We start from the raw sequence: 72,089 nt of genomic DNA, 5'->3' as shown, positions 1-72,089 counted from the left end.
TGCTCTCTCTTGGAGGCTGAAGTCTTTGCTTGTTTCGCATCAAAATGGATATTGCATACTCTTTTCTGAAAATGTTTTCGGAATCGCACAAGGGCGAAAAACAAGTTTGATGAGTTTGAGTTGATTTTAAGCGGAGACAAGCATCTAAGCAGGGAGCTCTACTGCAGTACTCAGATGCTCGAAAAGGAAGAGGCCTAAGCCCAATCACTCTCTTTTCATCCAAAAGTTTGTTTATGAAAATGTGTGGCAAATTAGGTCAAAGTTCATTAACGGAAGACGATTAATCAGACAAAGAGCTCTACAGCAGTGTCCAAAAAATCGGGAAAGAGAAGGTCGATACCCAATCAATCTTTTGCTTCTATAAGAGAAATGACCTAATTCTGGTAATTACTGTATGTTAATATGGAAGACGAATGTTTGAACATTGAGTTGTACAACAGTATCCTAACATTCGAAACAGAGAAAGTCAAAACTTAATCAGTTTCTTTCATTTTTATTGTGAAAAGCTTTTTAAAACAGGGGGGCGACTTGACGTTCGATCAAGTGTCAGAAGTTGACTTATGAAAAATAATTTGGATGTGGCGGGGGTATTGCTCGACTTTATATCCAATTTGGATTTGATTAGGAAAAAGACACTCGATGTTGGATCGAGGTTTTTATTCTTTGTGTTTGAATCGAAACAGAATGGAATGATTTAAGGGTTTTAAAAATGACGGAGAAGTGGTTAGTGGAAATGGTTAGATTTTTTTTGAAAATCACACGACTTTGGATCGAGTATTTGTTTTTGTTCTTTTTCTGAAAAGGGTTGATTTTAATCTTTGAATTAACAATCAACTGATACAATAAAGTAAATGAAAGCGTAAATTTATTACACATTTACAGGAATGGGGGTACAGTTTATCGAATGGGGATACAACACAATAATGAAATAATACGAGCTTTGAAAGACAGTTGTAAAATAAAAGAATCTCGTTGTAAGAAGGCCCAAGAGAAAGCCAATGGGCTCGAAGTAAAAATCAGAAATTGAACTACAGAATTTAGTGATATGTTAAGCAATCGTAAAGCGATTCATCTAGGAATCACCCTATTTTAGGCCGGTCAACAAGACTTTATGCGTGTAAGCAATTTCTGAAGTTAAATTGAATTTTTAACTCCGAAATTGTAACGCATCTGTGAAAAATCAATCGGGAGAAAATAAATCAAAATTTTCTATTTAATCATTAAAAAAAATTAACTAATTAATGTAACAATAATAATAATAAAAAAATAAAAAATAAAAAATAAAAAATAATAAGAATAATAAATAATTATAAATAAAATCAAAAAATAAATATAAATAATATTAATAAATAATAATAATAATAATAATAATAATAACAATAATAATAATAATAATAATAAATAACAAATAAATTAAATAAATAAATAATGATAATTAAAAAATTAATTACAATAATAATTATAATGATAATAATAAAATACACAATAGAGCAAATCATGTTGACTCTTTCTAACCTAAGCCAAAAAGTACACTTTCCAATAGTTCATTTTCATTGATGGCTAGAGATAAAAAAACAACAACAAAAAAACTGATATTAGATAAACAAAATGGACACACCATCTATATCATTTCTAAATGAAATATTTATCAAACAATAACCATTATCACGTGTCATGGAAAAATATATTATTTCAAAAACGACACACCATGAATATAACAATCTCACGTTTTTATTTCTTCGGTAAAAATCTAAACATGAATATTTTTATAATACATAAACGATAGTCTATTTAAACCAAAAGGAGAAACCATCATACTTAAAATACAACAGTGATAAATATACTATTCTACATGACTGTAGTTGTGAGTAACAAATGCTATTAAACTCTCATATTGTTATTGCTTCATAAAAAAAATAAACTGAAATTTAAACATAAAATAAGGACATAATATTGAAACAAACTTTGATAAAAAAACAAAGGTGAAATAAATTGAGATGATGCAAGCCCAGTAATCAAAAACCACAAAAAGTAATGCTACTAAACACTTGACAATGAAACTTATTCAACAACCAACATGCTCTCATAAAAGAAACACCTTCAGTACAATAAAACTATATGTCAACATTTCAAAAGATGAACGTAACAACATTTGAAGAACACGCAGCATACCATGATATTTCGAAAACACGAAAACGCAGTAACGAAATAAACATGAAAAATGCATCATTAAAGGGAAAAGAAAATCGGGTAAGAGATGAACTTAACAGCAAAGCACAAAACAAATGAAGAAGACACACCAATGGTTAATATGGTGGTCACATATGGAGTCCAACAATGGTGTTGTTGTTTCTTCGTGCGGTGGATCTGGTGGTGCTGATGGTTGTAGTTGGATTGAGGTGGTTTATGGAAGATGTTTAAGGTGGTTAATGGTGTGAAGTTTACATAGAGGTTATGTCCGTGAGTTGGTGATAAAGATGGTGGGAAGAAGATCTCACCGAAAAATGGAGATTAAGGTGGTGAGAGGCTGTTCTGTTTTGAGTGAAGAGAAAAAAATGAATGGTTGAAAGTTGCAGGTTGTAGTGGAGTTTGGATGAAGGAGGTTATGTGTACCGGTTTTGCAACATAAAAAGTGGGTGGAGGATATAGGTGAAGATGATATCAAGTGTTACATCAGGAACTTGTTATGATGATTTTTTTATGGCCAAGTCCCTTCTCAAAAAGCTGATGGTATCTTCTTTTAAGCAAATGATCCTCGTGTAGTTATCTCCTCGAAGTACACAATGGTGCGTTTGGATCTTTTGCTTTCCAAAGAAAAAACGTTTTTCTTCCTTCTAACCAGGATAGAGGCATCAAATCAATGAGTGGCATGACTCTCTTAGTTTTCTTCAAATTTATACTGCGTCGTGTGGATGCAACGTAGTGGAGCTGGAGATTTTTTTCAATTTCAAAAGCCACAAACACATGCATGTGCATGCGTATATATTTACTTAAACCAATTTCGAAAATCAAACCAACAATAATCTATATAAAATTTAATGACTTAAAACAAATTAAAATAGCTAAATCATAAAATCTAAATATTTTTTATGATTAGTTTGATAAAAAATAAAAATAAAAATGATAAAAAATGAACAAAAATTCGGGTGCAAAAATGCCCGAAAAAATAAATTGAATGTACTGCAATAATCGACACGAAATAAACTTCTCGAAAACATGTAGATTTTAAAATAAAAATTGACCGGTTAAAAGGCTCAGGCAGACAAAAATGCGACCGAAAAAAGTGGTCAAAAAGTTAAAACGAGCACACTACGTTAAACTACGCGGAACGTAGATTAACAAAACTGACATCTGCGAACTCGATTTTGAAATTTTTCACACGTTAATTCGACGTACAGTTGAGAAATGATTCGACCGGTATGTCTGTAGATCTGAAAAATTTATCTGGCGATATTTTAAGCACTACACTGAATGAAATACATGTCATGATAATTGATAAGTATAAAAATGCAGATGTCTTGCAAATGAATTAAATTGCTGACTGAAGAATCGTTAACAGACAACCAGATGCAAATGAATCACTCTTGTACAATTTGATGTTGATTCTCAAACACAAATAAAACCCTACAAAGATTCAGACGACGACAATACTCTTGATTATCACTTTCTGAACCTCTAGAACACGATGCAATAAAAATAAGCGATGCAACGAGATTATGAAATCAAGTCTTTTGACTTCTTAATCAATAGACGACCGAATGAGTATTATCAAAGTCAGATAAAATGTCAGAATTCCTGACTTTTTACCTGAACCCTGATGAATGCTTTAAACTGATGAAATACACGACAAAATAGATCAATTTATATTATGTTGATGCGAGTGAAAACTTAGGGTAAAATTTAGGGTATGACACCGACATACACAAATCAATCAATAGCTTCTAAGAAATCTAAGATTCTTTAATTTCTCCTAAAATAAGTACCTTTTATTATTTTTAAATAGTTAGTTATATTAGACTTGATTATAGGGTTTTTGCCTTGACCCAATTACTTATATAAAACAATTGGTCTATTTTTCTTGTAATATGTATATTACATTCTACATTCATTCCCAATCATGCATTCAGTTCAATGGACTCTATCCAATTATCATCATGTAATAGAGAATAATTTTTATGGAGGAAGACAGAAAAAGTGTGTGATTACGATGGAAGAGAAAGAGAAGGGTCATAAGATTCAACTCAAAATGATAAAAATGCCCTTAAATAAAATTTCCAGACCCGATTGTATTTAGGGATAAAAATGTTCAGTGTAGTATGTACTACTTCGTATTTATTTCCCACCATAAAGCGGTCAAATCTATTTGCTTAGATTCCACTTGCTCTTCATGTCACCGAAGAATCTATTATCCAAGATATCATCTCTGTTGTTTCAGTATTCGACACGTGGACTGCTTTAACAATTTTATTATGAATAAATAAATACCATTGTGTTAATAATCAACATCAAATCTAGGTAAAGTTAGTATTTAATGTCGTATTCATATGTCCAAATAACTTTTTTCTTACATATATTAATCTATTCGGTTTACCCACACACAGATTATAATCAACGCCAATCACACCGAATTAAATTTTCATTCTCATAAAGAAAAAAAAACACATTTTAGAAATATACGTCAGCATCCCAAAAGTTGAAAAGAGCCACATCTCAATATTTGGAGTCTTTTTCATTTTATTTGAATTTCAATAAACAACCAATTATCCAATTACCTATCACATTCAAATACAGACTTTTACAAGAATTCTAGTAACATTTCAAATTCAAACCCACCATTTCATAAAATAAAAAAAATCAAACCCATCAAATAAAAAAATAATTCAAAGTCAACACATCATTTGCGACGGCTAAATATTTAAAAATATAAAAAATAGTAGTAACCTTAAACAAACAACAAGGGCATTAAGGTCAATTCCCAAGCTCCGGAACCCCAGAGAAGGAAGGATACTCTGTGCACCGCTTAGACAGAAAAACCCTGCAATCGTCTTTCGGACAAATCGTGGGCACATACACGATCTCATCGCAGCCGTCCATTCTATCTCTTTTGAAATCAATCATCGAAGTGAACATAGCAATGAACAGAACAAGGTGATTCAAAGCGTATCTCTGGCCCACACATTGGTGGGGCCCAGCTCCAAACGCCAGAAAGTTTCTTTTAAATATTTGATCTTCTTGTCTCTCATCCGAGAACCGGTCTGGATCGAACCGGTCCGGTTCAGTAAAACCCTGAAACGATGACTCTAACGCCGACGGAAAAACGATTGCTCCTTTCGGAATCGAGTATGATTCCGTTAACGGAAACTGCTCCGCTGCTATATGTGGCACAAGAGTCGCTGGAGGACGGAATCTAACAACCTCACGCGCCACCGCTTGCGTGTATTTCATCTCCCTGAGCTGCTCCGCGGTTATAAGTGTATCCGACTCCGGCGACCAGATTCCGGCGACTTCCTCCCTGACTTTATCAAGAACCTCCGGATGTGAATCAAGTAGCGTCACCGCCCATAGTAACGACGACGTGGAGGCGTCCTGTGCCGCGAAGAGAAAGTCAAAGAGATAACCACCGATCTCAGCGTTAGTGGAGAATGGCGGCGCTGTCACTCCGTTGTGTTTCGACTCTTCAATCTCCCTTATCGTATCCTGCATCCAGAAATCGATGAGACACGAAGGCTCTTCGCCTTTCTCCATCTTGGCCTTACTCATCGCCGTGCAAGTGGCTAGGGCTTCGGCGAGACGGTCAACGGCAAGTCTCGCGTTACGAAACGCGGTTCCAGGAAAGTCAAAGGGAAGCTTCATGAGACCAACGTTGAATAGAAAGTAATCCCGCTCGAATCTCTCACGGGCTTTCAGGCCCAAATACGGGCCCACGAAAACCGTCTGAGAGGTTTCTAAATTCATATCACGGGCCAGCACACGGATAGGTATAGAGTTTTCTCGGGCTTTCTCAACCCATGACTTGAGATGTTTGAGGATAATAATCTGCTGCAGCGAGGTGTAGGTGGAGAGCGCCTTAGGAGTGAAATTAGGAGCAATCCGACGGCGGAGATTCTTGTGTTCTTGGCCCATCATGTAAATAAGATTATGCTCACCAAAGAGCTTCTTCCCGAATGGGTGGCCCACGAGATGGAAGGCGTTGGGCTTAACATTGGAGAAAACCTTATGGGAGAGTTCTGTGTCTCTAATGAAGACTATGAAGTTACCAATAAGGTAATTTACTGAGAAGCCCAAAGGGGTTGATTTAGCTAGGGTGGATTGAAGGTCCCAAAATTTTGTTGGGTGACGTACCAATGGGATGGCGTTGCCTATGAAAGGAAGAACAAGAGATGGGCCTGGGATGAAACGTTTTTTGTTGAGGTATGAGATCTGTTCAAGGAGGAGGAGGAAAAGGATAAAGCATATTAGGTATGGGATTAGTTGGGTTAGAGACAAAGATGTTGATAATGATAATATGGATTTCATGAGAGTATTACTCATCCTATGGTCTTAGTTTTTTGTTGAGGAGAAAGAAAGGATATGGTTTTGCAATTTTGCAATGCAAGAAGAGGTTGAGGTTGAATTTAAGAACGAAAGGAAGGGAAATGTTGTTTGTGTTGTGAATGTGTGATGTAATGTGAGGAAGGAATAAAATAGGTGGGAAAATTGAAATAGGAAAATGAGCAAGGTCAAAATTGTTTTGAGTGTGTTGAAGTTGATTATAGATAGGTCAAATATGAGTTTTTTTTTCTCAGGGGGTAGAGTATGTAGGTAGGTAAGTAAGATAGAGTCAGAACTCAGAAAAAGATATGAGAATCGGCGAGGATTGGGGAGAAGAGGAGGTGGTGGATGGATTGGTGGGTCAATGGATAATGGTGGGGGTGGAATTCCAGCTAGGTAAAGGCAGGCCTTGACATGGCAGGCATCGTTTATGACAACAACATAAGACGTTTTCCTTTTTCCATTTTATTGTTACTTCTCACTTTTCCTTCTTGCTCAATTTAACTTGTAGCACTTGATAGTAATATTTCAAATTTTTGGATGGACCACTCTTTTTTTTTAAAGGCAAGAATGGACCATATGGATACTTTATAATGGATACATATTGAAAAATTATTTAAGTAAGATTTGATTGATGGGAGCTGTGTTTTTTATTAAGTAGGTTCATGGTTTTGATCGGTTTGATCGGTGCTAATCTTATGATTCTAGTAGAATAGATTGATCTTAGTTAAGAGAGGTTTGATTGTGAATTTAATAAAGTTTAGGTAAGAAGTATTGAAACTCAAATTCAGACATATTTAGAGAGAATTTTGGGTTTATAGTAAGCTTTTTCAATTCCAATATCAGTTTCTGCACAAAGAATAGAATATGTCATTTTAATAAAATTGAATATGTTTTAGAATTTGTCGTATTTCAGCGCTCAACTTCTACCCATGAAGGTTGGAAGGTCCATATTTCTTGATGGAATGAGCAACTTGTATCATTTCCTAACTTGTCACATCCAACCATGTGTGGGAAACAATTTGTGAAACGTTTTCATGATGGAAATACATTAAATACATTTGTTTTTCTCTATTTTTTCAACTGATTTCAAACATTTTACTTCCAGTTTTATCGGCCCATGTCCTTGGAGGCTAGTTAAAGTTACTAAAGACTTCCCGATTGCCTTAACGTCCGACTAAGCCTCGGGGACAATTGTTATGGGTCGGGCAAAGACACAATTCATTTCTAATTCACTCCATTTGTCTCAAGGATCAATTCAAACGGTAAAACAAGATATGTTATCTCATCTTCATTTTCACTACATTCATCTTGAATCTTGAACTGATTTGGCGTTTGAGTGTTAACCATGCAGATCCACTCTCACGCCATCTTAACGGAGATCAACATCACTTGTTCAAGATCCTCAAATCACCAACTGCATCTAGATCTATGATTCTTGAACAAAATAATACATATCTTGGATAAATCAAATATTAGTTATTCTACCTCATCTCTTACGTAAAGATTTCCACAAAATCTCTATAGAAACTATATCTAGAGCCTTGTCTGAATCAATGAAAATTAAATGCAAGTTTTATTGATCAATTTGATACCGATCCAGCACACGTTGTAGTAGATAGATCACTTCAATGGTCGACCTCTCAGACATAAAACCAAATTGATTCTCAATAATTTGAGTCTCTTTTCTTAGTCTCCGTTCAACCAGTCTTTCTCATGATTTTATGGTATGACTCATAAGTTTAATTCTCATATAATTTGCACAATTTTGCATATTCCTCGTTGTTCTAATATATTGGAACTAAAGTGTTTATTCTCCATTAATGTGACTTATCTTTGATCTCATAATTGTGTTAAAGATTTTGGAGAGCCAATCAATATCTGTATTTCCAAGAATTTTTCACACTTCAAAAGGTATGTTGTTTGTCCCAACCACCTTACTATTACTCGTCATTTTCCACGTTTATTTTACTTGTTTTTTAACCTAACGATATTAATTATAGTTATGATCTTCTTCTTTAATGTCAAACATGTTAGAGTCCGGTGAAATATCATATCCTTCATTAAATAAATTATAGAAATACATCTTTCACTTATCCATTATAGCATTTTCTTGAATCAAGATTTTTTCTTTTTTCATCTTTAACACGCTTCAGTTGGTCCAAATTTTTGTCTTTCTTTCTCTTCCATTAGCATATATATATATATATATATATATATATATATATATATATATATATATATATATATATATATATATATATATATATATATATATATATATATATATATATATATATATATATATATATATATATATATATATATATATATATATATATATATATATATATATATATATATATATATTCTCCCTCCTTGATTCCTAAAGTTTGAGTTCTTGCTTCACTCACCGCCTTTTTAGTCTTTTGGCTTTCTTATACTTTTTCAAATTTTCATTTTTTTTACACCTTGACTGCTCTTTGAAATATTCATTTTTTACGCTAACGTTACTTTTAACACTTTCATTTCACCACCACGATTCTTTACCCCTAAATCCAAAACTCTTGATTCTTCCAATGTCTCTTTAGATACTTTTGTAATTACTTAGGTCATCTTCTTTCACATATCATTTGCATTTTCTTGTGGTTGTCGTAACTCTCCCTCCAAAATCATATGTTGGAAACACCCTTGTTTTTTATCCTTTAGATGCCACCACTTTATCTATGGAGCTCCCGTGTGACTTTTTCTCTTTGTTCTCCTCTTGATGACTCTTACATCTATAACCAATACTCTACATTTGCTAGTCAAGTTCTTTCCCGGTATAACTTTACAGTTCAAGCAAATCTTCATATTTGACTTTCTAATGAATGAAATGTATTTGAGAACATGTCAACTCACTCTTATATGTGATAAGATTGTTGGAATTTGAGCTCCCTTCCTATATGGAGAAATGCCTAAATACGATTAGCCAATTTGTCTCACTTATTTAAGTGGAGGGATCAATTTAGGATTGAGAGAGAGTGAGAGATAGAAAGAAAAGAGGAGAGAAACTCATTCCCGTTTTTCTGCAATCAGTCTCACTAAATCAACGATCACCAATTCGTTAACCGTCGGATCGAACTCAAATTTGGAGGGAATGTTTGCAAAACATGTATCTAACTTTTGACTTTTCAGAATTTAAAAATAACGTCTGAGGTAAGAGTTATCTGCTTCGCACTGAAGCTGCAGATTTGAGAAATTTTCCAGCTTTTTTATTCTTATTTATAAGCTAGTTTGCTTTGTGATTTACGGTTGTTAGCACTAGTTTGTGAATCAATTTAATACTCTCTTATATCCTTAATTAATTATAGTGGGGTTATTTTTTTGATCTGGACGACTCGTGGTTTTTACTTTCATATTGAGGGGTTTTCCACGTTAAAAATATCAGTGTTTTTTTGTATCTTTATTTGTTCGATTTGTCGTCTTATATTTGTTGTTGATCCTCAAGGTTCCTACAAGTATGAGGAATTTTATATCCGTTGCGTATTGGTATGTTATTGTTTCTTAATTTTCCATCAAAGTGGCATCAGAGCTCTTGGTTAAGAGCTATTTTACTTATTTGAAGGGTAGAGTCAATTACAAAGATAAAGATGATATTGTTGAATGATTCTAATTACCATTTATGGAAGGAAAAGATGAAAGATTTATTATTTATGAAGAAATTGCATTTATCGATTTTTAGTTCCGCAAAGTCGGATTTTGTGTCTGATGAAGAATGAGAGTTTGAACATCAACATATATGTGGTTTTATTCGAAAACATGTAGAAGGAAATGTTTATAGTAGTATTGGTAATGACACACATTCAAAAACTTTGTGGGAGAAGATAGAGTCATTGTATGCCTCTAAATCAAGGAGTAATAAATTTTTCTTGTTGAATAGCTTCATAAGTTTGAAGTATAAGGAGAAGACTTCTATTTCAGATCACTTGAGTTAATTTTAGGGGCTCATTGATCAGATGTCAGGAATGAGTATCAAATTTGATGATGAACTTTTAGGACTATTTCTATTGCTATCTTTACTAGAGTCTTGGGAGACATTTCGGGTTTCTATCACAAGTTCTGCTCCTAGAGGTGTTGTTTCTTTGGAAACAATTAAGGATGGTATTCTTAATGAGGAGATGAGAAGGAAGGCGCATGGTTCTTCATCTAAACCCGAGGTTCTTGTCACTGAAAATAGGGGAGAAGTCATAAAAATGAACCAAAAGGTGGGAGAGAGAATAACAGAAGCAAGTTCAAGCTGCGATACAAGAATCTGGAGTGTCATTATTGTCACAAAATAAGACACGTATAGAAGTATTGCTATCAGTGAAAAATATATAACAAAGGCAAGAATGGTAAGTCTAAACAAAGCGACCATGAAGATCATGATGATGATCGTGTTACTACTGCTACTAGTGATGGTCTTGTTATTCTCTGTGATCATGAGTCTGTTAATATTGTTACTATTGCATGCTACACCAAGGAAGAATTCACTACTACAAATAACACATGTCATGTCGGACGCAAAATGAATTTCACCTCGGTTACAATGTTGAGGTAACGAAGGGTGACAGGAAAAGTGGAAACTTTACCCCTCAGTGTTTATAAAGCCGAGGTGAAAATGCAAAAGTTCAACGGTTTGATAACTAGCAACAACATATTTTTATTTTCAAAACTAACTAGCGCGCGCAACATACCTCTCGGTTTTATTCAATAACCGAGATAATAAGATATATTTATACGTCGGTTTTTAACTTTAATCGAGAGGCTTAATCAATTTTATTACTACATAAATTTGTTTCAATTCTCATATTACTAGCATGCCTATATCATTTTGTACACATGCATAAACTATGAAATTGTTACAGAATACCCAATTAACACATAATACCAAATCAGAAACAGATAACAAAATCGGTATTTCTTTTTATAAAGAATTACAAATTTACATTGTGGCAATACCAAATGTATAAATTTACATTGTTGTCATCAACACATAATACAAAAGTTAGAGTTTTGCACATGAAAATGTCAAAACCTCTATATGTATAAATTTTGCTTATAACAAAAGAAAAACTATTGTTGTTGAAATTCACGACAAGATGATAAGAAGACACCAACCCAAATTGATCGAATATCATCTATCTCTTCTTGTGAGAATGTTGTATTGTCGCTAAACTCCTATAATTAGAACAAAGTTTAAATTATGGTAATTTAACAACAACATTAACTTAATAAATATACATGAATTACATGTATATGGATTAAGCTAATACATCACGCTTGATCCATCCATTTGTAATGTCTCTGGTGACAATATCATGCATATTTTTCATAACATTAACATAGTATCCACAAGAATAGTTGTCGGGTTGTCTTCTCGACTATAAATAATGTTCATATAGTTAATAATTGATACACACAAATAAAAGAATATCAAAAAGCACAATGAATACTTACTTTTAGGGAAATGATCATTTGCCTTTTACCAATAAAATTACGTTTGATTGCATTGTATTCCTCCATCACTCTACACATATCGGTAAAAATTAAACACACATAAAAACTATTCAAAACTAAAGGTCAAATTTGAATAAAAACTAATACCACTCACCCACACAAAACGTTTAACATAACTTCATTAAGGGGATTGTGCATATAGCAAATCATAACTACAATATTTTGCCTCGAACATATAATAATTAGTTGTCAATGATTAATGCATAAATATTCAAATAATTAATAATATATATATATATATATATATATATATATATATATATATATATATATATATATATATATATATATATATATATATATATATAATTGATTTATAAATAAAAATACAAATTAATATATACTTACACGTGGTAAAACGGGATCAAATAACATTCTTTGTTATCTTCTATCAACATGTCTTTTAAGTAAACTTTGATATTGTTAGCTTCAGTACCACCATGAAGACTAATGGAATTTGAATCTACGATAAAATACTTTATTAAATCTCTTTCAACACATATCCCATGCAAGTACCTGCAAGAGCCAAATGTTTATTGTTAAAGTACGAGAACGTATGAATATAAATATAAATGATTAACGTAAAAATTATACTTACGAGCACAACAATTGTAATATGATAACGTCTAGCCATTCACCCCCTTAAAAAATTTCTTAATAGTAGACTTAAGAAGTACGTAATACTGATATGGAACATGACTTAATTAAATATTCTCGCAGATATCTGGAAGACTTTCAAATATCATTTTTAGTCTTTGAATATTATCTATTTGTTGTGGTGTGATTTCAATATTGTCCTGGTGGATAGAACAATTTTCTTTTGTGCTTGTACCACCCATTACTCTCTCTTGAATGTCCAACTGATTTAAATATTTTTGGTTGAGTAAATCCAATGAACTCAATCTCTGCATCATAAAAACAACAGAAATACAATACAAAAATTAAAATGCAAACTATAATAACAACATATAACACAATTTTTTTAACTTATACTTATACCTCAAGCATATCGCAGGTACATTTCATGGATATCCTCTCATACTCCTCACCATTCTCCTTCTTTCGCTCCTCCTCAGTCAACCTCTCTCGCTCCTTCTGGACCCGTTCTCGCACCTGCTGCAAAAACCTCTTAGTCTCCTCTTGCAACACCCTCAACCGCTCCTTCATCTACACCCCAACGTTCCTCCTTATTCCATTATCTCTTTTCTCCACCAACTTAACAACAACTATCTCTTCAAATTCTTCCTTGATGTGTACTACTCTAGTTGATTGAGATTGTCCAAAAAAAAATCAATTAGAAAAGTAAAAACAACTATTTTAAAACAAATAATTTTACAAATATGACAATCATTTTGAACCGGAGGGAGTATCATTCTTTTACTCTTTGTCTATAATAATTATCCCTATCTTTTTCGAAAAAACTTAAGTATTATTTTGCTTTTCAACTGTTCATTAATTAATTTTATTTTTTTATTTTCACCATTAATATCAATTCATTCGAAGGACTAATTCAATTTAAAAATTAATTCTGATATCAAATAATTTCAATTTATTAATCACAATTGTAGAGGATAAAATCATGGTACTATTACCAATTTCCAATTTCTGTTCACTAATTGTTTTAATAGTAGTAATATCTGGTACATGTGAATAAGCACAATGTCATTTTCTTTAATCATTCTTTATTGCTAGAAACGTCTTATCGTTGCTGTACTTTTTTGTTAGCTTGTCTCTTGGTTGGCTGTTGGTCGTTGAGCTTTTCTGTTATGTTTGCAGCCAGCCTGCCCCACCTTATACATAAAATTAATTTCATACCAATATATACATCTTTTATATTATTATCGTTGATAATACTTTTATTAAAAAATTTAAAATACTATATTTATATACTTAATTGTTTCGTGCTACCAAGCACCCACATGAAATTTAGCTATTTTAAGATATTTATAATATAAATATTCGAGAATTGGATCCGTTTAATTATCTTTCTTTGAAAAATTCGAATCATAAAAATTGTTGTTTTTCACATGGCATTTGCTTTGGTTATGTTAGTCGGTAGGTAATTTGCGATGCTTTTGAATTGAAAATCCAAATTCTGTACGTCAGACCTTTACTGACCACCTTATTCTTTGCTGGTGGCTTTAACTATTTGAATAATTGATACTACTAATAAAGTTACTTTATACTTTTTCCATTATTTTTTAAGTGTAATTTTTTGAAGAAAAATATTCTTTTTTGAAATTAAATAAATAATATTACTAATTAGAATTATTAATCATTTATCAAAGAGTAACAAATTGTTTGAAAAGTAATTAGATTTATTAATTTTGATTAGATATTTTTTTATATTTTTTCGTATTGAAAAATCGATGGCATTCCATTTTTAATCTAATAGATATTTTTATCTTTAAATTTTTTTAAATCTTTTTGCTCTCAACTTTTATATTTTATATAAAAGTATAAAAAATTGATGATAAATTTGTTTTTTATGACGAGTAACTTATATTGTTTATCATTAAAGTTTTTATAAATGTTTCTATGATAATTTATTAAATTTCACAAATAACACATATTTGTATAAATAATAATAGAAAGACATCAAAATTATTTGAAATTAAAATGTAAAATATAATTTTCTAAATGAAATAAAATAAATAAAAAATTATAATTATATATATATATATATATATATATATATATATATATATATATATATATATATATATATATATATATATATATATAAACTTTTTTTTAGCTCAAAGAGGGCAATAGCCCGATAAAATTAAAAGAAAGAATATGTACACAAATGAGGGGGATATAGAATCGAAACCTCAAATATATCTAATTCTAAAATTAGAAATTTCAAGCTTGTTTCGATCGAAATCAAGCGATGCATCAGTGTGTATACCAACAACATGAAATGTGAGTTAACTTATTTGCACAATGATTTTTTTCCCTGGAAATGTGAGTTGCCAAAAAATTGAAATCTTTAATCTTGTTCATACAATTGTCTCATTTGTTCCTTAACTTTCAAGGCATTACATATGATTTACTGTAGGCTTTAACGAGCAACATTAAATCTATCTCCAACCACAAATTAGACCAGTTACAACTAATCACAAATTCTATTGCAAGAATGGTCTGCATAATCTCTGCAAACAACGCATTGTTCAAAGGTAAATTACAAGAAAACTACCAAGATGCTCACCATGGTGATTTCTAAACATCCCACCACAAGCAGCTCTAATGGGATCTCCAACTGAGGCCCCCATTTATGTTAACTTTAACCCAACCTAGATGAGAAGGACACCACATAATTCATTTCAAACATTTGGGAATACGTGGATGAATACTAATAGAGAAATTATTTATGATCACAAACTCAGTCATGGAAGAGCTAGTAGTAAGTTTGCACAAATTTCCTGCCATAAGAGTCATCGAAGCAATGCAAGAGCAAGAAGATTACCAATGAATCGAGACATTTCGAAATCTAGCTTGGTTCCACGCGTGCCAAATAGCCTGAATAATACTAACAACTGCAACAATAGTCACTAGCTTACACTGCAAATATGCATCTATGTTCATGATCAAGAAGCAGTCTTCCAAACAGGCAATAAAAAAATTATAAACAAGCATCTGTTGCAGCCAATTCCAAACATTACAAGCATATGCACAAGAGAAAAATAAATGGTTAAGATCCTCCTCCTCTTTGAGACAAGCCTGGACATAGATGGCAAATGAAAACCCCTAACAATCATCTTCTCATCAGTAGGAAGTTTAGCAATATTAAGTCTCCAAAAACCAAAGAATGGGATGGAGGAATATAGGAACTCCAAATAAACCTACCCCATTTAGAAACAACAATGTTACCTTTGACATGAATGAAAGCATCTGTCAGAGTAAGTTGAACATTGTCAGTATGATTCCACATGAACTAGTCCTTTTGCAAGACATTAGGATAAACATCCTCAATAATGAGAAGCAACATCAAGTACATCAAAGCCAAATTAATAGGCAGAACTATACTGCTACCAACAATATAGTCACTCAGCTTTGCATTCGAGACCTAAAAGGAACCCTCTGGAATTTGCAGCAGAGAAACTCAAGGTTCTCCGCACCAATTATTCGTCCAAAGTCTAATATTCTCCGGACAGTGTTATCCAAAAGATTACTCAAGCAAGTTTTGACATCAATCTAAATAGAAGAAAAAACATGATATCGGACCTGTTGCCCATGTTTGAAAATTCTGGCTTTCAAAATTGCACCCAAGAGTCAATTTCATTAAGAATGGACCAACACTACACAAGATTGGAAGCCTCATTGATAGTCCTTAAAGATCTCAACCCCAAACCTCCACTTTTAGAATCATTATGACAAATCTTCCAAGACACAATCACCAATTTACGCCTTTCAATGTCAGCACTCCAAATGAAATTCCTGCTCCACTTTTTGACCAAATGAATGAGACTAACAAGCTAATAATATATTCTAATATAATACATTAACATATTATGAATGACCGATTTCATGAGTTGAATTCTCTCAACTATAGACAAGAAACTAACCTTTTATGTTGCTAGTTTACATCTGACTTTATCAACAAGAAAATGAGAAACTTTAGGCCTTCCTTTGAAGATATGAACCCCCAAATAAGTTAAAGGCAGCTGATCAACCAAAAAAATATTTTTTTGGCAAGCATAAAATTTCAAGAAGGAGAGATATACCCAACAAACATAATAGACTTAAATGGATTACACACATGTCTAGAATAATTAGTATATATTTTGAAGAGCACATATATAGTATCAATAAAACTAATATTTCCCTTAGTGAATAACATGATATCATCGACATATAAAACATGCAAAGAAACCAATACGCCCTTGCAAGCTTGCATAAGATTTATCTTACCGTTGGAAACTAGCTCTGACAAACCTCTGCTGAGCACATTCTCAACTATACAAAACAATAACGGAGACAACGGGTCTCCCTGCTTGACACCTCTATGACAATTGAGGAAACCGCGAAGCTCTCCATTAATAAAAATAGAAACCTTAGCTGAATGAAGAATTCTTTTTGTCCAAAGGCAAAAAGTATCATTGAACCCAAACTTTTCCAACACCTTCAGGAGAAAATTTTAATCGAGTGTATCAAACGCCTTAGAAATATCAACCTTCAACATTAATTTCCCTCCAATAGTTTTCTTATGCATAATGTTCGCCACCTCAGGTGTAAAACAAATACAATCCTTTATGCTTCTATCTTAAACAAACCCCTTTTTCTCATTCGAAATGATATGGGGAAGAATCTGAGCTAACCTGTCAGCCAAATTTTTTGTTATAATTTTAAACTTGAAACTTGACAAGGCAATTGGTCTGTAAGGATCGATACTCTCATCCTCCTTTATCTTCGGGATTAGAACAACAATATTCAAATTATAATTTGAAGTAATCCAGTCATCCTTGAAAAATTGAAGAGTGTCCTTAATGAATCATTGAAGTGTCGCACCAGATGTTTTGAGATTTTAATTTTCTTTAGCAGCGCTGTCTCTCTTCAAGATAAAGGTAACATTGTAAATTTCTTATTTAGAAGGCATCATTGTCAAAATGTTCTGGTCTTCTTAGTTACAAGGTTAGGAATAACCTCCTCCACCAAAGAATTATCCTGTAAAACAGAAACAGAGATAAATAAATCATTGAAGTACCGCACCACATGTTCTGGGATTTTATCCTTGCAAGTAATAACATTGTTGCCAACTTTCAAAGAGTGCATTGACTTGGTAGAATTCCTTATTTTTGCCAATCTGTGAAAAAACCTTGTGTTCCTATCACCCTCCACATGCCATTTAACATGAGCTTTCTCTTTCCAGAGTAATTCCTCAATAACAAGCGCCTGATCCAAACTGACTTGCACCTTCCTCTCAAGAGTTGCCAAATCATCCGAGTTACCAACTGTGACATTCTTGTCTTGAATCTCTTTAAGATCTTTTTCATCCTGATTAACTTTGTCATTAACATTCCTAAAACAACTAACATTCCAAGATTTCAACCTATCTTTCAGAATTTGCAACTTCTTAATCAAGTAACTTAAGAACTTCCTTTTTAATAACATCACTCATTATAGGGTTTATTCTTCTTTGATGTTCTCTGGAGGGTTTTGAATCTTCTTCGAGCGAAATCCGATGCATGCATACGGACGAGCTTATACCTTTCAGGTCAGAGATATTATATCCTAAGGCTGAGGGATATCTTCGTAAAATGTCTAAAAGTTGGTTCGTTTCCTCTTGGCTCAAGGTAGCACTGACTATAACTGGACGATTCATCTCTTCATCGAGGAACTCATATCTCAGATTCTTAGGCAGTTCCTTAAGCTCTAAGGTTGGTTTCTTAGGGCATGGCATAGGATCTGGGGTAAGGGATAAACATTCATAAAGGTTATCATCGATGTAGGGTTTCTTAAAGTCATCATCTTCCATTATGAGAGTTGATGGTAACTTAATTGTTTTTATAATTTCTTCTTGTTCTAATTCCCTAACACATTCATCAATGATATCTAAGGCATAACACGCGTCTCCCATCACAGGTGCCATAAGAAATTTCGAAAGTATAAATTCTATTTTCTCGTCACCTACCTCAAAGGTCAACTTTCCTCTCTTGACATCTATTATGGCTCCTGCAGTCGATAAGAATGGTCTACCTAGAAGGATTGGTATATCATTGTCCTCTTTGATGTCCATGACAATGAAATCAGTAGGGATAAATAACTGACATATCCTAACAGGGACATCTTCTAAGATGCCTATCGGATATTTAACAGATCTATCGGTTAACTGAAGTGACATCTTAGTGGGCTGTAATTCTCCTAAGTTTAACCTCTCACAAACTGCTAAAGGCATTAAGCTCATACTAGCTCCTAAGTCTAGAAAAGCTTTTTCGATGACATGACTTCCCAAAAGACAAGGAATTGAGAAATTTCCCGGATCTTTATCTTTTTTGGCTAACTTATTCTCGGAAATGGCATTACACTCCAAAGGCTTCGGATCGTCTAGTATACATTTGTTGGTAAGGATGTCTTTGAGAAACTTTGCATAAGAAGGTATTTGGGTAATGGCTTATGTGAACGGGATTTCTACGTGAAGTTTTTCTATAACTTTAATAAATTTTTGATATTGGTTATTGATCTGGGTTTGTTTGAGTCTTTATGGATATGGTATAGGTGGTTTATATGGCGGGGGTGGTACGTAAGTTTTATCTTTAGGTTCTTCTCCTTTTTCTTGACCTTCCTGGTTTTCAGATTCCTCTGGTTCCTTTACTTCATCCGTGGGTTTGGTATATTCCTTAGAAGTTTTGGGTTCACTCAATCTTGGGTTTGGTGGCTCATCATAAGCGTTCCCACTTCGTAGGGTAATGGCATTGGCTTGTCCTCTCGGATTCTGTTGAGGTTGTCCAGGGAACTGTCCTCCAGGTGTAGTCTGAGGGGCTTGGTTAAAGCTACCTGAGAGATCTGGGTTTCAAGCATCTTGGTATGAGTAACTATTTAGCCAATCTTGGTTCCTAACTGAGTAATCAATTGTTAACATGAATGTTTTGGTTCATGAACTCCTTGTTTTGTTGGGTTTGAGCAGTGATAAAATTTTCCATAATTTTCTCAAGGCTCGGCTTTGGTGGCACAGGTTGCATAGGTTGATTTGATCTTGGGGCTTGATAACCAGTTTGTCTCGGAGGTGCATTATTTTGGATAGGGTTATTGTTCTTATAGGAGAAGTTCGGGTGATTCCTCCATCCAGGGTTATAGGTGTTCGAGTATGGGTTCCCTTGGGTGTAGTTCACTTGCTCATAGTGGGTTTCGTTTAATAGACTGCATTCTGCAGACTGGTGTCCTTTTGTTCCACATATCTCACAATTCGACGAAACCGCGGCTACAGTAGTCGGGTTTATGCACATATGCTCGACCTTAAGGGCTAATGCGTCCATTTTAGCTTGCATCATGTCTATAGAGCTTAGTTCATGCACTCCTCCTTGGGCTTCCTTCTTCTCAATTGTTGCTCGTTCGACTCCCCATGATTGATGGTTTTGAGCCATATCCTCAATGAGGGCACTAGCTTCAGGGTAAGGTTTGTTCATCAGAGCACCGCCTGTAGCAGCGTCGATGGTCATCTTAGTGTTATAGTGAAGTCCATTATAGAAGGTTTGAATGATTAACCAATTTTCTAAACCATGATGTGGGCATGCTCTTAACAACTCTTTATATCTCTCCCAAGCTTCGAATATCGACTCTCCTTGGTTTTGGGTAAATCTAGTTATATGGTTTCGAAGAACGACGGTCTTACTCGGGGGAAAGTATCTAGCAAGGAAAACTCTTCTAAGGTTATCCCAAGTCGTAATGGAATTGAGTGGAAGGGAATCTAACCATGATAGGGCTTTATCTCTGAGGGAAAAAGGGAATAATCTTAAACGTATTGCCTCAGGAGAAGCTCCATTGGTTTTAAAAGTGTCGGCTAATTGAAGAAATATTTTTAAATGTTGGTTTGGGTTCTCAGTAGCGAGACCTGCGAATTATCTCTGTTGCACTAGTTGCAACAGGGATGGTTTAAGTTCAAAATTATTAGTTGGGATGGTCGGGTTTACTATACTAGAACTAGATTCTTCGTTGGATGGTTGGGCGAAGTCCTTAAGAGGTCTTTGGTTTTGATCTTCGGTCATAGCTCTCCTAATTCTATGAAAGAATAAATGTGCGCGAGCGTAACATTCAGGTTCTGCTAGAGGGTATACTAAGCTTCCGGTACTGCGAGCTTTTCGCATTGACCGGCGGGAAATAACCTAAGTCTAAACGGTATAACAACAGGTAAATGAAATTTGACGAAATTGGTCCCCGGCAACGGCGCCAAAAACTTGATGCGTGTCTTTTCACAAGTATACGAACACGTCAGAGTAATATAAAAGATTGTCGAATCCACAGAGACCAAGTGTCAATCTATCGTTATCTATTGTTATGGTGTTTATCTTAGGTAATCAAAATAGGGGTTTTTAGAGTGTGCAACAAAAAGTAAAGTGTTGAATAAAGTTCAATTAATAAAGACAGACTCGAATGTAATTCACATAATCAATTAATAATCCAAGTACTTGCTAATAGAGCTACTTATGGGCAGTGTTTCCTACTTCGAAAAGAACTAATTTAACAGGAACTGTCGCTTTCGCGTATTCAGAACCGAGTTATACTCCCTAATCAAACCCTCTTATTGTCACTTATAAAAAGGCACGCATTGCGTTAGAGTAGTAAACCTATTTTTAAGAAATATAGTATCTTGACTAAGTTGAAAAGTATTTTAACCTGGATTTCTTAACCAAAAGAGGTTCTCACGAACTAGACTCTAAACTTATTAACGCGTCCGAAAATAGTTTTAAAATCTCTTTTCTTCTTAAGTTAAAAACTCCTAATGAACTAAACAAAGCGCTTTCGCTGTTTTTGAAATAGTTAAAAACAATTAAGTTTAAAAAGACGTTGGACGACTTTCGATCTTACCCAACGGAAATTAAGTGCGGGAAAACTTAAGTTGAAAGTTAAAATAGCCCTTAAGTGTTTCTACGAACAACTGTACGGATTATCGGTTCAATTACGATCCTTACATTCTAACCTTATAGATTTAGTTAGACATGGTAAAGTAAAGGTGCATTAATTTAAATAAAAGTAGTGCGAGTGCGGAAAGTAAATAAAAGTAGTGCGAGTGCAGAAAGTAAATAAAAGTAGTGCGAGTGCGGGAAATAAATAAAAGTAGTGCGAGTGCGAGAAATAAATAAAGTAAAGCGAGTGCGGGAAATAAATAAAGTAAAGCGAGTGCGGGAAATAAATAAAGTAAAGCAAGTGCGGGAAAATAAAATAGATAAAGGCAAAGTAATAAAAGCCTGCTCCAATCGGAGGGTTGAATAAAATGCAAAGCAGAAATGAAAATGGCGGCAGGATTAACTTCCTTCCAAAGTGCTCCAAACTCGATTACAGACTCAATCACAAAACTCGATTACACAATTGTGGTAACACCCCAATGCGAAGCGATTACCACTTTAAAATACTGAATATATGCCTAAGTGAGACAAATTTTGCTATGAGTTTGCCTCTGTTCTAAGTTTGGATGATTGAACAAGTGAATTCGAGTCACTATTTATAGGAAAGTAAAATGATGGAAATGACAATGATGCCCTTCAACTTGAAAATGGGAGGGAAAACTTTTCCTCTTGTGGCGCCCGCCACAAGGTCATGGCACCCGCCACAAGGCCAATCTGAGGCGCCTTAGTGGAAGTAGTGGGGAACGTGGCAGTTGAGGGAAGTTGAGCTAGGACACGTCATGGCAGGGTCTATGGCGCCAACCACAGTGGGAGCCACAAGTACAAAATGCTGAATTTTAGGGTTTTTAGCTATTTTTCACTTCTTTTCTCGATCGGGGCTCCGATTAAAGTAAAAACCTGAAAACAAAGAGAAACATAGTAATAACACAACAAAAATACAATAAAACTACTAAAATGCATGCGAAATCGGAGTCGAAAATACGGTGAATTTCAGTGTCATCAAACTGCAAGAGTAAAAGGGAAATGATTTGGTCTATTTTTCAGCAAAGTGGGACAAGCAAGTTTTACACAAGAGTCCACCCACTCTTGATTACACACCGCACTGTCTAATCTTTTTTTAGTATGACTCGTACCGCTTTTACAACTAGACCAGGTGTATCTAACACAATTGGTGGGAATATGTAAGAGATGATTATCATCATTCCACCTCCCAAAGTCTTCCATAGGGCCTCTAGCAGGACTATTCGAACCATAATACTCATGAGCCCTTAAAATTGTATTAAAGTCCCCAATGCAGCAATAAGGAATTTGAAACTGATGAAAAGTAATTTGAAGCTTAGACCAAAAAGATCTTCTAGCAATGTAGCAGGTTGAACCATAGATAGAATAAATCCCCATTTGTTTTTAGCAAAACACTCAAAAGTGAAAGAGACATGTTGATCATCTAAGAAAACAACCTCGGGAGAAATATTAGTATCACACAAACACCAAAGATTAGGGTTAAGGTCAATCCTATTATTAACAACAAAAAACTTGAGATTAAGTCTTTTAAGCCAACTAGAAGGAAACAAAATGCTATCCATCCAAGGTTTAGCAGTTAAAACAAATTGTGGGCACTTGCAAGCCTGAACCTTGTAATGTATTTGCTTCTAGCCGCACTCTTTTTTTAGGCTTTCCTTCTTGATTTGGATCTGACCTTTTGAAATCCTTCAAAGTCAACCAAGCCAGTACCCTGAGCATTGCTGCCATCATCTATCTCTTGCCTAACACCTTCTTATTCAACCATGTTAGCCCGAGAAGAAATCAGAAAATCCAAATTCTGCTGCACTTGGACTATTTTATTTAGATCAACAATTTTATTGATTATTTGGATATTCTTAACAAAAGATGAGTCCTCATTAGAGGCATTTGTATTTTCCACCTCGTTATGCAAAATACTCGAGTTACCAACCTGAGTATCTTTATTAGGAAAAACATTCGTTTCAATCAAATGAGAAATTGTCTAGAATTCAGCTCCTCTGAACTCAGACTTATCATTTTTGAATTCGAAATACCCTCCTCTACAACAAGGTCATCTTCCTTCTTTTCAACTAAGTTATCTTAACTTGTAACATCAATAGATTTTCCTAGTCCACCTTCATTTGGTTTCATATTTACTTGCACATAAGTTTTCTTAAAATCTTTGGAATTATTGTCTTTATCACCTTCAATGACAACATCTAAAGAAACTGAAGAGTATATACAAATAAGTTTGTAAGTATAATTAACATTGCAAAATAAATAGAAACATGAGATTTGATTTATTTTATAAAAAAATAAATAAAAATTGATTTTATAGAAAATTTTACCAAATTTTAGAATCTAAACAATTTTTTTACATAATAAATATTCTTCCTCTGTTTATTTTTTAATTGATATTTTTAAATTCTATCATTCCAAACCGTTTGTTTGAATTGTATAATTCATAAAAAAATACAAAACAATCCTTTTAACTTAAAGAGAAATGATATTCCTACACCCAAAAGCTACACCTATACCGTATTTCACGGTTCACCAATACGGTGAACAGTGAAATATTATAATAACATATTTTTAAAAAAAATAAAATGTAAAAAAATATTTATTTTTTATTTTTTTATTTTTAAATTAAATAATATTGATATAAAATTGTGTGATTAACCAATTTCATAATTTTATTAGCCAACTTTTTATATTATATTAACCAATTTTGATGACTGTACAAAATTTATTTAGACAACTGAACATTTATTAACCAATTTTATAATTTTATTAACCAACATTTTGCTTTTTATTAACCAACTTTGGTGTATTAATAAAAATTATTTTAGTATCTGGACGTGTATTAACCAACTTTATGACTTTATTAACCAATTTTTTATATTTTATTAACCAACTTTATTTCATTACTTTAAAGACATTGTTTACAGTTACTGTTCATGAGTATTGTTCATACACTGTTCATAATTTTTTTTAATTTTAAAAAAAATATTGTTCACCGTATAAATACGGTAAACAATATATACAATGTATGTATTTAATGTAAAATGTGGTGTATGAATAACATTGCTATTAACTTAAATACTTATTAATATTTGTCATGACAGATAATGCAAATTGACAGCTGCTTCTCTTGCTGTAAACTAGGAACACATCATTTGAATGTACCGTTATTGAAATTATGAATATTAGTTGCATCATGAACGTCAGCTACTACGTTAGTACTCGACGTTACTACGCATATATTACAAATAGACTATACTCTGTAATATATACACCTCAACATGCACGTAATAAATATTGGTCGAGAAGAATATGATTATTTTTTTCTTTAATAGGAAATCACGAGTAAAGAATCGTAGTTTCTAATTCATATTATTTCTGATTTTATTAATGAAAAATAAATTATTTTTAAATTTATTGAATAATTAATATATTTGGATTGAATAATGAATCAAATATATTGAATATTCAATGAATCTAAAAGATCAAATGTGTTTTATAAATAATATAGGAGGGAGTAACATTATTCTATGACCAAGAATGATATAACAAAAGCTTCTGTTCCAAATCAGCCAAACGTTCAATAAGACTGATATAATTCAAATGTTTAATTCATAGTTTTGTCCGCTTAAATCGATGAACTGATAGACTCTCACTAAGGGGCGCATACTAGATCCAAAGTTGTTATTTTCACAGATCATGCAACGCTAAAATATTTGTTTATAAAGGGAGATTCCAAGTCAAGATTGTTGAGATGGATATTGTTGATACAAGAGTTTGACTTGGAAGTCAAACATAAAATAGGTGTTGAGAATGCAGTAGTTGATCATCTATCAAGGTTGGAAAATAGTGAAGTGACTAAGAAGGAAATTAATATCATTGAAGAATTTTTGGACGAGCACTTGATGAGATTCAGTGGCAGACCTTGGTTTATCGATATGGCCAACTACAAAGCAACCAAGTGTTGGTGATTTTAGTATCATCAATGTATTTTAGTAGTAATGTGATTTATTATAGACCGATGCAATTATGCGTTAAAGCTTGGAAACGAGTTAGGGGTAGTGCGGAGTGCACGCTCGTCGAGCCAACGTATAATTGAATGCGAATAATTGAAACGGGGTTCCAACGTTCGAAATTTTCTTTTGAATTTCGAATCCTTTCCCAACCGACGTAACCGTTTCTGAACAGTTGCGTCTTTTCGGTTTCTGTTATTGATCTCCTATATAAGGAGTCATTTGGCCTCAGTTTCGAAAAGAGATAACGAAACCAAATTTTCTCTCTACATTCCTGAACATTTCTCTTTGCCAGAAACAAATTGTTCTTCAAGAATTATCCCCACAAAGATTTCGTGAACCCAGGCAAGAATAGGGTCGAAATACTTTGTTCGGAAAGTGTACGAACACGATTCTTCGAAGTTATCCAGGATTATCATACCCAATTCTCTAACAAACGAACCAAGTATTTTATGATAATCATGGCTGGAGGAAGCACCGTCAAGGAGATGACTACAAACTTCGGAAAATTGGACAAGTTTCAAGGACAAGACTTCAGGCGTTGGTAGAAGAAGATGCATTTCATGTTGACAACGTTGAAGGTGGTGCACGTCCTGTCTACACCGATTCCAGAACTTCTGGAGGAAGACACGATTGAAAATCTGAGACGTAGATCAAAATGGGAGAACGACGACTACATATGCAGAGGGCACATTCTTAACGGTATGTCTGATCCATTATTTGATATTTATCAAAACATAGAATCTGCAAAGGAATTGTGGGATTGTCTCGAATCCAAGTACATGGCAGAGGACTCATCCAGTAAAAAGTTCCTGGTAACCGATTTCAACAATTACAAAATGGTTGAATCGAGGTCTGTCATGGAACAATTCAATGAACTCCTCCGAATCATTGGACAGTTCACACAACACGGATTGAAGATGGATGAAACAATATCTGTCTCAAGCATCATAGACAAGTTGCCTCCTTCGTGGAAGGATTTCAAACACAATCTGAAGCATGGAAAAGACGAACTGTCTTTGATCCAACTTGGAAGTCACTTGCGCATAGAAGAATCTCTAAGAGCGCAGGAGGATGACAAAGGAAAAGGCAAAGAAATTGCTGGACCCTCGGTTAATATGGTCGAAGAGGGTGGTAAGAATGGTAACAACAAAAACAAAGGAAATAAGCGTGCTTTCAAGAACAATAAGGGCAGTTTCGGTGCTAACAAGAAACCGAAACTAGAATGCTGGAAGTGTGGCAAAACAGGCCACTTCAAGAAGGATTGTCGTTCCGGCAAAAAGCATGATAACGCGAATGCAAGTGGTTCAGGAAAGGGGTCTAAGGACCAATCCGAAAACGAAGGTCAGAAATCAATTCGTGATTTGAATAGTTTGATTAAACATTCGGTCTCACTAAATTCTGAAGCATTCTATGTACAGGATGATGCTATCGCGTGGTGGATTGATTCTGGCGCTACAACACATGTTTGCAAGGATCGTTTCTGGTTCAAGACTCTTGTTCCAGTGGAAGATGGTTCTGTCCTCTACATGGGAGATGATCACTTCGCTCCCGTTGAAGGCAAAGGAAACGTGGTGCTAGAATTCAGTTCTGGAAAGACTATTACTTTGTTTAATGTTTTGTATGTTCCTAAACTACGTAAGAATTTAATTTCTGGTCCTGTATTAAATAAGCTTGGATACAAGCAAGTGTGTGAATCCGATAAATATGTTTTATCGAAGTCTGGTGTGTTTGTAGGATTTGGATATTATAATAATGGTATGTTTATGATGAATTTGAATGGAGTTCCTAATGATTCTGGTTCTGTATTTATGTCCTCTTCGAATGTTATCAATTCATCGTTATGGCATGCTCGTCTAGGACACGTACATTATAAAAGAATGCATGAAATGTCTAAAGATGATTTAATTCCTGTTTTTGATAAAAATGTAGAAAATTGTAAAACTTGCATGTTAACAAAGATCACTAGGCAACCTTTTAAAAGTATAACAAGGAAATCTGTCATTCTTGAGTTGATACATAGTGATTTATGTGATTTGCATGCTACTCCATCATTAGGACATAAAAAATATTTGTCACTTTCATAGATGATGCATCTAGATTCTGCTATGTTTATTTGCTGCACGCTAAGGACGAATCCTTAGATAAATTCAAAATTTATAAAACTGAAGTTGAAGTGCAACAAAATGTGTTGATTAAAACATTACGTACAGATAAAGGTGGTGAATATTATGATCCTGTATTTTTCCAATCCGTAGGAATCATTCATGAGACTACGGCACCTTATACACCTCAACAAAATGGTGTGGCTGAAAGGAAAAATAGAGTGCTTAAGGAAATGGTGAATGCGATGTTATCTTACTCTGGTTTGAGTGAAGGGTTTTGGGGAGAAGCTATGTTAACAGCTTGCTATTTGTTAAATAGGGTTCCTAATAAAAGGAACAAGACTACCCCATATGAACTTTGGTATAAGAAACGACCCAACTTAACATTTCTACGTGTTTGGGGTTGTAGGGCCGTGGTTAGACTCCCAGACCCAAAAAGGAAACCTTTGGGTGAAAAGTGCAACACCCTTCTAAAATACCCCAAAAGTTTAATTAAAATAACAACATATATCAATCAGAGTAAATATGCAATTAAGGGTGTCACACAATTACTTCACACCATTCACCATGATAACTGTCATGCTCTTTTATTAATTCAAAACATAAAGCAATTGCACAATACGCAGCGGATAGAGATTAAATCAATCATGCAAAACATGTAGCATATTACATGTAAACTGGTTCACAACCAACAATAAAACATTTAAAACATCCCATCCCGATGTTACATCTACCAGAGCATGACCCACTAAGGAACTACACTAGACTTCAAGCACTAGCTCCTACTCAATCACTGCTCGTTACCTGAAAAATAGTTGTAAGGGTGAGTTCCTCAATCGATATAATAAGCATTATAAAATATCATGCAATGTTAAGTAATTTAACACATTTCATCACCCTAATCATAATACACATTCAGTAACGGCATATCAACTCAAACATCATACTCAACACCAACATAAAGCACACGTATAATCTCAATTCATACTCAACACCAACACAAAACACACGTATAATATTGGAATACATCCATTCATATTATACGCCATACATACATTATGCAATGAGACTCCATGCATGCGGTACCGACTATTCGTGAACATATAGTTCAACTTCACCGACCAAATCCAGGTACGGCTACCAAGCTCACTAGTCCCACTCATTTGAGACCTAGTGACTCACATCACTAATTCCTCACCATGGGAATTAGCTACCACCCCAAGGGCCATGCTATGCACGCTAATCACCTAGCATGCAAACATCAACAACAGTCCAAAATGACTAACATCACTAATTCCTCACCATGGGAATTAGCTACCACCATAAAGGCCACATTATGCTATGCCAAATCACCTAGCATGCAACATCAACAACAATCCACAATGGACATATGCTCACACTCTAAGCCATAAAACAGTCCATCCACAATTACATACATAATATATACATTCACAACATTATGCATATTTCCACACATCATCAGCATATTTATCACATAATCATATTATGTCATGCCAAATAATTCAGTCACAGTATTAGCACACTCTACTAATACCTATCCTACTCAAAACAACGGGAAATAATCCCTACTATATCACACACCGATATAGGCCAATCACCAATTATGTTCACAATATTAAAATATCAATTTTTCCAATTTCCAACAGTGTTAACCGGTTAACGCCCTGGGTTAACCGGTTAACGCAACACAGAACACGCTTTCTGGCAAAACTCAACAGTGTTAACCGGTTAACGCCCTGGGTTAACCGGTTAACGCAAACAGAACAGCAATTTTCACAAATCACAACAGTGTTAACCGGTTAACGCCCTGGGTTAACCGGTTAACGCAAGCAAAACAGCAATACTTCAAAATTCCTAACAGTGTTAACCGGTTAACACCCTGGGTTAACCGGTTAACGCAAGACAGAAAGCTGTTCCTGCGCTAACACGAAGCAGAATGCAGAATTCTCCGCATTTCCGCCGTTGGAGGACTTCCGGACCTCCGATTTCAATTCCGTAAAAAGCTACACTTTCGGGAAATCAAGACTCATCCAATTACAGAGTCAATTACAGCTTTAACACAACTTATCCAACACCATTTTTCAGCATTCAACATCCCAATTAGGGTCAAATCAATGGCTTATCACTACCCATTACATGTTAACCCATAATACCCATTAAACGACGATAAATCCCCCTTACCTGAGTTAATCCGGCAATCCTTTAGCTTCAAGCTTTTCTCTTCTCCAACCTTCGTTCTCTTGCTCTTCCTCTTTGCCCTTTTCCTCTTTTCAGCCGCTTCTCTGCTTTCACGTGAAAACTCTTTTTACCAAAATGGAACTCTTTTTCCTTATTTCCAACTTATATACTTTCCAATAATTATTATTCCAATAATAATAATAATAATCCAATAATTCCCATTATTTAATTAAATTAATAAATATAATATTAACTTAAATTAAATAATTATCTTATTTTTATCGGGGTGTTACAACTCACCCCCACTAAAAGAGTTTTCGTTCTCGAAAACATACCTCAAGCGAATAACTCCGGATAAGACTCCTTCATCTGACTCTCAAGTTCCCAAGTCACATTGCCACCTGCTGGTCCTCCCCAAGCTACCTTTACCAAAGCAATCTCTTTACCCCGCAACTGCTTCAATTCTCGATCCTCGATCCTCATAGGTGATGTTTCAACAGTCAGGTTATCTCTCACCTGTACATCATCTACTTGGACCACATGCGACGGATCAGGAATGTACCTCCTCAACTGAGACACATGAAAAACCTCATGCAAATTCGCAAGTGACGGCGGTAAAGCGATACGATAGGCTACCTCCCCTATCCTCTCCAAAATCTGATAAGGACCAATAAATCGAGGTGTCAACTTCTTCGACTTCAAAGCTCGACCAACCCCAGTTATCGGAGTAACACGAAGAAACACATGATCTCCCTCTTGAAACTCAAGTGACTTCCTCCTCTTGTCGTGATAACTCTTCTGACGACTCTGAGCAATTCTCATCTTCTCCTGAATCATCTTAATCTTTTCCGTAGTCTGTTGAACAATCTCCGGTCCAACCACAGCACTCTCACCGGACTCATACCAACATAAAGGCGTCCGACATCTCCTACCATACAAAGCTTCAAACGGTGCCATACCAATGCTCGAATGAAAACTGTTGTTGTAGGTAAACTCAATCAAAGGTAAATAACAATCCCAAACACCTCCCTTTTCCAAAACACAAGCCCTCAAAAGGTCTTCCAATGACTGAATCGTCCTCTCAGTCTGACCATCAGTCTGCAGATGATATGCAGAACTCAATCTCAGCTTAGTTCCCAAAGCCTTCTGCAAACCTTCCCAAAACTTCGATGTAAATCTAGGATCTCTGTCCGAAACAATACTCGACGGAATACCATGCAAACTTACAATTTTCTCAATATACAACTCAGCTAATCTCTCTAACGGATAATCCATTCTGATCGGAATGAAATGAGCCGATTTTGTCAATCTGTCAACAATCACCCAAATAGCTTCAAAATTCTTAATTGTCCTCGGTAAACCAGAAACAAAATCCATACTGATACTATCCCACTTCCACTCTGGAATAGCCAACGGTTGCATTAGCCCAGACGGCTTCTGATGCTCAATCTTTGACTTCTGACAAGTCAAACAAGAGTAAACAAAACTCGCAATTTCTCTTTTCATTCCCGGCCACCAAAATAACTTTTTCAAATCATGATACATCTTCGTAGCCCCAGGATGAATACTCAGGCCACTACGATGTCCTTCCTCAAGAATACTCTTCTTAAGTTCGGTAACATCCGGAATACACACCCGATTACCAAATTTCAAAACACCATTCTCATCAACTCTGAATTCACCACCTTGATCTTGATTCACTAGAGTCAACTTATCAACCAAAAGCACATCGGATTTCTGACCCTCTCTAATCTCATCCAGAATACCACTCGTTAACTTCAACATTCCCAATTTAACACTATTGTGAGTACTCTCACACACCAAGCTCAAGTCTCTAAACTGCTCAATTAAATCCAATTCCTTAACCATTAACATAGACATATGCAATGATTTCCGACTCAATGCATCAGCCACTATGTTTGCTTTACCCGGATGGTAATTCAAACCAAAGTCATAATCCTTCAGAAACTCTAACCATCTCCTCTGTCTCATATTCAGCTCTTTCTGATCAAACAAATACTTTAAACTTTTATGGTCACTGAAAACCTCAAATCTTGACCCGTACAAGTAATGCCTCCATAGCTTCAGAACAAATACCACGACTGCCAACTCTAAATCGTGTGTCGGATAGTTCCTCTCATGAACCCTCAGTTGTCTCGAAGCATAAGCTATAACCTGCTTGTTCTGCATCAACACACCACCCAAACCCAACAATGAAGCATCATAGTAAACCTCAAATGATTCCGACGAACTCGGTAATATCAGAATAGGAGCAGTAGTCAACCTTCTCTTTAACTCTTGGAAACCTTCTTCACATTTTGAGTCCCAAACAAACGCTTGCCCCTTTCTAGTCAACATCGTCAACGGTAACGCCAACTTAGAAAATCCCTCGATGAACTTCCTATAATAACCAGCCAAACCAAGAAAACTCCTTATCTCCGAAACTGACTTCGGAGCTTCCCACTTAGATACCGCTTCTATCTTAGAAGGATCAACAGCAACACCATCTCTTGAAATCACATGACCAAGAAAACTAACCTCTTCTAACCAAAATTCACACTTTGACAGTTTAGCAAATAACTTCTTTTCTCGTAGAACTCCTAAAACCACTCTCAAATGCTCAGCATGCTCTTCTTCAGATTTCGAATACACCAAAATATCGTCAATAAACACCACAACAAACTGATCTAGGTACGGATGGAAAATCCTATTCATATACTCCATAAACACTCCAGGCGCATTAGTCACACCAAAAGGCATTACAGAATACTCATAATGTCCATACCTCGTTCTGAAAGCAGTCTTCTGAATATCCTCAGTTTTCACACGTATCTGATGATAACCCGATCTCAAATCTATTTTACTGAACACACTCGCACCGACCAACTGATCCATCAAATCATCAATCCTCGGCAAAGGATACCGATTCTTGATCGTCACTTTATTCAGTTGCCTGTAGTCCACACACAACCTCATAGTACCTTCTTTCTTCTTAACCAATAACACTGGTGCACCCCACGGTGATACACTCGGACGAATAAATTTCTTATCCAACAGATCTTCCAACTGACTCTTCAATTCAGTTAACTCAACAGCAGACATACGGTACGGAGCCATTGACACCGGCCTAGTACCAGGTACCAAATCAATCGAGAACTCAAATTCACGCTCTGGAGGTAATTCATTCACTTCTTCAGGAAACACATCAGGAAAATCACACACCACGGCTAGATCGCGAATCACAAGTTTATCCTTAGCCTCCAAAGTCGCTAACAGCATAAACAACTCTGCCCCATCTGCAACTTCCTCATTCACCTGCCTCGCAGATAGAAGCAAACTTTTTCCTTCCTCAATCTCGGGAAAGATCACAGTCTTATCAAAACAGTTGATATAGACTCGGTTAAACACCAACTAGTTCATACCCAGAATAACATCAATCTGCACTAGTGGAAGACACACTAGGTCCATCCCAAAGTCTCTACCAAAAATACTCAAAGGGCAATTTAAACAAACTGAAGTAGTAGTCACTGAACCCTTCGCAGGAGTATCAATCACCATACTTCCATGCATCTCAGATATCTCTAACTTAAGTTTCACAGCACAATCCAAAGATATAAAGGAATGAGTCGCACCTGTGTCAATAATAGCTACAAGAGGAAAGCCATTAATATAACACGTACCTCGGATCAAACGATCATCTGCAGAAGTCTCAGAACCCGATAAAGCAAAGACCTTGCCTCCCGACTGGTTCTCTCTCTTCAGCTTAGGACACTGTGGGCTAATATGACCCACCTCTCCACAGTTGAAACAAGTCGCAGTCTTCAACCGGCACTCTGCAGCCAAGTGACCACCTTTGCCACACTTAAAACACTTCTTCTCATTACTGGTACACTCATGGACACGATGTCCAGCCTGACCACATCTGAAACACTTAGCAGGGGCACTGGAGTCTCCCCCACTAGGCCTCTTCATTCCACTCTGTCTCTGGAAACCTTTGCCAGATGCATACGGTTTCCCACGATCATTCTGATTCTTGCCTTTCCTATCAACCCTCTGCTGATAGCTTTCCGCTCTGGCCTTGGTATCCTGTTCAAAAATCCTGCAACAGTCAACCAAATCAGAAAACACTCTAATCCGTTGATACCCAATAGCCTGCTTGATCTCGGGACGTAACCCGTTCTCAAACTTCACACATTTTGAAAATTCTCCAGCAGCCTCATCATAGGGAGTGTAATACTTCGACAGCTCTGTGAACTTAGCAGCATACTCAGTAACAGACCGATTGCCCTGCTTCAATTCTAAGAACTCTATCTCTTTCTTTCCTCTGACATCTTCTGGAAAGTACTTCCTCAGGAATCTCTCTCTGAACACTGCCCAAGTGATCTCAGCATTCCCAGCAGTTTCCAACTCAGTGCGGGTAGCAACCCACCAATCATCTGCTTCTTCTGACAGCATATGCGTACCGAACCTGACCTTCTGGTTATCGGCACACTCAGTCACTCGGAAGATTCTCTCGATCTCCTTCAACCACTTCTGAGCACCATCTGGATCGTATGCTCCCTTGAACATTGGAGGATTGTTCTTCTGGAACTCACTCAGTTGACGAGCAGCTCCCATTCCCACAACATTCGGATTTCCCCCAAGTACTCCAGCTAGCATACCCAGAGCCTCAGCAATCGCAGCATCGTCTCTACCTCTCCCAGCCATCTCTATTCTGAAAACCCAATCAAGCTAAAACAATAAGTACTGATAGGGTTACACAACACCTATCACGTACAGGGAAACAGAATAATTACGACTCGACTCGACCGACTATGCTCTGATACCACTAATGTAACACCCTTCTAAAATACCCCAAAAGTTTAATTAAAATAACAACATATATCAATCAGAGTAAATATGCAATTAAGGGTGTCACACAATTACTTCACACCATTCACCATGATAACTGTCATGCTCTTTTATTAATTCAAAACATAAAGCAATTGCACAATACGCAGCGGATAGAGATTAAATCAATCATGCAAAACATGTAGCATATTACATGTAAACTGGTTCACAACCAACAATAAAACATTTAAAACATCCCATCCCGATGTTACATCTACCAGAGCATGACCCACTAAGGAACTACACTAGACTTCAAGCACTAGCTCCTACTCAATCACTGCTCGTTACCTGAAAAATAGTTGTAAGGGTGAGTTCCTCAATCGATATAATAAGCATTATAAAATATCATGCAATGTTAAGTAATTTAACACATTTCATCACCCTAATCATAATACACATTCAGTAACGGCATATCAACTCAAACATCATACTCAACACCAACATAAAGCACACGTATAATCTCAATTCATACTCAACACCAACACAAAACACACGTATAATATTGGAATACATCCATTCATATTATACGCCATACATACATTATGCAATGAGACTCCATGCATGCGGTACCGACTATTCGTGAACATATAGTTCAACTTCACCGACCAAATCCAGGTACGGCTACCAAGCTCACTAGTCCCACTCATTTGAGACCTAGTGACTCACATCACTAATTCCTCACCATGGGAATTAGCTACCACCCCAAGGGCCATGCTATGCACGCTAATCACCTAGCATGCAAACATCAACAACAGTCCAAAATGACTAACATCACTAATTCCTCACCATGGGAATTAGCTACCACCATAAAGGCCACATTATGCTATGCCAAATCACCTAGCATGCAACATCAACAACAATCCACAATGGACATATGCTCACACTCTAAGCCATAAAACAGTCCATCCACAATTACATACATAATATATACATTCACAACATTATGCATATTTCCACACATCATCAGCATATTTATCACATAATCATATTATGTCATGCCAAATAATTCAGTCACAGTATTAGCACACTCTACTAATACCTATCCTACTCAAAACAACGGGAAATAATCCCTACTATATCACACACCGATATAGGCCAATCACCAATTATGTTCACAATATTAAAATATCAATTTTTCCAATTTCCAACAGTGTTAACCGGTTAACGCCCTGGGTTAACCGGTTAACGCAACACAGAACACGCTTTCTGGCAAAACTCAACAGTGTTAACCGGTTAACGCCCTGGGTTAACCGGTTAACGCAAACAGAACAACAATTTTCACAAATCACAACAGTGTTAACCGGTTAACGCCCTGGGTTAACCGGTTAACGCAAGCAAAACAGCAATACTTCAAAATTCCTAACAGTGTTAACCGGTTAACACCCTGGGTTAACCGGTTAACGCAAGACAGAAAGCTGTTCCTGCGCTAACACGAAGCAGAATGCAGAATTCTCCGCATTTCCGCCGTTGGAGGACTTCCGGACCTCCGATTTCAATTCCGTAAAAAGCTACACTTTCGGGAAATCAAGACTCATCCAATTACAGAGTCAATTACAGCTTTAACACAACTTATCCAACACCATTTTTCAGCATTCAACATCCCAATTAGGGTCAAATCAATGGCTTATCACTACCCATTACATGTTAACCCATAATACCCATTAAACGACGATAAATCCCCCTTACCTGAGTTAATCCGGCAATCCTTTAGCTTCAAGCTTTTCTCTTCTCCAACCTTCGTTCTCTTGCTCTTCCTCTTTGCCCTTTTCCTCTTTTCAGCCGCTTCTCTGCTTTCACGTGAAAACTCTTTTTACCAAAATGGAACTCTTTTTCCTTATTTCCAACTTATATACTTTCCAATAATTATTATTCCAATAATAATAATAATAATCCAATAATTCCCATTATTTAATTAAATTAATAAATATAATATTAACTTAAATTAAATAATTATCTTATTTTTATCGGGGTGTTACAAAAAGGGTGTAGCTTGCATCTTTGTTGGATATGCTGAGCACTCTAAGGCCTATAGGTTTTATGTTATAGAACCTAATGACTCGATTTCTATTAACATAATTATAGAATCGAGAGATGCCATATTTGATGAGAATTGTTTCTCTTCTATACCTAGACCAAAGGACTCTATACCTAATTCAGATGAATCTCTAAGGGATGATCATTCAAATGATGCGCCAAGTGAGACACTTGAACCCCGTAGGAGCAAAAGAGCTAGAAAATCTAGATCTTATGGGTCTGATTTTCAACTATATTTAGTTGAGGGATCAAAGGATCAGATTGACACTCAATACTATTATTGCTATAGTATAGAGGAGGATCCAAGAACGTATGATGAAGCTGTGAAATCTCGAGATTCTGCTTTTTGGAAAGAAGCAATTGACGAAGAGATTGGTTCTATCATGGAAAATAATACTTGGGTATTATCTGATTTACCACCAGGTTGCAAACCATTGGGTTGCAAATGGATCTTCAAAAAGAAGATGAAAGTCGATGGTGCAATTGACAAGTTTAAAGCTAGATTAGTTATCCAAGGCTTCAGACAAAAGGAAGGGATTGATTATTTCGATACCTATGCTCCTGTTGCCCGTATCACTACTATTAGATTGTTGATTGCCTTGGCGGCTATTCATAATCTAGTGATTCATCAAATGGATGTCAAAACAGCATTTCTGAATGGTGATTTGGAGGAAGAAGTGTATATGAAGCAACCTGAAGGATTTGTAATGCCTGGTAATGAGCATAAAGTGTGTAAGCTAGTTAAGTCGTTGTATGGGCTGAAACAAACTCCGAAGCAGTGGCATCAAAAGTTTGATGAGGTTGTTTTGTCTAATGGTTTCATTCTAAACCAAGCTGACAAATATGTATATAGCAAATTTGATACTTCCGGTAAAGAAGTTTTCATTTGCTTATATGTTGATGACATGTTGATCTTTGGCACCGACCAAAATCAAGTTGATAAAACAAAGAATTTCTTGTCATCAAAGTTCTCCATGAAGGATATGGGAGAAGCGGACGTTATTCTTGGCATTAAGATTAAACGGGAGAATAAGGGGATTGTAATTACGCAATCTCATTACATTGAGAAAATACTCAAGAAGTTCAATTATGAAAGTTGTTCTCCAGTAAGTACTCCCATGGATCCGGGAGAAAAGCTTATGCCAAATACAGGTAAACCTGTGGATCAACTCGAATATTCAAAAGCTATAGGCTCTTTGATGTATGATATGATTAGCACTAGACCGGATATTGCTTATGCGGTTGGAAAGTTGAGCAGATTTACTAGTAATCCTAGCAGACATCATTGGCATGCGATAACTAGGGTATTCAAGTACTTGAAGGGTACAATGAATTATGGATTGTCATATATGGGATTTCCTTCGGTGTTAGAGGGTTATTCGGATGCTAGTTGGATAAATAATGCTGAAGATTCATCCTCTACAAGTGGATGGGTGTTCTTGCTTGGGGGAGGCGCCATCTCATGGGCTTCCAAGAAGCAAACATGTATAACTGGTTCCACAATAGAATCTGAGTTTGTAGCATTAGCTGCTGCTGGTAAAGAAGCGGAATGGCTAAGGAATTTGGTATATGAGATTCCGATATGGCCTAAACCGATATCACCAATTTCTATCCGTTGTGATAGTACTGCCACATTGGCTAAAGCTTATAGTCAAATATACAATGGAAAGTCTAGACATTTGGGTGTTAGACATAGTATGATTAGGGAATTAATCATGAATGGGGTGATATCTATTGAGTTTGTTCGGTCGCAACAAAACTTAGCTGACCACTTGACGAAGGGGTTAGCTAGAGACTTAGTGAAGAAGTCAGTAATTAGGATGGGATTAAAGTCCATTTAAATCTATTAGCTATGGTATACCCAATTCCCTTCTAATACAACATTAGAAGCAAAATTCAATGTGGAAAGATCATAGTTAGAGATTGGAGCAATTGTGTTTATCTTCCCAAGGTATGTGCTCAGACCTGCAAGTGATGGCTAGGTTGAATTATATCTTCTTAATGGTTCTTTTGGAAAATTGCAAATGCAGGTGCAAGATTAAAAGAATCACCTATGTGAGCATGAAGTTTTGTCGCTTCAAGAAGCTTGGACTTGGCTTCCTATATGCTTATTAATGGATAAGGACACATGGCTTGTAAAGTGTCAAGTATGAATAGTAGAGTATTGTAAGAAACATATGTGTACTATATCTTCAGACACTCAAATGGATTGACGGGTTCAATCGCTATGACACCCCGATTTTCGAGTATTTGGAATGTGTATTTGTACTAAGATGAAAATTCAATCGCAAGACATTTTCATTTATGCATTTGTTTGATCGTTATACCTGTGTGTTATATCCTTGTATATATTATTGTATATACTGAGTAAATCAAGGATTACACTAAAATGGGGGGGATTTGTTGGTGATTTTAGTATCATCAATGTATTTTAGTAGTAATGTGATTTACTATAGGCCGATGCAATTATGCGTTAAAGCTTGGAAACGAGTTAGGGGTAGTGTGGAGTGCACGCTCGTCGAGCCAACGTATAATTGAATGCCAATAATTGAAACGGGGTTCCAACGTTCGAAATTTTCTTTTGAATTTCGAATCCTTTCCCAACCGACGTAACCGTTTCTGAACAGTTGCGTCTTTTTGATTTCTGTTATTGATCTCCTATATAAGGAGTCATTTGGCCTCAGTTTCGAAAAGAGATAACGAAACCAAATTTTCTCTCTACATTCCTGAACATTTCTCTTTGCCAGAAACAAATTGTTCTTCAAGAATTATCCCCACAAAGATTTCGTGAACCCAGGCAAGAATAGGGTCGAAATACTTTGTTCGGAAAGTGTACGAACATGATTCTTCGAAGTTATCCAGGATTATCATACCCAATTCTCTAACACCAAGAACATACCTGGAGAATGTACTTGGGAATAGAAAAACGGATTTACAAAGAAGCAAACTTTTATTTATGGGATGAGCCATATTTGTTTAAGGTAAGTCTTGTTGGTTTAATTTGTAGATGTGTTACAGGTGTGAAACAAAAAGTATCGTGTTGACCTGTCATAACTCTGTTTAAGGAGGCCACCATAGTGGAGAAAGAACCACAATAAAAAGTGCTTCAAATTGACTTTTGGTTGCCGATAATGTCTAAAGATTGTAAGTTATATGTTCAGTATGTCCTGAATGCCAAAAGACAGGTAAAATATCCAAGAGGAATGAAATACCCCTCAAAGGAGTTCTAGAGGTGGAACCATTTGATTGTTGGGGAATTGCCTTCATGGGTCCTTTCCTTCCGTCTAATTCTCATATCTATATTCTAGTATGTGTGGATCATGTTACGAAGTGGGTTGAAGCTATTTCTTATTTTTCTAATGATGTCAACAGTATAACTAATTTTTTTAAAGAATGTGATTTCTAGGTTTTGAGTCCCTAGAGTCTTGATCAATGATGGGGAGACACACTTCCACAACAAATATTTGGAAGGTGTGTTGGGAAAATACAATTTCAAACATAAAGTGTCCACACATTACCATCCGCAAACTTGTGGTCAATTAGAGGATTCAAATAGGCAACTTGAGAAAATTTTAGAGAAGACAATTACAACATCTAGGAAATATTGGTCCAAAAAATTATATGATGCGCTTTGGGCATATAAAATGGCTTTTAAGACACACCTAGAATTATTTTTGTATGAATTAGTCAATGGTAAATCCTGTCACTTATTGGTTGAACTAGATCATAAATCATACTGAGCTACGAAGTTTTTAACTTTGATGAGAAAGTAGCTGGAAGGACTTCTGAAACTGGATGAGTTATAGGAAATGTGATTGCAAGCGTATGAGAATGCAATAATTTACAAAGAAAGTACTAAGTGTTATCATGATAAGAACCTGGTGAGAAGTGAGTTTTATCCAAGGAAAAAGGTATTGCTAGACAACTCAAGGCTCAAACTCTTCCCTGGAAATCTCAAATCAAAATGGTTAAGTTCATTCATTGTTAAATAGATTTTTACGAGTGGTATGTGGAGATTCAAGATCCTAGTGAGACCCATAACTTCAAATTAAATGGAGAAAGGCTAAAAATTTATGTTGGAGGAAAAGATTCCTATTGAAAAGTTCTTTCCAAATATAGTTGATCCTTAAGATCAAAGAAGTGAAACTAATGACAGTAAAAGAGCGCTTAATGGAAGGCAACTCATCAGGTTGCAAATTTTTAATTTTCCTAGTTACTTGATTTCATTTGCGTGTTACTTTGCTTCCATGTTGGTTTTATTTTGTAGTATAGGAAATAGATGAAGAAGAAAAGCAAGGAAGATAAGAAATAGAAGAGAAATGAAGATAGGAAGTAGGAAAAAGGACAACACCCCTGAAAAATCACACCCAAAATTTTCTGAATTATGGCGTGATTTAGCTACGTTGCGACACAATATAAAGTTATCACAACGCGATTTATTCAACTTAGGAACATTTACTATATTTTATAGAAACCACTTTTATTACAAAAGAAAATGTTGCCATTTTGTCATTGTTTATAAATACGACATCAATCTGAAGATGGTTCAGACATTGATGAATATTACACTTCCCACCATTCTCAATTGGGAAACACACAAGACTTACTACACAAGGTATAAATTTCATGGTGTTAATTGTTAATGCTTCTACACAATTTTTAACTAAAATTTATCAATATTTCATATCAATCTTCAGAATATGACAATGTGGGAAATGCTATGATTGCATGTCACTATTGTAAAGTTTTGACGTGGTATCAAAAGAGGATAGGCAAACACAAACATTCGACAAATACTAAGTATACTCTCTGTTATGGAAATGGCAAAGTTGAACTCCTTTTATTAAAAGCATGTCCTTAAGTACCATCACATTTGTTATTGACTATAATTCCAAAGACAGTAAGAACTTCCAAGCCCAAATCATAATTTACAACATTATGTTTTCATTCACTTCACCTGGTGCTAGGTTGGATAAAAATTTTAATAATGGATGAAACCAACCACTATAAGGATTCAAGGTCAATCATGTCATCTCATTGGTAGTCTATTGCCACCAGACAATCAACCCCTAAAATTTTCACAACTTTATATCTATGACAGTGAGAATGAGCATAACACACATGCCAAATTCTTTTTAAAGGAAAGAAAAAGATTGAATGAGATCAATTTCCATAACTTAAAACTCAAGTTAATTTCAAATAGAACTATTGATGGTATATTGTACAATCAACCAACAGTTTCTAAAGTGGTATCTTTGATAGTCGATGATGTTGACACGACTGAGGAAAGTCGTATTATCATGCGAACAAAAGGTGGAAAGTTGTAAAGAATTAATGAGTTCCATTCTATTTATTTTACGTACCAATATCCCTCAGTATTTCCTTATAGGGAAGATGGGTACAAGCCAAATGTTGCACACATAGACATTGACATAGAGTGTGAAAATAAAAGAAACCAACTAACTATTAGAGAATGGCTTGATTTTAAAATTCAAATAATATGTGAAGAGGAAAAAACTTTGTTATCATCACGAATATTGTTTCAACAATTTTTAGGTGATGGTTACACAATGCTTGAGGTAAAGATATTGAGGTGGCTTAAAAATAATTAAACAAAGCTAAGAGTGTCAAAGTTTAGGAGTTTAAATGAAGAAGGAGACCAGAGTCAAATATCAGGTTCAAGTACATGTAAAAGAGTCATATTACCTTCATCATATGTTGGAGGTCACATATTTATGAATGATTTGTAATATGGTGGCATATATGTAGTAAATTCGGATTTCAAAATCCATTCATAACTTTTAATTGCAATCCAAATTGGCCAGAAGTTCAAATGGTACTTGGTCCATTAAATCTGAAACCACAAGTTAGACCAAATATCCTTGCAAGTATTTTTAAAATGAAGTTTGATAATCTTCTTGTTGACGTTACAAAGAAAGGAGTTTTAGGCAAAGTACTTGCATGCAAGTACTATTAATTATTGCATATTACATTAATGATACATTGGTTGTTCTATGTCTACCATTTTAATATTACCAAGTATCTAAATATATATTTTTGACATATTATTATGAGTGAAACTTTCTTAGATGTGTTTTGCATGATGTCAAAACTAGGATACTTTAACGTTAATGTATATTAGACCGCATTCTCTGATTTTTTATGTGTAACATAGTATTAGGAAGCATATAAGCATTTGGAAACAACTTGTAAAAGGTCTCATGCATCAAATATGCATAAAAAATCAGGTTTTTATGAAAAATGCCAATACAGGTCAACATATACGTCTACAGGTCGACATATACGTCTATAGGTTGACCTATAGATGAATTTTCTTGACTATAGGTCGACACATGCATTCCACATGTCAACACCCATCCCGCGGTATTAAAGCTTGTAGCCTTTGTTTCATGTGTCGACTCTTCAGGTCGACACATAAGGTGCGTATGATAGTCATAGGTCGACACATGATCTTAGGCAGGTCGACCTATGTATCAAATAGGTCAACAAATAACTTTCATAGGTCGACCTATGCGACTAATTTTTTCAAAAATCCATATTTTCTCCATGTTCATTGCATTCTTTTTTGTCTTCAATCACTCATGCATATAAATACTACATTCATGCATATTTCTCTAGTAAGGTTTCTAGAGTGAGTAAAACCTACATGAATCCAGGATTTCAAAGCATTATCATCATCTTCAACTCCATATATGCATATACACAATGAAACTGCACATAATTATTTTTTGATTGGGTGTCATCTAGATTAGGGTTGATAACGTCCAATTAGTTTTGTTGTACCGAGAATATTGGGTTGAGAACTTTGAGGGATTCAAATCAGAAAACCGAGTTGGTGTTTTCCTTTAAGTTCTCTTAGGGTTTGGAGGCTTTGGACAATATTGTTCAATTCGGATCCGATCGAGTGAAAGTCTTGGGACCAGGGGTGCCTTACAAGGGAGTAGCGTGAGATGGTGGATCGTGTTGGAAAATCTTGGGTTTCAACAAGTGTGAACTTATGATTAATTTAACTGAGTGAAAGCCTTGGGATAAGGAGTGCCTTGCAAGTAAGTAACAAGAACAGGTGAATTGAAGCAACATTATTGGTTGCTTGATCAATCTTTGATCAAGGGTTTTGAAGGTGGTAGAGTCAACATCAAACTTAGGGCTTGTAGAGTTCAATTTCTTGATCTCTTGTAGACACACATTTTGCAAAGTAAGATTTATTATAATATCTCAACTCAAATTCGAATTGTGGGCAGAGGTACCCATAGCGAGGTCGATTGGGGAACTTCCTAAACAAATCCTTGTGTACTCTCTCTCTCTCTCTCTCTCTCTCTCTCTCTCTTTCTATATATATATATATATATATATATATATATATATATATCTTTTATTTTATGGTTTGCAATTTTTCGATTGCATTGATAATTTGATCAATATTGTTTGGATCATAATTTTGAATGCATTTTGAAATTTGTGTTGTTGTGTAGATCATAAACCATTTGGTTGTGATTGGATTTCTAATAACAACAAACACTACATAAAGTTCCAAACATTGTTGATCACACACTAAGTGTTCGACAAATTGCTTGACTTAATTTTCTGTGTGCTTTGTTCATTAGAGATAGACTTTTCCTATTGTATTTAACTAGTTATGCTTAATTGTTGTTGATTGACTTATGGATTACTATCATTGCATTGACACCTCTACGCATATCCGAGCTTTTCGATAGTAGGCTCAGTTAGACGGTTTTTGATCTGAGAAAAATTTGAAACTCGCTTTCGCACTATAAACTTTTTCAAAACCAATTTTGGTTCAAATTTTAACTTGTGATCTATTCACCCCTTTTAGATATTGGCCTATTATCTAACAAGTGGTATCACGAGCTCCAATTTATTATGTGCTTAAGAATTGATTATTAGATAATGGATACCGAACCTAAAGGGGCATATAATAGAGCATTTATTTTTATCAGTGAAAATTATGGCTATTGAAAAGCTTGTATGGGTATCCTGATAACATGAAATTATATCACATTTTAGGACTTAACTCAATTAAATTATATTATTATTTACTTTAATTTATTTCATTTTATCAGATATTACGCGGTATTTCCTTTCTATTTATCTCAGGTATCTATTTGAAGCAAAAGTAAAAAAAGGGAAGAAAAGGAGGTGCAAAAAGAAGTTTCTGGAAACAAATAGCAAAAGCCAAGCCCAGCCCAAAGAAGGCACAGGCGTTGTGCCTGTGACGAGCGCCACAGAGGTTGTGACGAGCGTCACGCTATATGCACTTGTGTGACGAGCGTCACACATGGTGTGACGGACGTCACACCATTCCCCTATATTTGAGGCACAAGGAACGCTTCAGAGACGTTGAGAGAGAGTTGAGCCCTATTTCCACGTCCAACTATTCTGCACGTTGAAGACTTTTGACGCGGAAGCAGTTGCAGGAGGTGGCATATAAATATTAGCTTTTTGGAAAGCTCAGGGTTCCACGCTTTTTCCAGATTTTTGCCGTTTTCGCATTTTTTCTTTTTCCAGCAGCTTAGGCATATTTTTTTTACAGTATTACTTTGATAAATTTTTATATTGTTTTCCTTTTGCAATTCTATTTTCTTTTCCAACTCTTAATTAATTTTTCGCACAATAGTTTCTACACCGGAAACTATTGTGTACCTTTTACCGGATCTAACCTTACGTTAGAATCTAGTTTTTTTATTCCTTCATTTTATTTTTTCTGCCTGATTGAAGAACTCAAGAACAAATCCAACCGGTCTGTGCTGTTTACCTGTGATGAATCTGTTTATGCATGTTATTTATTTAAATCTGTTCAGCATGTCTGGCTGATTTATTTAGGTATCGGTATGTAAAGTAAACGGAATGAAGGAATCAAAACTAAGTTGGTTTAATTAAGTTTAAAATTAAAATCACTCTTTTTACGGTCTCAATTTACAGGTTTAATAACAAAGTTTTTGTACGAAAGTAAAAGACATAAAGAAGTTAAAATCAATAGAGCGAGAGTTTGAGGTTTTGACTGGACAGTGTAAATTGGACATTAATTCTAGATCAGGGCGAGAGCAATTTTTAGAGTTAATTAAATTCTAACCTTTTTCAAAAAGTATTTTTAAAGATTGAATGTGAGGGCGAGAGTTAAGCATTTGAGTTTAATCATATAACCTAAGTCAACAGAGCGAGAGTTTGAGATAAGGGTGTTTAAACGATTAGTGTTTTCTTAAAAAGAGTTTCTACGGATTCTACTGTTTTCAAAAAGTGGTTTTTGACTTAACTATAAGTGACAACTACGTTAATATAAAATCATAGTTTATTCAACAGAGAGAGAGTTTGAGATAAAACTTTTAACCAATAGCGTCAACTGAAAAGATTTACTTTAAAACCAAGAAACCAATAAAGAATTGATTCCCTAATTACGACGAATTACATACCGATATCCGCTTATTAGATATTTATTTTAGATCTTATTTTAGTTTTAACGTTTCCCCCAAACAATCAAAATATCATCTGCCTTAGCTTTACGAAGTAACCTTAGATAACGGTATATCGATTCATAAGTCCCTGTGGGATCGATATCTTTTAAAACTACGCGATAGAACTGTGCACTTGCAGTTTGTACCCCAATTCGACTCATAAAGTCGAGCGATCAAGTTTTTGGCGCCGTTGCCGGGGACTTTTATTTAGTTGATATCGTAACTCTCCTGTTACGCTGTAGAGACTAAGGCTTTTCTTTTTCTTTTCTTTCTTTCGTTGATTTGTATGCCACGCACTCGCTCTCAAGGCGAACCGCTCTACTTACGAATCAACGATATCGAACTATATCTCCGAGTCTTACGACGAATTCGGGAATATCGTGCTGCAAACAATCTCCCTCCTGTAGAACTTCCTGATTTCAAAAATATTTTCCCTTCGATACCCGAGATGGCAGAACCAGCTCGTGCTCTTAGAGATTACGCTGCTCCATCGCAAGATGAACCGCATTCAAGTATTGCTCCACCCGCAATCGAAGCAAACAACTTTGAACTCAAACCTTCACTGTTGCAGGCAGTGCAACAGAACCAATTCTCTGGGAATCCTACCGAGGATCCTAACCTTCATTTATCCGTATTTGTCCAATACGCTGATACTGTTAAAGCTAATGGTGTCACTTCAGAGGCAATTCGACTTCGTCTTTTTCCTTTCTCACTAAGAGATAGCGCTAGAAGATGGCTTCAATCTCTTCCTTCCAACTCAGTCACCACATGGAACGAGTTGAAGAAAGTTTTTCTTGCTCGATATTTTCCGCCAAGCAAAACAGCTATGTTAAGAGCCCAAATAAATGTATTTAAACAGAAAGATAACGAGTCTCTTTTCGAAGCATGGGAAAGATACAAAGACATGATGAGACTTTGTCCACACCATGGTTTAGAAGACTGGTTAGTAATTCATACATTCTATAATGGTCTCCTGTACAACACGAGGTTAACAATAGATGCCGCCGCAGGTGGTACGCTAATGAACAAATCTTATGCAGTCGCTTACCAACTTATCGAAAGCATGGCTCAAAACCACTATCAGTGGGGAACCGAACGAACAATGGTGGAAAAACCTCAAACGAAAACTGGCATGTACGAGATAAGTAACCTTGATCATGTTAATGCAAAAGTGGATGCTCTGGTCCAGAAAATTTAAAGTTTAAATGTATCACCTCCAGCCACAGTAGTTGCCATAACTCAGAATTGCGAAGTCTGTGGAATCCAAGGTCACACTCCTGCAGATTGTCAACTCCTAACAGGAATCCAAGCGGAGCAAGTAAACTATGCTCAAGGAAGCCCTTATTCGCATACCTATAACTCAAACTGGAAGAATCATCCAAATTTTTCATATAAGAGTAATAATGCTCTATACGCACCTGGACAATCTCCAAATCAAGCCCCAGCTATACCTCCGGGATATCAGAAGCCGACCCCATCTACATCTAACAATAACGCCCCTAGGAAATCCAACTTGGAAATCATGATGGAGAACTTTATAGCTTCTCAATAGCAAACCAATAAAGATTTCTTAAACCAGAATGTACACACTGGCGAACAAATTAAACAACTAGCAAGTAAAGTAGATGCCCTGGCTACCCATAACAAAATGCTGGAAACGCAAATATCACAAGTAGCTCAACAACAAGCGCCTACTACTGCCCCAACTGGTACATTTCCTGGCCAACCCCAACCTAACCCAAGAAGCCACGCTCATGCAATTATACTGAGAAGTGGAACGGAAGTGGAAGGACCGTCTGACCCAAGGATAGAAAACCAAAACTCTGAAAGGTCAACTGAGGAAAGTGGACCTAAGGAAAAGGCAAAGAGTAATAAGGAAACCGTAGAAAAGAAGGAACCTTATGTACCTCCACCACCTTATAAACCACCTATCCCTTACCCTCAAAGGCTTGTTAAAACCAAAGATGCGGGCCAATTTAAAAAATTTGTCGACCTACTAAAACAATTAAACGTCACTATTCCGTTTACAGAAGCTATTACGCAGATGCCCTCATATGCCAAGTTTTTAAAAGAAATTCTTTCTAATAAAAGGAAACTTGAAGATAGCGAAACCGTTACACTTACTGCTGAATGTAGCGCTATAATACAGAATATGCCTCCTAAACTTAAAGACCCAGGTAGTTTCTCTATACCCTGTCACATAGGAAAATTTGTCATTGACAAAGCCTTATGCGATTTAGGAGCCGGTATTAGTGTTATGCCTTTATCCATATGCAAGAGACTTGAAATGGGAGAATTAAGACCAACTAAAATGTCTGTGCAACTAGCAGATCGTTCCGTAAAATATCCTGTAGGAATTCTTGAAAACGTTCCAGTGCGCATAGGTCAATTCTACATTCCAACTGATTTTATAATTATGGATATTAGAGAAGATGAAGTTACACCCATTATACTGGGAAGACCGTTCTTAGCAACCGTCGGTGCAATCATAGACGTAAAACGAGGACGACTCACTTTCGAAGTAGGAGAAGAGAAAATTGAGTTCATCCTTTCCCAATTTTTGAAAGCACCTGCAATAGAAGATACATGTTACTTCATGGATATCATCGATGAATGCATAAAAGAAACGGAGTTAGAAAAAGACAAATCATCTGACTACCTTGTAGAAGACAAACTTAACCAATGTTTAGCAATAACACCGGACCCTATGCAATGCCTCAAGAAACCAACCTTAGACCTGAAAACACTTCCCAAGAATCTGAGATATGAATTCCTAGACTTAGAGCTTGAACGACCAGTGATAGTTAATGCTGACCTAGGAACACTCGAAACAGAAAAACTCCTGCATATCTTAAGAAAATATCCAACCGCACTAGGTTACAACATCACCGATCTTAAAGGAATAAGTCCTTCTATTTGTATGCACCGCATCATGTTAGAAGAAGACTGTAAAACTTCTAGGGAACACCAAAGAAGACTAAACCCGATCCTAAGTGAGGTAGTGAAGAAGGAAATAACCAAGTTATTAGAGGCAGGTATCATATATCCTATATTTGATAGCAAATGGGTTAGTCCTGTACACGTAGTACCAAAGAAAGGAGGCATAACAGTCATTGAAAATGAAAAAGGAGAAACTATAACCAAACGAATCGAATCGGGATGGAGAATGTGCATTGACTATAGGAAACTAAACAAAGCAACCCGAAAAGATCATTTCCCTTTACCATTCATTGACCAAATGTTAGAACGATTAGCAAAACATTCACATTTCTGCTATCTAGACGGTTACTCAGGTTTCTTTCAAATACCAATTCACCCTGATGACCAAGAAAAGACAACATTCACGTGCCCTTTTGGTACCTTCGCTTATAGACGAATGTTGTTTGGCTTGTGTAATGCTCCTGCAACTTTCCAAAGATGCATGATGGCAATATTCGTCGATTTTCTAGAAAACATCATGGAAGTATTTATGGATGACTTTTCCGTATGCGGACAAAGCTTTGAAGAATGTCTTGAAAACCTAGAGAAAGTTCTAGAGCGATGTGTAAAAGTAAACCTAGTACTTAATTGGGAAAAATGCCACTTTATGGTACAAGAAGGAATTGTTTTAGGACACATCATCTCAAATAGAGGAATTGAAGTAGACAAGGCCAAAATAGAGGTAATCGAAAACCTTCAACCTCCGAAGACTGTGAGAGAAGTACGAAGCTTCTTAGGACATGCCGGTTTTTACCGACGATTCATTAAAGACTTCTCTAAAATAACTAAACCATTGACCGGATTATTGATGAAAGATGCTGAATTCATATTCGACAATAAATGTTTAGAAGCATTTCAAACGCTTAAACAAGCACTGATCTCCGCACCCATAATGCAGACACCAGATTGGAATGAACCATTCGAAATAATGTGTGATGCCAGCGATTACGCTGTAGGTGCTGTTTTAGGACAACGAAAAGATAAAAAGCTTCATGTTATATATTACGCAAGTAGAACTCTAGATGAAGCACAAATGAATTACGCCACAACAGAGAAAGAACTTCTAGCAGTAGTGTTTGCGCTAGATAAATTTCGTTCTTACTTAGTCGGAGCCAAAATAATCATCTACACTGACCACACTGCTATCAAATACCTCTTAACTAAAAAGGATGCAAAACCTAGACTCCTAAGGTGGATCCTGTTACTACAAGAGTTCAATTTGGAAATCAAGGACAAGAAAGGAACTGAAAACGTAGTAGCAGATCACCTCTCTAGACTTGAGAACCTTGAACCGGAAAGAACAGCAATTAACGATGATTTATCGTACGATAAGCTTATAGCTACTTTAGAAGAAAATAACGCTGATAAACAGGTAGAAACTACCTTAGCAATATCTGCTACACCGTGGTACGCTGACCTCGTCAATTATTTAGCTGCCGGAATAGTTCCATCTACCTTATCGTACCAACAGAAGAAACGATTCTTCTATGATATAAAACATTATTACTGGGATGACCCCTTACTTTTTAAAAGAGGTCCCGATGGTATTTTCCGTCGGTGTATACCCGAAGAAGAGGTAGAAAGTATAATCCAACATTGTCACTCCGCTCCTTATGGTGGACACGCAAGTACATCCAAGACCTGCTCTAAAATCCTACAAGCCGGTTTTTATTGGCCAAGTATATGGAAGGATGTACATGCAACTATTAAGAAATGTGACAGATGTCAACGCACAGGAAACATATCTAGACGTGACGAGATGCCACAAAAGGGCGTTTTGGAAGTCGAGATTTTCGACGTGTGGGGAATAGACTTCATGGGACCTTTTCCATCCTCTTTCGGCAACAAATACATACTCGTGGCAGTTGACTACGTATCAAAATGGATTGAAGCTATAGCTTCTCCAACAAACGACACACGAGTAGTAACTAGACTCTTTAAGAATATAATATTTTCAAGGTTTGGTGTCCCAAGAATAGTTGTCAGTGATGGTGGATCGCATTTCATATCCAAAGTACTCGAAAAACTACTGCTTAAGTATGGCGTAAGACATAGAATAGCGACACCTTACCACCCTCAAGCCAGTGGGCAAGTGGAAGTATCTAACAGAGAGATCAAACAGATACTAGAAAAAACAGTCGCCACTTCAAGGGAAGACTGGTCATTGAAATTACCAGAAGCTTTATGGGCATACCGAACTGCTTACAAAACACCCATAGGAACAACCCCATTTAAGCTAATTTATGGAAAATCTTGTCACCTCCCGGTAGAATTAGAACATAAAGCCTATTGGGCTATTAAAAATCTAAATTTAAACTATAAAGCCGCCGGCGAAAAGAGAATCCTTGATATAAGCGAATTAGAGGAACTCAGAAGAGACGCTTACGAAAATGCCAGAATCTACAAAGAAAGAACAAAACAATGGCATGACAAGCGCATATCAAGGAAAATCTTCAAACAAGGCGATACAGTCCTTTTATTTAACTCCAGACTAAAGTTATTTCCGGGAAAACTACGATCTAGATGGTCAGGTCCTTTTCAAATCACTAATGTTTTTCCCAGTGGAGCAGTAGAAATTAAAGGTAAATCTATGGAACCATTTACCGTAAACGGGCAACGTCTAAAACATTATCACTATGCAGAAAACAATGAAGATTCGCAAGTCTTGCACTTAGACGAAATGCCTCCAGAAATCATAGATTATAATTGATTGTTTTTATGTCGAGCTTGCGACATTAAACAAAGCGCTTAGTGGGAGACAACCCACAAATTATTTTATTATTCTATTATTATTATTTTTTTATTTCTTCCTTAATTATTCTTTTAATTTCTGTTTAGTATTCATTCTTAATTTATTTTAATTTATTTAAAACTTTTCTCTTCTTTCGGCATTTGGCCAAATCCTGACTAAAACTATTGTTTTTCTTTTCTCTAGCTAACACTAACCTGATGGGACATATTGATCGTATGGGTATCAAATTCAGAGGAACAGCTCAGAAACAAAAGTTTGAGGAACTAGCCACGAGAGAGATGCTACCTAGCCTGTATGCTGATGACTGGGCAATGACTGCCCTTGGACTAAGACAAAGTGTCCTGTATTTGCTGAATCAGATAGGGTGGGAAACCGCTCCTATCCGTAGACAGTTTGTCACTTACCGGAGACTGACTCTAGAATTCCTTAGTTCTCTGATCTATCTACCCAGCCATGGAAAAGGAATAAGCAGAGGTTTTATACAGTTCAGAATGTTTAACATGGAGTACCAATTTAATATTCAAGATTTTACCAACCTTTTAGGCTTCCCTACATCCTTTGACACATTCACAGTGAGCCAAGAGGAACTTTTCGAATATAGAGAACTTGAACACTTTTGGGGTAACTTGACTGGAAATGACGATCCCGAGGAACATGAGTTTCTCTCTGGAAACATACATAACCCGGCCTTTCGCTATTTCCATAAGATCCTGACCCACACCTTATTTGGGAAGAAGCCAAACAGTACCACAGTTTCACGTGATGAACTCTTCATCATATTTTGTGCTTCCCAGAACCGTCCAGTAAACAGTGCCACTTTTATGTTAGCAAATTTGGACCACCTTATCCAAGATGAGCGAGCACCAATCCGAATAGGCGGTTTGATAACTATGATAGGTAATGCTATTGGATTACGTCAGCCTATACTTGACTTAAGCCCTTTTTGTGGCATTACTACTATGAGTATACCCTTCCTCTTCAACACTTTGTTTATAGCAAACCTAGGGTCTGATGAGTTCGAGCTTATTATTGATAACCAAGTTCTTTGCCTATTCACCATGCCCGATCCTAGGACTAGTGTTCACAACCGCAACAACTGGCTCTACAATCTGAACGAAACCCCCTCTCCTGCTAGATCCACTGAATCCATCCAGGACTATGAGATTTGTGATGACTATGAGACTTATGATGACCAGATTCCTTATGCTGAATCAGATCCTCAGACGCCATCTGGGTATCATGATATTGATCCTCCTCCTCAACCTGCTCAGACCGAAGAATCGGCAATACCCGACCTTAGACATCATATGTCCGGAACTGATTATAACACTGCCATGGAAGCTTTGATGTCAGAACAAGATGCCCTCAGAGAAGAGTTCACTAGCTTGAGGCACGAATTTCTGGGATACATGAACAGTATGACAAACCAGTTTCACGAGTTGCTATACCGTGTTAACTCCTTTGCTCCTCCGGCCAGAGATCGCGCAGATGGATAGAATTTATTTGTTTTTCTTAGTTATTTAGTCTTAAGCTAGATTAATTCGTTAATGTTATTTCAAATTATATTCGTATTTGTTTCTCTTTCGCACTTTTTGTTTTTCTCCTTGTTACATTATGATTATTTTATTGAAGCTATTTATTCATTTTATTATGTAATATCTATTATGCTCTCTACTGTTGCTGCCTACATGACTTATTAAAGAACAATATATATATGCATCATTGTGCAAAGTAGAATGACGTGCAGGAAAATTAAATAGCAAAATAAAATAATCAAAACCAAAAGCAAAACAAAATAATCAAAATAAATATATTACCAACGTAACTATGAAGAACGCTAGCTGAAGCCTTGCCAAAAAGACTGTGTGACGAGCGTCACACAATCTATGACGAACGGCACGCCAAGTACTTGTGACGCCCGTCATGCATCTGTAACGAGCGTAACACCCTCCAGACTAGGTGAACGTTACAATGCCGTTGGAGACGAACGTTACACCCTTCAACTTTTTATCTTCCCCATTTATTCACATTTACCCACATTTATTTACTTTTCAACCACCTCCTTTCCAATTTCCAAATTTCTTTCCTATAAATACCCATCAAACCTCCCTTCATTCACCACAAACCATTCTCTAATATCAAATACATTTCTTTTCTTTCCAAATTACTCCTTCAAATTCATTCATCACTATGGCGGAAAACCAGAATTTCGGAAATATCATCTTCCGATCCGAAGATGAAAATTATCAAAGGGAGCAATTTGAGCGTTTCCAACAGCGAGGCGTCGTCTCCACCAGGTATCCCGATTTAACTTGTTTACAACAATTAGGATTACTCCAAGGTATCGAGTGGATGCTCCACCTTGCCGACTTAACCTTCCTTTGCACTCATAATCAACCCACCTACCCCTCCCTAACCTTAGAATTCTTAAGTTCATACGAATACACAACTCCCGCCGGTGAAGACGAATTTTTAACCGGTACCGCAACCTTCCGTATGTTCAACACCGAGTACTCCTTAACCCAAAACCAATTGAGTACCATGCTACAATTTCCCATAGAAGGTCAGGTACACCCCAGAATACCTCCAAACTCAAACTGGAACACAGTTGCCGTTTTCGATCTTTTCAAGCGAATTTCCGGTATTGATGCCAACAACTGGGAAGAGCTCCTTCTTTCCCACATACATAACCCAACTATCCGGTACTTTATCCGCATCTTGCAAAACACCGTTTTTGGAAGACCGAACAACAGCAAGGTCAACTCAAAGGAGTTATTCTTCCTCCATTGCGTCTTCGAACCGAATACTAAGGTAAACGCCGCCTCCTTTCTATTTCATCATATCCGCACCTTATGTGCTAGAGATCGGCAACCTTTTATAATTGGTGGATTAATCACCACCATAGCACTTGTCTTAAACCTAGGGGACCGCCTCCAAACTTTAGAATCTTTACCTCCCCTATTTATGGATATAGGCTACTGTCGGTCCAGCCGCCTAATAAAGAACCGAATAGGCGGAAAATATTACCTTATGGTGAATAACCAGGCCGTCCCAAGCGTTGTTCTCCCCAACATTTCCCTAACCGATGTCACCAATCCCAACCGCCACCTCTATGATCTGAATGCTCCCGAAGCTACCGAGCCTTCGCATACAAACCCGTCTGCAGACGAGTTCGAAGAAATGGAGCAAGGTGATAACGCTCCTGCACAACAATCAGTTCCGCTCAACCCTTCTGATACTGCAGCTGGCCCATCCTCCCGACGTCGTCGACGAAGAAGGCCTGCAACCAACGACGACATCATGGATGCTATTGATGGTATGCAAGCACAGAATGTCGAGATGATGCAAATGATGCGTCAAATGCAACAACAGCAGGAAGAGAGGAATAACATAACCAATCAGCGGTTCACTGAGTTGTTTAGCAGGTTCGACAATTTAGACTTACGTCAGCGATCACCAGGCCCAAGAACAAGAGGCGGAAGACAACCTTAACTTTCCTTTTTCCTTTCTCTTTCATATTCCATTTCGTTTCCTTAAAACATTGGGGACAATGTTTAATTTAAGTATGGGGGGGAAAACCATGTTCTTTCTATCCTCCATTTTCCTTTTCAAGTATGTACTTTTCCTTTCATTGTTATTTTCCTTTCTTATATAAAATATATATATATATATATATATATATATATATATATATATATATATATATATATATATATATATATATATATATATATATATATATATATATATATATATATATATATATATATATATATATATATATATATATATATATATATATATATATAATAATATAGATTTATTTTAAGTTAAGTCCCTAGCGTGAAAAAAAAACTTTCTATTATCTATTTCCCCTCAAATTTTCATGAGCCATAACAGAAATTCAACACACCCGATAAGTATAAAGGTTGCTTATTTTATAAAACTTGAGTGAAATCAAAAACAAAAATTATTACCATAACAACGCTCTGAGAACCTCAACACGTTAGATCAGGATAAGCACCTATTATATCAAGTCCATGGACTTTTAACCTTATAGTAACCCCAAGTAGTTTATACGAGAAGTCAACACCATCTTAATAGCAAACTACGTGGAGAGCCGATGAATATAAGTGAATGATTCCCAAAGTAACATAAAAAAATATATATCAGGAAATGCACTAATTAAGTTAGGTGATCCTTACCAGATCATTTAATCTAAAGGTTGCAGATCATACAAAAGCATAATACGAGAGATCCATTATGAGTTGGTTCAGTAGGTATCTGGTACTGAACTTGGTAGGGCGGACTACGGTCCGATCCCCCGCAATTTGCAATGGACTGAATAACGAAGTTATCCGACTTATGTACCAGAACTTCTAGCTAAAAGGGGATCAGAATCACTAACCGGTTACTCCACTATGTGCGCGAAAAGAAAAAGGGCTTAATGTGATTTCGCTAGAATGAAAACGGGTGAAATAAAGTAAAGGAACTAGGACAGCTATAAGGGCATTACTTGAACTGGTTTGCATGAGGTGAGGTTATCTGAGGTTGTGGCGGTGGTTGTCAATGTCAAGATTAAACTCAAGTCACTTCTAAACAAAGTTTACATGCAACCTAATACAAATTGATGCGTGTTTTGAAATTTCATCTGGCTAAAATTTTTAAGTTCTATACCGTATTTTGCTTGAGGACAAGCAAAGATCTAAGTATGGGGGAGTTTGATAACATGAAATTATATCACATTTTAGGACTTAACTCAATTAAATTATATTATTATTTACTTTAATTTATTTCATTTTATCAAATATTACGCGGTATTTCCTTTCTATTTATCTCAGGTATCTATTTGAAGCAAAAGTAAAAAAAGGGAAGAAAAGGAGGTGCAAAAAGAAGTTTCTGGAAACAAATAGCAAAAGCCAAGCCCAGCCCAAAAAAGGCACAGGCGTTGTGCCTGTGACGAGCGCCACAGAGGTTGTGACGAGCGTCACGCTATATGCACTTGTGTGACGAGCGTCACACATGGTGTGACGGACGTCACACCATTCCCCTATATTTGAGGCACAAGGAACGCTTCAGAGACGTTGAGAGAGAGTTGAGCCCTATTTCCACGCCCAACTATTCTGCACGTTGAAGACTTTTGACGCGGAAGCAGTTGCAGGAGGTGGCATATAAATAGTAGCTTTTTGGAAAGCTCAGGGTTCCACGCTTTTTCCAAATTTTTGCCGTTTTCGCATTTTTTCTTTTTCCAGCAGCTTAGGCATATTTTTTTTACAGTATTACTTTGACAAATTTTTATATTGTTTTCCTTTTGCAATTCTATTTTCTTTTCCAGCTCTTAATTAATTTTTCGCACAATAGTTTCTACACCGGAAACTATTGTGTACCTTTTACCGGATTTAACCTTACGTTAGAATCTAGTTTTTTTATTCCTTCGTTTTATTTTTCTGCCTGATTGAAGAACTCGAGAACAAATCCAACCGGTCTGTGGTGGAGTGTTCAAGACTGCTATTTAATTATTCAGGTTCTTTATTTATTTGTTGAATTTATATATGCTTGTTTTTATTATTAATTTTTGCTGCTTGCCTGTGATGAATCTGTTTATGCATGTTATTTATTTAAGTTTGTTCAGCATGTCTGGCTGATTTATTTAGGTATCGGTATGTAAAGTAAGCGGAATGAAGGAATCAAAACTAAGTTGGTTTAATTAAGTTTAAAATTAAAATCACTCTTTTTACGGTCTCAATTTACAGGTTTAATAACAAAGTTTTTGTACGAAAGTAAAAGACATAAAGAAGTTAAAATCAATAGAGCGAGAGTTTGAGGTTTTGACTGGACAGTGTAAATTGGACATTAATTCTAGATCAGGGCGAGAGCAATTTTTAGAGTTAATTAAATTCTAACCTTTTTCAAAAAGTATTTTTAAAGATTGAATGTGAGGGCGAGAGTTAAGCATTTGAGTTTAATCATATAACCTAAGTCAACAGAGCGAGAGTTTGAGATAAGGGTGTTTAAACGATTAGTGTTTTCTTAAAAAGAGTTTCTACGGATTCTACTGTTTTCAAAAAGTGGTTTTTGACTTAACTATAAGTGACAGCTACGTTAATATAAAATCATAGTTTATTCAACAGAGCGAGAGTTTGAGATAAAACTTTTAACCAATAGCGTCAACTGAAAAGATTTACTTTAAAACCAAGAAACCAATAAAGAATTGATTCCCTAATTACGACGAATTACATACCGATATCCGCTTATTAGATATTTATTTTAGATCTTATTTTAGTTTTAACGTTTCCCCCAAACAATCAAAATATCATCTGCCTTAGCTTTACGAAGTAACCTTAGATAACGGTATATCGATTCATAAGTCCCTGTGGGATCGATATCTTTTAAAACTACGCGATAGAACTGTGCACTTGCAGTTTGTACCCCAATTCGACTCATAAAGTCGAGCGATCATATCCATGTCAACTCCGTTGATAAAGGTGTATGGCATGCCATTAACAATGGTCCTAACGAAATTACAATGACCAATGGTGAAATTATGGTCACATGATTGGAAGGCACAAAATATTCTCATATATGTATTAGGTGTTGATGATTATTAATGTGTTTACCATTACGAAACTGCCAAAGCTATGTGGGACGCCTTAGAAATTGCTCATGAAGGAACTAATGAGATCAAACAAGCTAGAGTCAACATATTGAATCAAGAGTTTGAACTCGTTCTTATGAAGCATGGTGAAACCATTTACGACATGCAAAAGAGATTCACACATCTTATTAACTGGTTGAATGCTCTAGGTAGGCATATTTCCAATGATATTGCTACTAATAAGGTTTTGATACATCATAATAGGGAATAGAAACCCAAGGTCACCGTAATCAAAGATACGAATGATCTTAAAGTAATTGATCCCACTACTTTTTTTGATAAATTGGAGGAACATGAGCAAGAATTCACTTGCTTGAAAAAACATGAAAAAAAGTATGAAAAGAAGATGAAGAAAGAGAAAGTTAAATACAAGATGGAAAAGAAGAAGTTTATTGCTCTAAAGACTTCAAGATCAAAGTCCTCAAATAATGAGCAAAGTGATTGTGAAGAGAGGGATAACGAGAATTCCGATGATGATAATTTTGGATTATTTGTTAAGAAATACCAAAGGTATATAAGGAAGAATATAGTCAAGTACTCCGAAAGGAACTTAGCCAAATTTAGAAAGGAATCCAAGTCCTCAAAAGATGATGAGAATATGAAAGGTAAATTTAGAAGCTCTTGTTATAATTATGGTGAAGTTGGTCATTATAGACTGGAATGTGTCATGATTAATCAAGATACAGAGAAAGAGCATCACAAGAAATCTAGCAAGTCTAGAAGAGCCTATGTTGCTTGTGAGAGTGCAAGTGATTCCTCAAGCGATGAAAGCTCTACTGCAAGCATATAATTGGCCCAAATTTATCTTATGGAAATGGAAGGAAGAATAAAAATGTAAGTCCATCTAAACTTGAGCTTACTAGTGATTTATATTATTCTCAATTACAAGATGCTTTTGATAATCTTCATAGAGAATCATTGAATGCTTTTAAGAAATTAGCTTCACATGAAAATATATTTTTATAATTAGAATCTAAGGTCTTAGAATTGAAAAAGAAAATGGAAGAAATTAAGCTATATATGCTAGATATTCAAAATGACAAGATTGAGGATGAAAAACCTTCTAGGTTTGGTTGTGAGTCTTATCTTGATTGGCAAGAAGAAATAAATGTTATTCAAGTCAAATTAGACAATGTCTTACAACGAAAGATTGCAGTTGTTATTGATCTATCTAAGTTTGAAAGGTCTTTGAACCATTCACATAAAAAGCATAAAAATTTCAAAAAGGATTCAAATGGAAAAAGCATATCTCATCATAACCTATATTATCATTATTGTTGCAAGAAGGGTCATACTATTGAAAAGTGTAAATTTAGGGAAAAAATTATTCCTAAAGGAGCTTCCCAATGGTTGCTCAAATGTAACCTTGATTTCAGTCACTTCCAAGGACCTAATTAAAATTGGGTCATATTTCCCTTATTTAATTCTACAGGTTGAATGTCTTGATTCTACGGAAAGATGTGGTATCTTGATAGTGGATGCTCAAGACATATGATAGGTGACATATCTCTATTCATTGACTTTGTGCCAAAGAAAAAGGGATTCGTCACTTATAGAGATAACAACAAAGGAGATATACTTGGAAAAGGTAGTGTAGGTAATCCCTCATCTACTACTATCTCAGATGTTATGTTAGTTGATGGTCTTAAGCATAACCTTCTTAGTATTAGTCAACTTTGTGATAAGGGATTTAAAGTTACTTTTACAAACAATTGTTTCTTATTTGAACATAATGAGAAGAATGATTGTATGTTTGAAGGCTTGAGGGTTAATAACACTTATATGCTTAACTTAGATGATGTATCCCTGGTTGGAACTAAGTGTCTTGCTACCATGAGTGAAAACTCTTGGTTATGGCATAGACTCCTAGCTCATATCAACTTTGATTTACTAAACAAATTAACCTCAAAATATTTAGTAATCGGTCTACCAAAAATTAGGTTCACGAAATACTACCTTTGTGAAGCGTGTCAAATGGGAAAGCAAACAATAGTCTATTTTAAATCTAAAAATATAGTTTCAACCTCAAGACTGCTTGAGCTTCTTCATATGGACCTCTTTGGTCCCTCAAGGACCAAAAGCATAGGTGGTAACTATTATGGCTTTGTGATTGTTGATGATTACTCTAGATTTTGTTGGTTTATGTTATCACTTCGGATGGAATCAATTTCCAAGTTCATCTTATTTTGGAACAATCTTGCAAATCACAAAATGAGATTGTGGAGCGCAAAAGCAGTATTTTATAGGAGTTGGCGAGGACTATGCTTAATGAAGGTAATCTACCAAAGTATTTTTGGGATGATGCCATTAACACGACGTATTATGTCTTGAATAGGATTCTGATACGTCCTATTTTAGACAAAACTCCCTATGAACTCCTTAGGGGTAGAAAACCTAGTGTTTCTCATCTTCACGTTTTTGGATATAAATGTTTCATTTTGAACAATGGAAAGGATAATCTTGGCAAGTTCGATGCGAAAGCCAAATAGGGTATATTTCTCGAATACTCACAATCTAGTAAAGCGTATAGGGTTTATAACAAGAGGCTGCTTATTATTGAAGAGTCGGTTCACGTTACTTTTGATGAGTCTTTTCTGATTTTTTTGGGAAAGGTGTTTATTTTCATGATGTAGGTGTATCTTCAGAAGATATTCTCAAGGAACTCGGTGATGGAATTGATCAACCTAAAGCGGTGGAAAATGATGATTGTAAAGAGAAAAAGGTTAAAAGTCCAGCTGCAATGGATGAACTTCCTTTGAATTAGAGAACATCCAAAGATCATCATATTGACAACATACTTGGAGACATCATCAAAGGCGTGACAACATGCTCCAATATAAGTAACTTTTGTTATCAATTTGCGTTTGTTTCACAAGTTGAACCTAAATATGTTAAAGATGCATCACTTGATGAGCATTGGCTTATGGCCATTTAAGATGAACTAAACCAATTTAAAAGGAATGGCATTTGTGACCTTATCCCTTGTCCAAAACATCAGTAATTGGAATAAGATTGGTTTTTAGAAATAAGCTTGATGCAAATGGAGTGATAACCCAGAACAAAGCCCTACTAGTGGCTCAAGGTTATAACTATGAGGAGGGTATTGACTATGAGGAGACTTATGCTCCGACCACCCGCCTTGAGGCTATACGCCTTCTACTAGTTTGTGCTTGCTCTAAGAATTTCAAGCTATTTCAAATGGACATGAAAAGTGTGTTTCTTAATGGTTATATTAATGAATAAGTGTATGTAGCTCAACCTCCCGGTTTTGAAAATCACGAGTATCCTAATCATATTTTTAAATTAAAAAGCATCGTGTATGGTCTCAAACAAGCACATAGGGTTTTGTATGAGCAACTTAGTAAGTTTTTTATAAATCAAGGGTACTCAAGGGGGAAGGTAGATACTACTATTTTTATTAAGCATCGTGGAAATGATACTCATATTGTTCAAGTTTATGTCGATGATATCAGTTTGGGATCAACTAATATGCAACTTGTCAAAGATTTTTCTAAGCTTATATAGGGTGAGTTTGAGATGAGCCTCGTGGGGGAGTTGAATTAATTTCTAGGTCTTCAAATCAATCAACTCAATGAAGTCACATTCTTTTATCAAACCAAATATTGCAATGACTTGCTAAAGAGATTTGGCATGGAAGATGCCAAATTGATTGTCACTCCGATGCCTACAAATGGTAGCTTGGAAAGGAATGAAAATGGTAAGGATGTTTATGTGAAGAAGTATATAGGTATGATTGGTTCTCTTCTATATTTCATTACATCTAGGCTGGATATTATGTTTAGTGTTTACATGTGTTCCCGTTATCAATTGGATCATAAGGAATCACATTTAAAAGTTGTCAAATGCATTCTTAGGTATCTTCATGGTACTTATTAGTATGGACTTTGGTATTCCAAGGGAAGTGATTGTAATTTGGTCGGTTATACTGACTCCGATTTTTTTGGTTGCAAATCGGATAGTAAGAGTACTAGTGGAAATTGCCACATGTTTTTAAATTCCTTAATTAGTTAGCATAACAAGAAACAGGTTTTCGTTGCTTTGTCAACTGCCGAGGTGGAATACATAGCAGCCAGTAGTTTTTATGCTTAAAATTTGTGGCTTACACATCAACTACTTGATTTTGATATTAAACTAAAACATATTCTTATTATGTGCCACAACATTAATGATATTAATCTAACTAAAAATCTGGTGCTACATTCTCGCGCTAAGCATATTGAGATTCATCACCACTTCCTACACGATCATGTTGAGAAAGGAGACGTCGTATTTGAGCACGTTGATAGTAAAAATCAACTTGCAGATATCTTTACAAAACCAGTTTCGACCGAATTGTTTTCAACATTCGAAGGGAATTGGGGATTTTTGACGTCTCAAATCTTATCTAAGTATAAATTGTTGCATGCACTTTACATATATTTTGTTTCTCTAACCTTTTTTGGAAGGTATATTACATAAGAGTGCATTCTTCGTCAATTCATAAGCAAGGTACTATTGTTCCATTTTCCATTTTTATGTGTAAGCTTTTCCTTTTGTATATTGTTTATGTTCCAAATGATTGATATTCTTGATGTATAAGACAATTCATGAATGTTCAATTTCAAAAATGTCTAATTGATGTGTGTCAATTTATATGCTTATAGTGACTTTATGCTAATCTTCATCATGCTTGAGATATATTGTTGGTTCATTGGCTTGTTATCTATTTCATCATGAATTATGATTGAGCATGTTATAATGTTAGCAAAATTCTTGTTGTGTGTCATTGTTATGTTTTCATCTTTGTTTTTGGTTTGAGTGGTGGTACATTTTTTTATCGCCTTGCTAGAGCACATGTGTGTGTAGCATTTCGGGAGCACCAGAGGCATGTGTCACATAATCGTGTCGCTTTTGTAGCAACTCGAGAGGTTTTTATTACATTGTATCCTTTATATTTCATGTCTGTGTTATGTTATTTGGCATAAGATGTGGAAATTATGTTATATTGTTGCTTTATATGCTTGTATTTTTGTTTAAGCATTCTTGTTCAATATGACAATCATTCTATGTGAGTGCTATCGTATTGATGTTCTTATCTTTGCAAACCGCCTATATGTGTTATATTGGTTTATGCGTGATTTTAGATGCTTCTCGTGAGTTACTTCTTTTCTTTTTGATGTTGTCAAATGGGAGAAGCAAGATGAAGTTGGAATGCATATATTCAGGGGGAGCCTTTCATTGCAAACACATTGTCTCATGTTTTACCATCATCAAAAAGGGGGAGTATATGAGTGCAACTTCCGTTAGATGTATTTTGTATGATGTCAAAACTAGGATACTTTAACGTTAATGTATATTGGACGATATCCTCTGATTCTTTATGTGCATCATAGCATTAGGAAACACATAAGCATTTGGAAACAACTTGGAAAAGGTCTCCTGCATCAAACATGCATAAAAGATCAGTTTTTTATGAAAAATTATAGTACAGGTCGACACATACGTCTACAGGTCGACCTATAGATGAGTTTTCTTGACTATAGGTCGACACATGCTTTCTATAGGTCAAAACCCATGTTGCAACATTAAAGCATGTAGCCTTTGCTTCACGTGCTGACTCTTCAGGTCGACACATAGGGTGCATATGACAGCCATAGATCGACACATGACCTTAGACAGGCCGACCTATGCATCGAATAGGTCGACACATGACTTTAATAGGTTGACTTATGCGACGAATTTTTTCAAAAAATCACATTTTCTCAAGTTCTTTGCATTCCTTTTTTCCTTTAATCACTCATGCATATAAATACTACATTCATGCATCTTTCTCTAGTAATGTTTCTAGAGTGAGTAAAGCCTACATGAATCCAGGACTTTAAAGCATTCTCATCATCTTCAACTTAATCTATGCATACAAACAATCAAACTAAACATAATCATTGTTTGATTGGGTTCCATCTAGATTATGGTTGATAACATCCAATTAGGTTTGTTATACCGAGAATATTAGGTTGAGAACTAGACTTAGCAATCATTTCCATTGACTATTGTCCACCCTATGGGGGGCAGACTTCCTTCTTCGACATGTTGACATTCCACCTACTATTTGTCCCAAATGAACTCATAGTTTGGATGTAGGTTCAGGAAGTAGGTAGAATCCTTTTGAAGAGTATATACTTCCTCAACCGCGTATCATGGAAGCATCTTTGCCAAATTCCTGTTAAAGTCCTTCTTGTCAACCTTGTTAACTTCAGCCTTATAATAGCTTTGGCAGGCTTCTATATTTTTTACTATGCCATCTTCTTTCCAGATGAATACCTGTTGGTGCAGGGTCGAAGGTGTCGTGCCTATCTCATGAATCCAGTCACGTCCAAGTAGTAAGTTTTTATTGGCGTTAGACGTGATCACCATAAATAGCATTGGCCTTGTAGTTGAGCCAACTGATAAGTCAACTTGCATCACACCTAAAATGTGACTGGTCTTGCCCTCATAGTTAAAAAACATATTATAGGGTCAAAGATCTTCATCAGTCTTCCCCATCTTTTTGAATAATGAATGTGGCATCAGATTGACTATTGCACCGCCATCAACGAAAACTTTATTGACGGTCATACCGTCCACCTTCACCCTGGTGAATAATGGCTTAAGATGGTACATCATTCTCGGGACATGCCTTTCGGAGATGGCTTGTTGCTCTTAAACGACACCGTTGTTCATAGCATAGTAGCAAAGAGATTTCTGATTCACAACATCATCCTGTACGTAGTCTTCCTTAGCCTCAGACACCTCTAAAACCCTATCATATTCAGCAGGCCATACCGAGACTATGTCACAGTTGATCTGTAAGTCGTCCTCTGATTCTATGTCAAAATTATCTTCCACCATTTCATCGCTCAACTAAGGTGTATATTGGGGAACTTCCTCCCGAGGATGATGAGTGTAATCTAAAGCGTCTTCCTCTGATCTAGGTGAGTATTTAGGAGTATTCTCCTTCGCCCTAAGGCCACTTTTGGCCTGATGCGCCACCCTCATAGACGGCCTTTGGTTGTCTGCCCTTTTGTCTTCCTCATTTAGTTTCTTCGAGTAAGGCTTCCTTTGAGCCTTCGACATAGTTGTGGTACGCTTTGCCTCAGGGGCTTCATGATTGGTTGCGAAGGCTTCCCTTTTGGCCTTCTTATTCCTTTGATAATGCCTCCACTGGGTGCGCATCATCAAGTTGTTCCCTTTGTAGGTCGGGGGTATTTGTGATTTTCCCTTCAGTACTTTCTAGTTGTGTTGATTTGGTACCAATACCTTGGAGTCGATCTCCTTCGATTTGGGATGGTTCTCCCCCTTCTGATTTAAGGGCTTCACCCACTTTTTCTTAGAAACATTCACTGGTGGGTGAAAAGTCCTCTAGTGAGGTTGTTTGAATTACCACTTATATTCCTCGTTCCTGCAAGGGCCACCTCTGTTGTTTGAGGCGAACCTTGTAGCTTGGTTTCCTTCTCCTCTCCTTTCCTTCTGGGGTCATATATTTTGGAGTTTTCCAGTTTCCTCACAACCTCTTCATTACAGACTACGCTACACCTTGGGCATAGCATTGTCTTGTAGTCGTTCAACTTGCAGCACTCAAGAAAATCTATCAACCGCTCCTCAGCTTGAGGGTAAACCTGTTGCATGTTAGCATCAACAAAATCAGAGATTTACTCACCCTTGTCGATCTCCATGTTGATACCTTCAATAGCCTCGACCATCAAGATCTCCACAGGCTTAACATAGTGAGCGTCCTCGGTCTGCATTGGGTCAGAGTTCACCTTCATTGTTATCTTCGGATTCTCTCCAAATTGGAGCCTGCCCTCCTTCAAAGCTTTCTGCACCAAATCTTTGAAAATAACACAATGAGAAGTCTTATGACCCAAGAAATTATGGTACTTACAAAAACCTCTCTTTTTACTTTGTTCTAGTGGAGGAGTTTTTAGGCCCCGAGGCACTATAATCTGTCCATTTGTGACTAACAAATCAAATATTTCGTCGCATTTTGTGATATAGAAAGTATAAGTTTTAGCGACAAATTTATCATTCTTGTTGGGCTCGACATAATTTTTCCCGTTCGATGACTTTAGCCATGCTTACCTTACTCTCTTCGACACATTCTCCACCTATGTCCAACGGGTAATCGTCTACTTCCCCATAAGCAACTTTCTCTTTTTTATGATACTTATTCGTCCTAGCTTTCTCATATTTCAAGAGTTTGACCTGGCGAACCCATGCTATGTCCCTAAGGTATTGAGTATCTCACATCTTCCTAATGGAATAGTCTAGCCCACATGCAGCCATTTCGACTAGTTTGTGTTCATGAAATTATGTAAAGCACCTTGCTTTAAGAAGTCTAAACTTGTTTATATGATCATCAATCGATTCAGGGACCTTTTTCCTAACACTAACCAACTCTTTCAAACTTATTTTTAATTGATCTATGTAAAGTTGTTCATGGAACAACCTCCAACTGACTACATGTTTTGGCAGAGTATGGAGGAAGTGCGGTAAACCAAATGAAGGCGTTCTTTGTAAGAGAATTTGGAAAATACTTCATTTTCAAATTCTCGTTGTTCGCAATGTCACCAGTTTCAATCTGATACCTGGCAATATGTTCTACAGTCGACTCACTCGTGTCGCTAGTGAACTTAGTGAATTTGGTGACTTTCCAACCATTGGGTAACTCCATTTTTCAAACATACTCTGACAAAAGGGAAATGAAGTTAGACCCGTGGAGTCCCACATTAAGGCCATTTTAGGCCAAGACCTGTTCGACCACATTGGCTATGCTATTATGCCTAGCTAAATTATTTTGATGGACATTTCGAAGGTCCTGATCAGTATCTTGGTTCCTATGAACCATCAGGGGCCTGGGATTAGCCTGACCTAAGTATTCTACTTCCTCCCTATTTGGGACTAGTTCATGTCTAAGTCCTTAATTTTGGCCCATATTTTCCTGGGCCATCCCGTTTTCTGGCGCTTCTACCCGACCAACATTTGATATCTATGGAGTTGGTCGAGGCGGAATTTGGGGTGTGCCAAAAAAGTCATCTATTCACCTCATGTGATTTGCCAATAGTTCATATGTTTGGGTTGTGTTTGTAATCAACGGGTTAAAATGGTCCCCATCAATTGGGTGAGAGTATTAACCAACTCCAAGTTACTCTGTCCATTTGTTGCATCATAGCCATCATGGAAGTAGTATTCAATGATGACATTGTTTAGGGGATATAGGTTATCCCTCTTGGTCGAACCATATTATTGATGGTCTACGCCGATGCGTTTTATACGATGGCACATTTACCATTACATTATCACTAAAATTAGACATGTTAGTATGTAGGCCAACCATCACCGATGTTGGCATACCATAAGGGTAATCCCTATTGTTCATTGGCATAGAGAAACCGAACAAAGGCCTCGTGACTGCAGGGTTGAAAAAGGCATTTCCTGCCCGCGATAGGGGTGTTACCCCCTGTGATGACACCAGTGCAACTGGCGTCGATGACACCACCAGAGTAGTTATCCTAACAGGCGTTGAACCAAACGCTTCTTCAACCGTCGAACTGACTGGTTTTTCTACTACATTCTGGGGATTATTCTATGTACTAGTTTTATCTATAGAGGGACACATCATTTTTGGTAAAGACTTTCCACTTCTCAAACACATGCAAAATACCCAGAATAATTCATGAACATAACACAAGTTTATGAAAGAAACTTATGCGTATATATAGCAGACAAGAGTTTTAGCACATGTCCCACTGAGCGTGCCAATTGTTTACCCTGAGATTTTGTAAACAACCGTTAGTCTCTTAATTAAAGGTTATTTGCAGGATCAACTAGAGAATCCTAGAACATAGTGCTAAAAATTGTACTTTTATAGTGTTGGTTGAAAAAAAAAATACTAATTTCGACTTGGTTGAAATCGTTGTAGAAAAGATGTGAGAAATAGGATTTTGAGAGTAAATGAAGAAAAAGAAGATTGTATGAACAAAAATGTAAAGTGACAATGCAGGTAAGATAAAAATGAAGGCAACTGGGCAGAAATCGTAAAGGAATTTAAAGACTTTGCAGTGAAGTAAAGATGGTGTTTCAGAGTTCGTACATTCTCTCAATCAAACTCATTTCTCTAACGCCGGTACTTTGAGTGTATATGAGATTTTATGATGAAAACAAATGAACCACCCCAAATTCTAACACTAGAAACTCTATTTATACTAATACGAAATAAATGTTTCCTAACGTTTCATTCTTCAACTTTAGCCACGTAGACTTCTGCGTGCATTTCGCCCTTGCATTCCCTTCACGTGTCTTCAGGATAAAACTAAGAAGTAGTTATTGATTTTTGAACATAACACTTTTGCACGCTCAGATAACTGTCACTTCGATGCGCTTGTCGTTGTCGAAATGTTGTTGTCGAACAATCTTTCAAACACATTCTAGAAAATACTAAGTCTCATTTTTCTCTATTTGAGATTTCTACAATGTACACGTCATCAAACGATTCACTGCCCTTGACTTATGTTCATGTTGAGATTTTTTCTTATGTTGAAAATCTTAGCTAAAGAGTGATGACTAGATTGCGTGTAAGATTTTTTTTTGGAGAAAAAGTTATTGTTTTTTGCTGTGATTTTTGACAAATCCTACCGATAACTCTTAGAGGAACTAGATTTGATATTGTGCATGCAACAATAAACGCTTCATATATTTAGGATAATTGCAATGTTCTTATTCTAACATAAAACATGTGACTTTAAACTGGCTCAAGTTCTCCCACTTCAGATGATATATAGATGTTTTTTGAATAATTTTTAAAAATAAGTGATGAAAAACTGTTAAAAACAAATGATGAATATTTTAATATAACTATCCCTAATGAATTATTGTTATCAAAATATTACAGTATTTCACAATATTACAGATATTAATTATTTTCAATTTAAAAAAAGAAGAAAGACTTGTTGAAGTTTTTCCTCCACGCACTTTTCATATTCTATTTTAATATAATGTATAATATTTTTTTTAAAAACTTCTATATTGATTTCCTTTTAAAAAATAGTTTATTAGTTTTTAAAAAATATAAAAGAGTAATACTTGTTTAGTTGATTTTTTCTTAATTGTGAATTTTAAATAGAGTTCTGTTTTTCTCTTTCTAATATAGCAAAACTGAAATATATTTTAGGTACCTTTCTATTTCAATTTTAATTAATGGCAGTTTCGTAAATATACAATCAAATGGTAAAGCCTAGTTGTGAGTTGGATTGATAAGTTTTTTTACACTATTAATAAGTTTTTTTAATGACTTCACTGTTAATATTTCATTGATTATTATATGATACAGTACCAACCATATAGCATATTTGAATGTTTTTTTTATAACTTTTTTGTGTACATATGGTTATGAACACTTGTAAATATCGGTTATATTTTAAAGTGTAGATTGGTTATTAATTAGTTAGAAAAATTATATAAAGTTTAATTATTAAATTTTATAAAGAATTGTGTTAAATATTTTAATTGTCTTTTTATTACTTTTAATCACAACATTTAAAAATTATTTTAGATATATAAAATATATTATAAATCTTAAAATATCCGAACAAAAGAAAAAGTTAGAGATTATATATTATAACGATTATAACCGATTCTGGAGCTATCATTGTGAAATATAAAAAAATTGTCTAATTGATCTTGGATAGAAATGACCTTAATCATCTAAGAAAGCGAATTTTTCTAACGTGTGAGTCATGGGTCAACAAATTACTTCCTTCTAGATTGTAGTCTTAAGATTTATGGACGACTCAACAAAATATGTCATTATTATTTTATAATATTTACTATTTAAAATTATAAATATCATATTCAAAATATTATTATTAATATTCAAAATTTAAAATAAGATATTAAAAAAAATAATTTAAAAAATGATTAATATATAATAATAAAATTTTATTTAATTCACTTTTAAAAGAAATAGTAACGGTAACTTGTGTTTTAAGGACACAAGTTAAAAACTAAAAAAAATAATATTGAATTGAAAATTATGTATTAATTTTAATGACAATATAAATCTAATTTTTTAATTGTTTTTTTAGTATAATTTTTTTATAAATAATTTTTTTTATCTTATGCCAATAAGACATAAGTTATTATTATCCTAAAAAAACATTTTAAAATTACATTTATCAAACAAGTTTGTAGCTTTTCAACCTTAAAATAGTTTTTCAAGTTTTGATTCCCAAACCGGTTTTGTTTTTAATTTTTCTTTAAAATAATTTTTAAAAATTGATTTAGAAAAGAATATTTGGAAATTAAAAACCAAAACCAAATTTATATAATATATAATATAGTTTTGATATTTAGATGATGTTGTTTGATGATACATTAGAATTGTTGTAATTTTTTAATTTTTTTTGGAGTTAATCAATATTTACCGAAAGGTCAACCTTTTTCTTTTGAAATATTTCCATCGTGTAAGAATATATTATATTGATTCTATTGGTTTTGGTCACGTCATTCTAAAATTGACAGCGTAGTTTCAAATTTGTTGAGACTTGAAATTTCAAGTCGTGTACAATTTACTATTTTTACAGCACACCGTATTTTCAGTTGTTTGTGACTTTTAATTCTTTCGAAAAGAAACTTTAATTTAAAAATAAAAAACGTTCTTTCATAAATCCGAACCCCAAAACGAACGGATGCAAAAGCAAATAACTTTTAAGATGTTGAAATGCCTTCCCACCTGTATGTAGGTGGTTATTTAAGAGAATCATATCTCTACACACGTGAATTACATTTGTATTTGTAGCTCAAGCTATAGTACAAATGATGATAGATACTCTTTACGCCAAAATAATAACAATAATTAAATTGAAGATAGAGATGGAATAGACTGAATAAAAAATTTGAGTCTGTAATTTAAAAATTTAAAAATTTAAAGTCTATGTATGATATATTGATCTATTAATCTATTTAAAAATTTATTTTATTTAAATATTTATGAATAAGTAATTCAACTAATGTGAAATACATTCATAAAGTATAGATCAATGAAGTTGATATTTGTTTTTATTGACTTATTCGAGTTTACCTATTAATATATGTTTTGTGGTATTATTTGTTTGAAAGAATTTATAAAAATAACTAATGCCAACAATTTATAACATTCTTCATAAGGTTTTTTTAACTTATTTTCACAAGTTCTTTAAGATGATTAAGTTTTATTTTCAAATTTTAATTTAAAGTACAAAATATAATGCAATAATAATAAATTTATGCATGTTTATTGAAA

General features: G+C 35.5%; 1 protein-coding gene and 2 non-coding genes across 3 annotated transcripts; 1 reads left to right on the top strand and 2 right to left on the bottom strand.

Annotated features, from left to right (window-relative positions):
• Nucleotides 1-4,708: 4,708 nt before the first annotated feature.
• On the bottom strand, nucleotides 4,709-7,355 carry LOC127079474 (cytochrome P450 710A11). The gene has a single exon (XM_051019853.1). The coding sequence runs from the start codon at nucleotides 6,529-6,531 to the stop codon at nucleotides 4,969-4,971; it is 1,563 nt and encodes a 520-aa protein (XP_050875810.1). The 5' UTR covers nucleotides 6,532-7,355; the 3' UTR covers nucleotides 4,709-4,968.
• Nucleotides 7,356-20,286: 12,931 nt separating this feature from the next.
• On the top strand, nucleotides 20,287-20,393 carry LOC127117083 (small nucleolar RNA R71). The gene has a single exon (XR_007801844.1). It is a non-coding gene; the product is annotated as a small nucleolar RNA R71 (small nucleolar RNA).
• Nucleotides 20,394-47,214: 26,821 nt separating this feature from the next.
• LOC127116293 (small nucleolar RNA R71) lies at nucleotides 47,215-47,321 on the bottom strand. The gene has a single exon (XR_007801249.1). It is a non-coding gene; the product is annotated as a small nucleolar RNA R71 (small nucleolar RNA).
• Nucleotides 47,322-72,089: the final 24,768 nt, after the last annotated feature.

This window comes from Lathyrus oleraceus, chromosome 1 (assembly GCF_024323335.1).
Source record: "Lathyrus oleraceus cultivar Zhongwan6 chromosome 1, CAAS_Psat_ZW6_1.0, whole genome shotgun sequence".
Classification (NCBI taxonomy): Eukaryota; Viridiplantae; Streptophyta; class Magnoliopsida; order Fabales; family Fabaceae; genus Lathyrus; species Lathyrus oleraceus.
This window is presented reverse-complemented; position numbering and strand designations above follow the sequence as displayed.

Bases quoted from the DNA above. Each gene is read 5' to 3' on its own strand.
- LOC127079474 (XM_051019853.1), bottom strand. From the start codon at position 6,531: ATGAGTAATACTCTCATGAAATCCATATTATCATTATCAACATCTTTG.